Source organism: Petromyzon marinus, unplaced genomic scaffold, assembly GCF_048934315.1.
Source record: "Petromyzon marinus isolate PM22_M1 ecotype Great Lakes invasive population unplaced genomic scaffold, UKy_Petmar_22M1.pri1.0 PM_G_Scaffold_42, whole genome shotgun sequence".
NCBI lineage: Eukaryota > Metazoa > Chordata > Hyperoartia > Petromyzontiformes > Petromyzontidae > Petromyzon > Petromyzon marinus.
This window is the reverse complement of record NW_027422994.1, coordinates 1,264,622-1,336,710: the sequence shown is the minus strand read 5'-3', so window position 1 is coordinate 1,336,710 and position 72,089 is coordinate 1,264,622. Positions and strand designations below refer to the sequence as shown.

Below are 72,089 nucleotides of genomic sequence, written 5' to 3'. Positions count from 1 at the left end.
TTGCGTCATTCAAAACGAGTAGGCCGTTGCATGCTGGCGTCTGGGTCAAAATGTATCAAATTCTAAACATTACGCTACAAATAATAGATGAGGGCGCTTCGATGGCAACACAAGCAATCGTCATCAGGTGGGACAAGCACAGCAGCAGGAAGAAACTGCTGGAGTAGGCGCCTACTACTTCAGCAGTTTCTTTTGCTGTGGGTGTCCCACCTGATAATGATTGCTTGTGTTGTGATCTAAACGCCGTGATCTGTTATGTTTCTACCCACGTGGTGACTTTACCGAAAGAACTCAAGAGTGTGGATTCCTGCAGTCACGAAAGCTTCGAATCAAGATTGCCTACAAACTACACAACCGAGATGACGCATCAATCATCGCCCCCTACTGACAGGCTCTTGTCCACATGCAGGCCGGTGCAGGGCCACTACCTTGTGCCACACAGGGGCAGCTGCTACTTGGGGATGCTCTTCGAGTGTTCAGACGAGGTACGACACGAAACTTTGAGTTGCTGAGGCGATAAAGCAAGCACCGTGTAAATACCATTGTTATAACATAGTGAATGCTTGGGAGCTTATTGTCTCTCGCTCCTGGTTACAGATCTACCCAACCAATGGGCCCACAAAGTGTTCAACTTCACGTTCTTGTCATTAAAGGCCTGTGACAAAGGTGCATCTATTGGAGCGACATCGTCTCTGGCTTACACATCTACCGGGTCTCCACTTGACTTTGTATTGTCTCGGAGGAAGTCCACCCACACCTCCACTTCCACAAACTGCTGGGAGTTGCTTCGCTCTGCCTCACAGTCAGAATTCTCCTCCTGCTTCACGTTGCCTCCATCGATGTGAAGGTCCCATTTTGGATGTGAATCTTCATCTTCACATTTTACCTTCACTTCTTCGCTCTTCACCATCACTTCTTCACATTTTACCTTCACTTCTTCACTCTTCACCATCACTTCTTCACATTTCACCATCACTTCTTCGCTCTTCACCATCACTTCTTCGCTCTTCACCATCACTTCTTCGCTCTTCACCATCACTTCTTCCCTCTTCACCATCACTTCTTCCCTCTTCACCTTCACCTCTTCACATTTCACCTCGATAACTTTAAAAGTGTCCAAGCTGGGATTTTCTTCCGGTTCGTGTTTCATGAGGGATGGGCTCATTGCGGCACTTTGACTTTCACAAGCTGATTTCAGACTGCACTCCTTGCGGATCTTCTGATGCTTCTGTGTTCTCTGGTGTACTTGAAGATTTGATGATTGTGAAAATGCCTTCCCACACACACTGCACTTGAAGGGTTTCTCTCCTGTGTGTGTTCTCTGGTGTTTTTTAAGAGTAGATGAATCTGAAAATGTCTTCCCACACACACTGCACCTGAAGGGTTTCTCTCCCGTGTGTGTTCTCTGGTGTGTTTTAAGAGCAAATGACTGTACAAATGCCTTCCCACATACAGTGCACTTGAAGGGTTTCTCTCCCGTGTGTGTTCTCTGGTGTGTTTTAAGAGCAGATGAATCTGAAAATGTCTTCTCACACACACTGCACTTGAAGGGTTTCTCTCCCGTGTGTGTTCTCTGGTGTTTTTTAAGAGCAGATGACTGTGCAAATGCCTTCCCACACACAGTGCACTTGAAGGGGTTCTCTCCCGTGTGTGTTCTCTGGTGTGTTTTAAGAGCAGATGAATCTGAAAATGTCTTCCCACACACAGTGCACTTGAAGGGTTTCTCTCCCGTGTGTGTTCTCTGGTGTTTTTTAAGAGTAGATGAATCTGAAAATGCCTTTCCACACAGACTGCACTTGAAGGGTTTCTCTCCCGTGTGTGTTCTCTGGTGTGTTTTAAGAGCAAATGAATCTGAAAATGTCTTCCCACACACACTGCACTTGAAGGGTTTCTCTCCCGTGTGTGTTCTCTGGTGTCTTTGAAGATGAGATGAATCTGAAAATGCCTTTCCACACACACTGCACTTGAAGGGTTTCTCTCCTGTGTGTGTTCTCTGGTGTATTTTAAGAGCAGATGAATCTGAAAATGGCTTCACACACACACTGCACCTGAAGGGTTTCTCTCCCGTGTGTGTTCTCTGGTGTGTTTTAAGAGCAGATGACCGTGAAAATGTCTTCACACACACACTGCACTTGAAGGGTTTCTTTCCCGTGTGTGTTCTCTGGTGTATTTTAAGAGCGGATGACCGTGAAAATGCCTTCCCACACACACTGCACCTGAAGGGTTTCACTCCTGTGTGAGTTCTCTGGTGGGTCTGAAGAACTGATGGCCATGCAAATGCCTTGTCACACACACTGCACTTGAAGGGTTTCTCTCCTGTGTGTGTTCTCTGGTGTGTTTTAAGAGCAGATGAATCTGAAAATGGCTTCACACACACACTGCACCCGAAGGGTTTCTCTCCCGTGTGTGTTCTCTGGTGTGTTTTAAGAGCAGATGACCGTAAAAATGTCTTCACACACACACTGCACTTGAAGGGTTTCTCTCCCGTGTGTGTTCTCTGGTGTTTTTTAAGAGTAGATGAATCTGAAAATGCCTTCACACACACACTGCACTTGAAGGGTTTCTCTCCCGTATGTGTTCTCTGGTGTGTTTTAAGAGTAGATGAATCTGGAAATGTCTTCCCACACACAGTGCACTTGAAGGGTTTCTCTCCCGTGTGTGTTCTCTGGTGTATTTTAAGAGCAGATGACCGTGAAAATGCCTTCCCACACACACTGCACCTGAAGGGTTTCACTCCTGTGTGAGTTCTCTGGTGGGTCTGAAGAACTGATGGCCATGCAAATGCCTTGTCACACACACTGCACTTGAAGGGTTTCTCTCCTGTGTGTGTTCTCTGGTGTGTTTTAAGAGCAGATGAATCTGAAAATGGCTTCCCACACACACTGCACCTGAAGGGTTTCTCTCCCGTGTGTGTTCTCTGGTGTGTTTTAAGAGCAGATGACCGTGAAAATGTCTTCACACACACACTGCACTTGAAGGGTTTCTCTCCCGTATGTGTTCTCTGGTGTGTTTTAAGAGTAGATGAATCTGGAAATGTCTTCCCACACACAGTGCACTTGAAGGGTTTCTCTCCCGTGTGTGTTCTCTGGTGTATTTTAAGAGCAGATGACCGTGAAAATGCCTTCCCACACACACTGCACCTGAAGGGTTTCACTCCTGTGTGAGTTCTCTGGTGGGTCTGAAGAACTGATGGCCATGCAAATGCCTTGTCACACACTGTGCACTTGAAGGGTTTCTCTCCTGTGCGAGTTCTCTGGTGCTGTGTCAAATTTCCAGTCCGATCCGTGCTGTATGCACGCTGGTCGCATTGTTGACTTGTCGTACCGAGCTGCTGTGCTGACTGCCTTTGCTCCATCAGACCAGCGTCAGCTTCAGACATAAAATAAGAATATCCACACCATCTACACGTCAGTATCGAGCCATGGAGGAATTAATATAGAGTCACACGTGACTTACACGTCTATATTCATTCATGTATTCACGACTAGCTGTACTACCCGGCTTCTCCCAAGACTTGGATCCACCACGTCCGGCCGCCTTTGTCTCCCCAGTGGCAATGTTCACACCACAGCAGTTACTCGTTTGAGGCTGAGTCTACCTAGGGGAGGCCCAGAAGCGGCTCAAATAATCGTCACCGGTGGTGGCCGTGAGCGGGAATCGAACTCGGGTCACCGGGTTTCGGAGCACGGCGTAGCGCTAACCGATACACTACAATGCGTTACGTTTCCACACACAGACACACACACAGACAACAACAACAACCGCCATTCGCCACTAAGTGGCGGTGACGTCACCACGACGCTTGTGCCAGGCTATGTGCACCCTGAGGCCACGTGAAGTGTTGAACGCCCGCTGGCAGGAGGTCACGGGGCAGACTCAGGTGCCACGGGTCGACTGACTGAGATGACTGGCTGATGCACCACCTGTGCCTCCTACTGTGCCAACCTGCTGTGCTTTAGCCACCCGGCGCTCCGCTCGTTGTTCTGAGCGTCGCTCCTCCGCCCTCCGTTGTTGTTGGAGGGCGACTACCTCCAACTGCCCAGTAGCATCCTTCACGAGCCTCCTCCACAGAGGCCGATCTTGACACCGCTGGTACCAGTCATCGGCAAGTCCACTCAGCTCCACGTCCTCCTGTACCACATCACTCCATCTCTTCTCTAGCCCGTGCCGCGCCCGCTTAGCCCCCTCAATCCGGCCGAACAAAAGCTGTTTCGGCATGCGGTGTCTGGGCATGCGGGCTACATGACCCAGCCATCGCAGCCTTGCCCGCCGGAGCTCACCGATGGGACCTTGCCCAGATCTTTCAAGGATTTGTGAGCTCCTCACACAATCCAATCTGGTTAAACCCAGGATGGATCGTAGGCAGGCCAGCCTAAATGTTTCTAACCGGCGAAGATGTTCCATTAGGGGGGTCCACGTTTCTCAAGTGTAGAGAAGGGAGGGAATGACCATGGCCGAGAAGACCTGAAGCTTAGTGCGGAGCGACAGACCAGGTAGCTTCCACACAGCGTTACGCAACCGATGAAAAGATATTGCCGCTCGACTGATTGGGAGTGAGACCTCTGCTGTTAAACTGGAGCCGGTCATAAGCACACTGCCCAGGTATGGGAAACTCTCCACTCTCTCCACAACTGCCCCATCACCGATTGGGAGTTGTGGGGGTGGAGTGTCCGATGGTACAAAATACCCAGGCAGGTGCTTAGTTTTGGTGGGGCTGATGGTAAGGCCCCACCTCTTAGTGGCACGCTCCAGTCTCAGCAGCAGCGTCTCCAACTCCTCCGAATGTGCAGCTATTACCAAATCATCAGCATACATAACGTGGTTGAGCCATAGAGAGCCATCCCTTGACCGCATACACACACAGACACACACAGACAACGCTAACTGCTACACTACAATGCGTTACTCTTCCACATGCGAGGGTCACGTGACAGATTTGACGTCACAGCTCACTTGCCGTGCAAAAAATAAATGCATTGAGCTCCACTCCCCCCCCCCAACAAAAAACACAAAAGTGTATTTGTATAATGTTTGCACGGTGTACAGTCTGGAAAGTACCCACATGGAAAATTTCCAGTTTGTTGCATGTCGGGAAGTACGCTAAACATTTTGAACAGACGCACACAATCACAACTTTGCCTTTTATATAAATTTGGAGATGCAGTGAAAAACTTTCCCAAATTCATCAAGCGGTTTCAGTTTTGGGATTTTCAGTTTGATTTATTTTGGTTATAGTCCCGTGAGCCATTCGGCTCTTGAATCGGGTGCAACCACAACAAGCAACAAAACAAAAACACTACCAAGAGAAACATCTTACAGTGACTATGTGTGACTCTGCAAACAGCACTGTCATGGCACGCAATGAGAGGGCAAATGTCATAAATATTCCTGTAAGTCCTTGCATCTTCAACATTAATGTTGCCATAGAAACGTTGTGGGGTTTTTTGCTTCATTTAAAAAAAGAAAAATTATTATCTGTTATTTTATTTTCTATCTACGTGACTTTACCGAAAGAACCAAAAATATTAATTCCTGCAGTCACCAAAGTTTTAAGTCAAAACATTCACACACGTTAACAAAGCCTCACCTTGTGTTGTTGCGGGCAGGTCGCTTCTGATAACAAGAGCGGTATAGCAGCTCAAGCGGGCTTGGCCTGCTAGCAAAAGAAAATAAAAACTGCGTGAATATTTACAATAAAACAAAGTTACAAAGTGGCGAGCCGGGTGAAGACAAATTAAACTTAAGCGAGATAATTAAAGTGAATGCAATCAGGCGAGGGCAGGAGGCAAGGCCTCGCGTGGCTAGGCCCCGCGTTGTAAAGTTCCAACCTGGATGTCGATTCCAATGCTCGCTGCTACTCAACTGACATCCCTACGAGAGAGAGGCTCTACCTTGGTAAACAACAACAACCACCACCACAACCACCACCACAACGATGAGAATTTCTCACCTCGGATTTCAGTGCGAGCGCGCCACGGCAGCTTCCTGTTGCCTCGCGACAGCAGGAAGTAGTATGACGTCACTTCCCTCCCACGAGCGGCTCTGTAACTAAATAAATTATATTTTTGATTTAAAGCTTTCGTGACTGCAGTAATTCATATTCTTAGTTTTTTCGGTAAAGTCACGTTGAAGAGAAATAACCGAAAAAACTAAGAATATAAATAAATTATGTTAATGAGGCCGGCCCATATGTCGAGCGATGGGGGCGTGGGCGCTGAACCCGTCGCAATAAACTCGCGACGGCTTTAACGAACACATTATGTTAATGAGCCACCAGTCACTGGGCGTAGCTTTGCCCAAATAAGGATTGCCACTGGAACGATATCGGCAGTGACCCGAGCGGAGGTGACGTCACGCTCAAGAGCGCGGTGGACGGGGGAGGGGTGAATACCTTGGTGACATGACGTCACTAGCGAGGTAGACCTCCCCCTGGCGTTTCACGCCGATGAGGTAATGCAAAGTGGTGACGTCACAGAGTTGAAGTTTATTTAGATTCATTTTCCATTGCTCCCTTGGGTGTGTGAGCTCAGCAACAACATGGACATTATTGTGTATACACTGTGTGTGTGTACACTGTGTGTACACACTGTGTATACACACAGTGTGTACCCTATATGTACACTGTATGTGTGCACTCTATGTACACTGTATGTGTGTACACTGTGTGTACACTGTGTGTACACTGTGTTTGTGTATACTGTTTGTACACTGTGTATACACTGGGTGTGTACACTGTACACCATGTGTATACAGTGTGTACACTGTGTGTGTACACTCTGTGTACATTGTGTGTGTACACTGTCTGTGTACACTGTGTGTACATTGTGTGTACACTGTGTGTGTGTGTACACTGTGTATACACTGTGTGTGTACACTGTGTGTGTACACTGTGTGTATACACTTTGTACACTGTGTGTGTGTACACTGTGTGTGTGTGTACACCGTGTGTGTGTACACTGTGTATGTACACTGTGTGTGTACACCGTGTGTGTGTACACTGTGTATGTGTAGTGATGGTAGCATCACTACTGTGTACACACGCACAAGCGTGACGTCACTATGCGGGGAAGCGTCATGACCACGCGGGTCTACACACATGCATGACGTCATCCCGGCTGGAGGCGGGAATGACGTCAGGGCCGGTTCTGGGCTCGGGAGGCCACGAGGGTGGTGTGAGGCCGTGGCACTCTCTGTGACCCCGGCTGGACACATGACTGGACCCCAGTGGGGGCCGGGGGGGCCTAGGGGGCACCTCGGAGGGCACGTGGACAGCAGGGGGGCTTCGAGAGGGTTCTCGAAGGGAGGCGTGGCCAGGGCGGGGCCCGGGCACGCCGAGGCCCATATAAGCAGCCTCCTCACGAGGTTCGAGGCTGCCCGTATCAAGAGCGAAGATGCATCGTGAAGACCCCAAGAAGAGTCAAGTCTCCAGTCAGCGGACCTGGCAGTAGCCCACCTGGCTGGGTCACGCTAGAGTATTTGAGAAGTATGTGTTAAATTTCGATTTAAAGCTTTCGTGACTGCAATGATTCATCTTCTTTGGTTCTTTCGGTAAAGTCACGTAGAATGAGAATAAAATAATAAATTGATAAAATAAAATAACATAACACAATAATATTCTCACGACGTTTCGGCCACAACACAAGCGGCCTTCATCAGGTGAAGGGACGAGACTGTCTGGTAGGACAGCGCTGGAGTGAAAGAGCCACGTTCAGATCACGACCTTTAAGCTGTGTGAGAGGAAACAAAGCGCCTTGACAAAGGAATTAGCATAGAATTTAGCATTGAAATAGCTGAATGATTAGCTTGTGACTGGTCACAGAAATAGCTATGTTAAAAGTTAAAGCATACACATCCGCAGAGGCACCCCTTGATAAAGGAATTAGCATAGAATTTAGCATTGAAATAGCTAAGTTAAAGCATACACATCCGCAGAGATACCCCTTGACAAAGGAATTAGCATAGAATTTAGCATTGAAATAGCTGAGTGATTAGCTTGTAACTGGTCACAGAAATAGCTACATTAAAGTAAGAGCATACACATTCACCGAGGCACTTAGTACAAATCAAACAGGAGAATTGAGCATTGAAATAACTAGGCGAATTTAGCATTGAAATAACTGCGTGATTAGCTAGTGACTGGTCACAGAAATGACTATGTTGAAGTCAAGGCCTACACATCTGAGCTATTCACAGTACTATATAGTGAACCAATAAAAAACTAAAATATAAATTACCTTAATGTTATTAATAAACTCTATATTCTCCAATCAGCTAAGCTACCAACAATAAGTCGTTATATATCACAATGCTATATGGCGAAAAAATGGGTGGATTCTTACCCTCAACTTTAGCACCACGGATAGCTACGGGCCCCGTTCAGACGGACGAGTTCATCCATGGTCGGAACAGAGGAGGGGGAGAGAGACAGCTGCGAGGCGCTATTATACTCATGTTGTAAACCATACCATTAACCGTGGTGTGAGAAGTATTAAGAGTCAATGCTGGCGAAAGAGCTGCGGTCTGAAGGTCATCGTAAAAATACAATTAATTAAGAACAGAAATGATTTAAAACATCTTTCCTGTGGTTACTAAGCCAGAATCCATCTTCTCGGTTGAAATTGTCTCTGTGCTTGTATATGTGAATGGCCTCATGAACGAATCTCTCATGGTAGCCGGTTGGTTTGCAAAGAACCTCCGTCTTGGAGAAGTCAATGTCATGTGAGCCCACTGAATTGTAACAGTGATCTGCCACGGCAGAGGAGTTCGTCTTACCGTGTTTCAAGTCTGCTTTATGTTCGCGGATGCGGTCCGAGATATGTCTTTTGGTTTCTCCAATGTAGCTACTACCACAGAGGCACTTTAGTTTGTAAACGCCCGGGTACTGTATGTCTGGAAGAGCATCTTTTACAGATGGAACTAAATCACGGATTTTGTGTACTGTGTTGAATCGGACCTGGATCTTGTGTTTATTCAGGATTTTGGAGATCTTTTTAGTGACCCCTGCAATGTAGGGTAAGGTGATGGTTTTGAGTGGCTCCACAAGAGGATCCTTCTTCATGACTGGAGTGATGGCTTTGCGGATTGTGTAGTCGGAGTAACCATTAGCCCTGAGAGCCTGGTGTACGTGCTTGAGTTCACTGGTAATGTGTTCCTGGTCGTAAATGCATTGGGCTCTATGGTATAGAGCAGGGGTCGGGAACCTATGGCTCGCGAGCCAGATGTGGCTCTTTTGATGATTGCATATGGCTCGCAGATAAAACAAAATATTCTCACTTGTTTTAATCCATCCATCGATTTTTCACTGCGCATGTCCTGTTCAGGGCTGCAGGAGCAATTGTCCATTATTTTAATTGGATGATACTGGCCTACGTTTGCCGTTGCTGGGTAAAACAGGTAAACGCCCCCTTTTGAATCAGTCTGAGACTGCGTCTGCTCGGTCATTAGCTCAAAGCTAACCCTTCGACGAAGAAGATGGCGAAAAGAAAAAAAGACGACGAGTATCGTACATTTCAGGACGAATGGACCGAAGAATTCGCCTTTGTGGAGAGAGCGGGTTCTGCGGTGTGTCTAATTTGCAATGACAAAATTACATCGTTGAAACGGTCGTATGTAATGCGACACTTCGACACGCGCCACGCTACCTTTGCATCAAAATACCCTGCGGGAGACAGCAGAAAGAAAGCGTGCCAAGAGCTTCTGAGCAGGGTGCAAGCTAGCCAGCAGCAACTCCGCGTATGGACCCGGCAAGGTGACTATAATTCGGCTAGCTTTGCTGGTTCTTTAGCAATAGTGAGGAACGGAAAACCATTCACAGATGGCGAGTATGCTAAAACGTTCATGCTGGATGTAGCCAATGAACTTTTGATGATCTTCCGAACAAAGACAAGATAATCAAACGGATACAAGACATGCCTCTGTCGGCAAGAACTGTTCATGATCGTACCATCGTGATGGCAAACAAAGTGGAGGAAACGCAAGTGAAGGACATAAATGCAGCGCCGTTCTTTTCTCTGGCTTTGGATGAGTCAACAGACGTGAGCCATTTGTCGCAGTTCAGCGTGATTGCAAGATATGCTGTTGGTGACACACTGCGCGAAGAAAGTCTTGCTGTTCTGCCATTAAAAGGGTCCACAAGAGGTGAGGATTTATTCAAGTCTTTCATGGAGTTTGCTCAAGAAAAAAGTCTACCTATGGATAAACTTCTCTCAGTGTGTACTGATGGTGCTCCGTGTATGGTGGGGAAAAACAAAGGATTTGTGGCGCTTCTCCGTGAACATGAAAATAGACCCATCCTAAGTTTCCATTGCATTATACACCAGGAGGCACTTTGTGCTCAGATGTGTGACAGGCAGTTTGGCGAAGTGATGTCGCTGGTCATTCGTGTGATCAACTTTATTGTTGCCCGAGCCTTAAATGATCGCCAGTTTAAAACACTGCTGGATGAAGTTGTAAATAACTATCCTGGTCTGCTTTTGCACAGCAATGTGCGTTGGTTGTCAAGAGGGAAGGTGCTTAGCCGTTTTGCGGCTTGCCTGAACGAAATCCGGACTTTCCTTGAAATGAAAGGCGTCGAGCATCCTGAGCTAGCCGACACCGAGTGGCTCCTCAAGTTTTACTATCTCGTAGATCTGACTGAACATCTGAACCAGCTCAACGTGAAAATGCAAGGCATTGGAAATACAGTGTTATCCCTTCAACAAGCTGTATTTGCTTTTGAAAACAAGCTAGAGCTTTTCATCACGGATCTTGAAACAGGTCGTTTACTACATTTTGAAAAACTGAGCCAATTTAAAGATGCATGCACAGCAAGTGAGCCCATTCAAAACCTTGATCTCCACCAGCTAGCTGGCTGCACATCCAGTCTCCTACAGTCCTTCAACGCACGCTTTGGAGAATTTCGTGAGCACACTCGTCTTTTTAAGTTCATCACCCATCCAAACGAGTGTTCACTGAACACAGCCGACCTGAATTACATCCCTGGTGTCTCCGTCAGAGATTTTGAAGCAGAAGTGGCTGACCTGAAGGCCTCAGACATGTGGGTGAATAAGTTCAAGTCACTGAATGAAGATTTGGAAAGAATCACACGACAGAAAGCGGAGTTGGCGAGCAAGCACATGTGGACAGAAATGAAAAAACTCCAACCCGAAGACCAGCTGATTCTCAAAACTTGGAACGCGCTTCCTGTCACATACCACACACTGCAGCGTGTGAGTATTGCTGTATTGACCATGTTTGGATCTACGTATGCATGTGAGCAGTCATTCTCACATCTTAAAAACATCAAGTCCAACCTACGATCACGTTTAACGGATGAAAGCCTCAACGCTTGCATGAAGCTTAACCTCACCAAGTACCAACCCGACTACAAAGACATCAGCAAATCCATGCAGCACCAGAAGTCGCATTAATGGTGAGTGTTATAACAACATTATTTAAAAGAATAAATTCAGAGGCTTATTATACTGACATTTAGTTGAATTCACTTTTAAAATATATTATATGGCTCTCACTGAAATAAATTTCCAAATTTTTTGCTTTCATGGCTCTCTTAGTCAAAAAGGTTCCCGACCCCTGGTATAGAGTCTTGATGAGGGAGTTCTTCTGGGATGGATGGTGGTGGGAATCCGGTTTCAAGTAAGCATCTGTATGGGTAGGTTTCCTGTAGACAGAGTGGCTCATTGAACCATCATGTATCCTTTTAATTAAGACATCCAAAAAGGGTAGTTTGCCATCTTTTTCGACCTCCATGGTAAATCTGATGGCTGGGTGTATGGAATTGATGTGGTCGCGGAATTGGTCTAGAGCAGGCTGGCCATGTGGCCAGATGACAAAGGTGTCATCAACGTACCTCTTCCATAAGGTCGGGCGTAGAGTGGCAGTCTGGATGGCGTCAGTTTCAAATTTTTCCATGAATACGTTGGCTACAACCGGAGATAGGGGGGAGCCCATTGGGGTGCCCTCAGTTTGTTTGTAGAAAGTTCCATTCCAGGTGAAGTATGTGTTGGTTAAGCAGTGTCTCACCAGGGGGGGTACATCAGTATGCAGTCCTTGATGAACCAGGTCTTCAATGATAGCGATGGTGTCAGGTACCGGGACTTTGGTGAACAAGGACACCACATCAAAACTGACAAGCAGGTCGTCTGGGGACAGGGAAATGCCTATACTATGCACTACACTATACACTACTATACACTACACTATACACTACACTATACACTATACTATACACCACACACTACTATACACTACTATACACCACTATACACCACACTATACACTACACTATACACTACACTATACAATACACAACTATACACTACACTACACACTACACTATACACTACACTTTACACTACACTATACACTACACTATACACTACACTACTATACACTACACTATACAGTATACACTACTATACACTACACTACACACTACACTACACACTACACTATACACTACACTATACACTACACTACACACTACACTATACACTACACTATATACTACTATACACTACACTATACACTACACTACACACTACACTATACACTACACTATACACTACACTATACACTACACTACACTATACACTACACTATACACTACACTATACACTACACTATACACTACACTATACACTACACTATACACTACACTATACACTACACTATACACTACACTATACACTACTATACACTACACTATACACTACACTATACTGTGTGTGTGTGTGACTGTGGCTGGCTCACCACTCACTCACTCACCCACTCACCACTCACTCACCACCCACTCACCACTCACCACCCACTCACTCACTCACCACTCACTCACCCACTCACTCACTTACCCAACCACTCACTCACCCGCTCACTCACCCACTCACCCACCCGCTCACCCACCCACTCACTCACTCACCCACCCACCCACTCACCCGCTCACTCACCCATCCACTCACCCACTCACCCACCCACCCACTCACCCACTCACTCACCCATCCACTCATCCACTCACCCACCCACCCACCCAACCACTCACCCACTCACTTACCCAACCACTCACTCACTCGCTCACTCACCCGCTCACTCACCCGCTCACTCACCCACTCACCCACTCACTCACTTACCCAACCACTCACCCGCTCACTCACCCGCTCACTCACCCACTCACTCACCCACTCACTCACTTACCCAACCACTCACTCACCCGCTCACTCACCCACTCACCCACCCGCTCACCCACCCACTCACTCACTCACCCACCCACCCACTCACCCGCTCACTCACCCATCCACTCACCCACTCACCCACCCACCCACTCACCCACTCACTCACCCATCCACTCATCCACTCACCCACCCACCCACCCAACCACTCACCCACTCACTTACCCAACCACTCACTCACCCGCTCACTCACCCGCTCACTCACCCGCTCACTCACCCACTCACTCACTCACCCAACCACTCACTCACCCGCTCACTCACCCGCTCACTCACCCGCTCACTCACCCAACCACTCACTCGACCACTTACCCAACCACTCACTCACCCGCTCACTCACCCGCTCACTCACCCGCTCACTCACCCACTCACTCACCCACCCACCCATCCACTCACCCACTCACTCACCCACTCACCCACTCACTCACCCAACCACTCACTCACCCATCCACTCATCCACTCACCCGCTCACTCACCCATCCACTCACTCACTCACCCACTCACCCACCCACTCACTCACCCACTCACCCACCCACCCACTCACCCGCTCACTCACCCATCCACTCACCCACTCACTAACTCACCTGCTCACTCACCCGCTCACTCGCTCACCCGCTCACTCACCCACTCACTCACTCACCCACTCACTAACTCACCCGGTCACTCACTCACCCGCTCACTCACCCACTCACCCAACAACCCACTCACCCGCTCACTCACCCGCTCACTTACCCAACCACTCACTCACCCGCTCACTCACCCGCTCACTCACCCGCTCACTCACCCGCTCACTCACCCACTCACTCACCCAACCACTCACTCACCCGCTCACTCACCCATCCACTCACCCACCCACTCACTCACCCGCTCACTCACCCACCCACTCACTAACTCACCCGCTCACTCACCCGCTCACTCACCCACTCACTCGCTCACTCACCCGCTCACTCACCCACCCACTCACCTGCTCACTCACCCGCTCACTCACTCACCCGCTCACTCACTCACTCACTAACTCACCCGCTCACTCACTCACCCGCTCACTCACCCACTCACTCACTCACCCAACCACTCACTCACCCGCTCACTCACCCGCTCACTCACCCGCTCACTCACCCAACCACTCACTCGACCACTTACCCAACCACTCACTCACCCGCTCACTCACCCGCTCACTCACCCGCTCACTCACCCACTCACTCACCCACCCACCCATCCACTCACCCACTCACTCACCCACTCACTCACCCAACCACTCACTCACCCATCCACTCATCCACTCACCCGCTCACTCACCCATCCACTCACTCACTCACCCACTCACCCACCCACTCACTCACCCACTCACCCACCCACCCACTCACCCGCTCACTCACCCATCCACTCACCCACTCACTAACTCACCTGCTCACTCACCCGCTCACTCGCTCACCCGCTCACTCACCCACTCACTCACTCACCCACTCACTAACTCACCCGGTCACTCACTCACCCGCTCACTCACCCACTCACCCAACAACCCACTCACCCGCTCACTCACCCGCTCACTTACCCAACCACTCACTCACCCGCTCACTCACCCGCTCACTCACCCGCTCACTCACCCGCTCACTCACCCACTCACTCACCCAACCACTCACTCACCCGCTCACTCACCCATCCACTCACCCACCCACTCACTCACCCGCTCACTCACCCACCCACTCACTAACTCACCCGCTCACTCACCCGCTCACTCACCCACTCACTCGCTCACTCACCCGCTCACTCACCCACCCACTCACCTGCTCACTCACCCGCTCACTCACTCACCCGCTCACTCACTCACTCACTAACTCACCCGCTCACTCACTCACCCGCTCACTCACCCGCTCACTCACCCGCTCACTCACCCGCTCACCCACTCACTCACTCACCCACCCACTCACTCACCCGCTCACTCACCCACCCACTCACCCGCTCACTCACCCACCCACTCACTCACCCGCTCACTCACCCACCCACTCACCCGCTCACTAACTCACCCGCTCACTCACCCACTCACTAACTCACCCGCTCACTCACCCACTCACTAACTCACCCGCTCACTCACCCGCTCACTCACCCACTCACTAACTCACCCGCTCACTCACCCACTCACTCACCCACTCACTAACTCACCCGCTCACTCACCCACTCACTCATACACTCACCCACTCACTCACCCGCTCACCCACTCACTAACTCACCCGCTCACTCACCCGCTCACTCACCCATCCACTCATCCACTCACTCACCCGCTCACTCACCCGCTCACTCACCCGCTCACTCACCCATCCACTCACCCACTCACTTACCCAACCACTCACTCACCCGCTCACTCACCCATCCACTCACCCACTCACTCACCCACCCACTCACTCACCCACTCACCCACCCACCCACTCACCCGCTCACTCACCCATCCACTCATCCACTCACCCACCCACCCACCCAACCACTCACCCACTCACTCACTCACCCACTCACTCACCCACCCACTCATCCACTCACCCACTCACTCACTTACCCACTCACTAACTCACCTGCTCACTCACCCGCTCACTCACTCACCCGCTCACTCACCCACTCACTAACTCACCCGCTCACTCACTCACCCGCTCACCCGCTCACTCACCCATCCGCTCACCCACTCACTTACCCAACCACTCACTCACCCGCTCACTCACCCATCCACTCACCCACTCACTCACCCACTCACTCACCCATCCACTCACCCGCTCACTAACTCACCCGCTCACTCACCCGCTCACTCACCCACCCACTCACCCGCTCACTCACCCGCTCACTCACCCATCCACTCACCCACTCACTAACTCACCTGCTCACTCACCCGCTCACTCGCTCACCCGGTCACTCACCCACTCACTAACTCACCCGGTCACTCACTCACCCGCTCACCCGCTCACTCACCCATCCGCTTACCCACTCACTTACCCAACCACTCACTCACCCGCTCACTCACCCGCTCACTCACCCGCTCACTCACCCACTCACTCACCCAACCACTCACTCACCCGCTCACTCACCCATCCACTCACCCACTCACTCACCCGCTCACTCACCCACTCACTAACTCACCCGCTCACTCACCCACTCACTCACTAACTCACTAACTCACCCGCTCACTCACCCGCTCACTCACCCACTCACCCACCCACCCACTCACCCGCTCACTCACCCACTCACTCACTCACCCACTCACCCACCCAACCACTCACCCACTCACTCACTCACCCACTCACCCACCCACCCACTCACCCGCTCACTCACCCATCCACTCATCCACCCACCCACTCACCCGCTCACTCACCCATCCACTCATCCACTCACCCACCCACCCACCCAACCACTCACCCACCCACCCACCCAACCACCCACCCACCCAACCACTCACTCACTCACCCGCTCACTCACCCACTCACTCACTCACCCACTCACTCACCCACTCACCCACCCACCCACTCACCCGCTCACCCACCCACCCACTCACCCGCTCACTCACCCATCCACTCATCCACTCACCCACCCATCCACTCACCCACTCACTCACCCACCCACTCACCCGCTCACCCACCCATCCACTCACCCGCTCACTCACCCATCCACTCACCCACTCACCCACCCACCCGCTCACCCACCCACCCACCCAACCACTCACCCACCCAACCACTCACCCACCCACCCAACCACCCACCCACCCAACCACTCACTCACTCACCCGCTCACTCACCCACTCACTCACTCACCCACTCACTCACCCACTCACCCACCCACCCACTCACCCGCTCACCCACCCACCCACCCACTCACCCACTCACCCACCCACCCACTCACCCGCTCACTCACCCATCCACTCATCCACTCACCCACCCATCCACTCACTCACCCACTCACCCACGCACCCACTCACCCGCTCACTCACCCATCCACTCATCCACTCACCCACCCACTCACTCACTCACCCACTCACCCACCCACTCACTCACCCACTCACCCACCCACCCACTCACCCGCTCACTCACCCATCCACTCATCCACTCACCCACCCACCCAACCACTCACCCACTCACCCACGCACCCACTCACCCGCTCACTCACCCATCCACTCATCCACTCACTCACCCACTCACCCACTCACTCACTTACCCAACCACTCACTCACCCGCTTACTCACCCATCCACTCACCCACTCACTCACCCACCCACTCACTCACCCACTCACCCACCCACCCACTCACCCGCTCACTCACCCATCCACTCATCCACTCACCCACCCACCCACCCAACCACTCACCCACTCACTCACTCACCCACTCACTCACCCACCCACTCACCCGCTTACTCACCCACTCACTCACCCACTCACCCACTCACCCACCCATCCACCCACTCACTCACCCACTCACCCACCCATCCACTCATCCACTCACCCACCCACCCACCCAACCACTCACTAACTCACCCGCTCACTCACCCGCTCACTTACCCATCCACTCATCCACTCACTCACCCACTCACCCACGCACCCACTCACCCGCTCACTCACCCATCCACTCACCCACTCACTCACCCACCCATCCACTCACCCATCCACTCATCCACTCACCCACCCACCCACCCAACCACTCACCCACCCACCCAACCACCCACCCACCCAACCACTCACTCACTCACCCACTCACTAACTCACCCGCTCACTCACCCACTCACTCACTCACCCACTCACTCACCCACTCACCCACCCACCCACTCACCCGCTCACCCACCCACCCACCCACTCACTCACTCACCCACTCACTCACCCACTCACCCACCCACCCACCCACTCACTCACTCACCCACTCACTCACCCACTCACCCACCCACCCACTCACCCACTCACCCACCCACCCACTCACCCGCTCACTCACCCATCCACTCATCCACTCACCCACCCATCCACTCACTCACCCACTCACCCACGCACCCACTCACCCGCTCACTCACCCATCCACTCATCCACTCACCCACCCACTCACTCACTCACCCACTCACCCACCCACTCACTCACCCACTCACCCACCCACCCACTCACCCGCTCACTCACCCATCCACTCATCCACTCACTCACCCACTCACCCACTCACTCACTTACCCAACCACTCACTCACCCGCTCACTCACCCATCCACTCACCCACTCACTCACCCACCCACTCACTCACCCACCCACCCACTCACCCGCTCACTCACCCATCCACTCATCCACTCACCCACCCACCCAACCACTCACCCACTCACTTACCCAACCACTCACTCACCCGCTCACTCACCCGCTCACTCACCCGCTCACTCACCCACTCACTCACCCACTCACTCACCCATCCACTCACCCACTCACTCACCCACTCACTCACTCACCCAACCACTCACTCAACCACTCACTCACCCATCCACTCATCCACTCACCCACCCACCCACCCAACCACTCACCCACTCACTTACCCAACCACTCACTCACCCGCTCACTCACCCGCTCACTCACCCGCTCACTCACCCACTCACTCACCCACTCACTCACCCATCCACTCACCCACTCACTCACCCACTCTCTCACTTACCCAACCACTCACTCACCCGCTCACTCACCCATCCACTCACCCACTCATCCACTCACCCATCCACTCACCCACCCACCCACCCAACCACTCACCCACTCACTTACCCAACCACTCACTCACCCACTCACTCACCCGCTCACTCACCCGCTCACTCACCCACTCACTCACCCACTCACTCACCCATCCACTCACCCACTCACTCACCCACTCACTCACTCACCCAACCACTCACTCACCCGCTCACTCACCCGCTCACTCACCCGCTCACTCACCCAACCACTCACTCGACCACTTACCCAACCACTCACTCACCCGCTCACTCACCCGCTCACTCACCCGCTCACTCACCCACTCACTCACCCACCCACCCATCCACTCACCCACTCACTCACCCACTCACCCACTCACTCACCCAACCACTCACTCACCCATCCACTCATCCACTCACCCGCTCACTCACCCATCCACTCACTCACTCACCCACTCACCCACCCACTCACTCACCCACTCACCCACCCACCCACTCACCCGCTCACTCACCCATCCACTCACCCACTCACTAACTCACCTGCTCACTCACCCGCTCACTCGCTCACCCGCTCACTCACCCACTCACTCACTCACCCACTCACTAACTCACCCGGTCACTCACTCACCCGCTCACTCACCCACTCACCCAACAACCCACTCACCCGCTCACTCACCCACTCACTTACCCAACCACTCACCCGCTCACTCACCCGCTCACTCACCCGCTCACTCACCCGCTCACTCACCCAACCACTCACTCACCCGCTCACTCACCCATCCACTCACCCACTCACTCACCCACCCACTCACTCACCCGCTCACTCACCCACCCACTCACTAACTCACCTGCTCACTCACCCGCTCACTCACCCACTCACTAACTCACCCGCTCACTCACCCGCTCACCCACTCACTAACTCACCCACTCACTCACCCAACCACTCACTCACCCGCTCACTCACCCATCCACTCACCCACCCACTCACTCACCCGCTCACTCACCCACCCACTCACTAACTCACCCGCTCACTCACCCGCTCACTCACCCACTCACTCGCTCACTCACCCGCTCACTCACCCACCCACTCACCTGCTCACTCACCCGCTCACTCACTCACCCGCTCACTCACTCACTCACTAACTCACCCGCTCACTCACTCACCCGCTCACTCACCCGCTCACTCACCCGCTCACTCACCCGCTCACCCACTCACTCACTCACCCACCCACTCACTCACCCGCTCACTCACCCACCCACTCACCCGCTCACTCACCCACCCACTCACTCACCCGCTCACTCACCCACCCACTCACCCGCTCACTAACTCACCCGCTCACTCACCCACTCACTAACTCACCCGCTCACTCACCCACTCACTAACTCACCCGCTCACTCACCCGCTCACTCACCCACTCACTAACTCACCCGCTCACTCACCCACTCACTCACCCACTCACTAACTCACCCGCTCACTCACCCACTCACTCATACACTCACCCACTCACTCACCCGCTCACCCACTCACTAACTCACCCGCTCACTCACCCATCCACTCATCCACTCACTCACCCGCTCACTCACCCGCTCACTCACCCGCTCACTCACCCATCCACTCACCCACTCACTTACCCAACCACTCACTCACCCGCTCACTCACCCATCCACTCACCCACTCACTCACCCACCCACTCACTCACCCACTCACCCACCCACCCACTCACCCGCTCACTCACCCATCCACTCATCCACTCACCCACCCACCCACCCAACCACTCACCCACTCACTCACTCACCCACTCACTCACCCACCCACTCATCCACTCACCCACTCACTCACTTACCCACTCACTAACTCACCTGCTCACTCACCCGCTCACTCACTCACCCGCTCACTCACCCACTCACTAACTCACCCGCTCACTCACTCACCCGCTCACCCGCTCACTCACCCATCCGCTCACCCACTCACTTACCCAACCACTCACTCACCCGCTCACTCACCCATCCACTCACCCACTCACTCACCCACTCACTCACCCATCCACTCACCCGCTCACTAACTCACCCGCTCACTCACCCGCTCACTCACCCACCCACTCACCCGCTCACTCACCCGCTCACTCACCCATCCACTCACCCACTCACTAACTCACCTGCTCACTCACCCGCTCACTCGCTCACCCGCTCACTCACCCACTCACTAACTCACCCGGTCACTCACTCACCCGCTCACCCGCTCACTCACCCATCCGCTTACCCACTCACTTACCCAACCACTCACTCACCCGCTCACTCACCCGCTCACTCACCCGCTCACTCACCCACTCACTCACCCAACCACTCACTCACCCGCTCACTCACCCATCCACTCACCCACTCACTCACCCGCTCACTCACCCACTCACTAACTCACCCGCTCACTCACCCACTCACTCACTAACTCACTAACTCACCCGCTCACTCACCCGCTCACTCACCCACTCACCCACCCACCCACTCACCCGCTCACTCACCCACTCACTCACTCACCCACTCACCCACCCAACCACTCACCCACTCACTCACTCACCCACTCACCCACCCACCCACTCACCCGCTCACTCACCCATCCACTCATCCACCCACCCACTCACCCGCTCACTCACCCATCCACTCATCCACTCACCCACCCACCCACCCAACCACTCACCCACCCACCCACCCAACCACCCACCCACCCAACCACTCACTCACTCACCCGCTCACTCACCCACTCACTCACTCACCCACTCACTCACCCACTCACCCACCCACCCACTCACCCGCTCACCCACCCACCCACTCACCCGCTCACTCACCCATCCACTCATCCACTCACCCACCCATCCACTCACCCACTCACTCACCCACCCACTCACCCGCTCACCCACCCATCCACTCACCCGCTCACTCACCCATCCACTCACCCACTCACCCACCCACCCGCTCACCCACCCACCCACCCAACCACTCACCCACCCAACCACTCACCCACCCACCCAACCACCCACCCACCCAACCACTCACTCACTCACCCGCTCACTCACCCACTCACTCACTCACCCACTCACTCACCCACTCACCCACCCACCCACTCACCCGCTCACCCACCCACCCACCCACTCACCCACTCACCCACCCACCCACTCACCCGCTCACTCACCCATCCACTCATCCACTCACCCACCCATCCACTCACTCACCCACTCACCCACGCACCCACTCACCTGCTCACTCACCCATCCACTCATCCACTCACCCACCCACTCACTCACTCACCCACTCACCCACCCACTCACTCACCCACTCACCCACCCACCCACTCACCCGCTCACTCACCCATCCACTCATCCACTCACCCACCCACCCACCCAACCACTCACCCACTCACCCACGCACCCACTCACCCGCTCACTCACCCATCCACTCATCCACTCACTCACCCACTCACCCACTCACTCACTTACCCAACCACTCACTCACCCGCTTACTCACCCATCCACTCACCCACTCACTCACCCACCCACTCACTCACCCACTCACCCACCCACCCACTCACCCGCTCACTCACCCATCCACTCATCCACTCACCCACCCACCCACCCAACCACTCACTCACTCACCCACTCACTCACCCACCCACTCACCCGCTCACTCACCCACTCACCCACTCACCCACTCACCCACCCATCCACCCACTCACTCACCCACTCACCCACCCATCCACTCATCCACTCACCCACCCACCCACCCAACCACTCACTAACTCACCCGCTCACTCACCCGCTCACTCACCCATCCACTCATCCACTCACTCACCCACTCACCCACGCACCCACTCACCCGCTCACTCACCCATCCACTCACCCACTCACTCACCCACCCATCCACTCATCCACTCACCCACCCACCCACCCAACCACTCACCCACCCACCCAACCACCCACCCACCCACCCAACCACTCACTCACTCACCCGCTCACTCACCCACTCACTAACTCACCCGCTCACTCACCCACTCACTCACTCACCCACTCACTCACCCACTCACCCACCCACCCACTCACCCGCTCACCCATCCACCCACCCACTCACTCACTCACCCACTCACTCACCCACTCACCCACCCACCCACTCACCCACTCACCCACCCACCCACTCACCCGCTCACTCACCCATCCACTCATCCACTCACCCACCCATCCACTCACTCACCCACTCACCCACGCACCCACTCACCCGCTCACTCACCCATCCACTCATCCACTCACCCACCCACTCACTCACTCACCCACTCACCCACCCACTCACTCACCCACTCACCCACCCACCCACTCACCCGCTCACTCACCCATCCACTCATCCACTCACTCACCCACTCACCCACTCACTCACTTACCCAACCACTCACTCACCCGCTCACTCACCCATCCACTCACCCACTCACTCACCCACCCACTCACTCACCCACTCACCCACCCACCCACTCACCCGCTCACTCACCCATCCACTCATCCACTCACCCACCCACCCACCCAACCACTCACCCACTCACTCACTCACCCACTCACTCACTCACTCACCCACCCACTCACCCGCTCACTCACCCACTCACCCACTCACCCACTCACCCACCCACTCACTCACCCACTCACCCACCCACCCAACCACCCACCCACCCACCCAACCACTCACTCACTCACCCGCTCACTCACCCACTCACTCACTCACCCACTCACTCACCCACTCACCCACCCACCCACTCACCCGCTCACCCACCCACCCACCCACTCACTCACTCACCCACTCACTCACCCACTCACCCACCCACCCACTCACCCACTCACCCACCCACCCACTCACCCGCTCACTCACCCATCCACTCATCCACTCACCCACCCATCCACTCACTCACCCACTCACCCACGCACCCACTCACCCGCTCACTCACCCATCCACTCATCCACTCACCCACCCACTCACTCACTCACCCACTCACCCACCCACTCACTCACCCACTCACCCACCCACCCACTCACCCGCTCACTCACCCATCCACTCATCCACTCACTGATTGGTGCACAGGTATTGTGGTTAATGCAGTAGACATGAATCCTTGTAAAAAGGTTTCAGTTTTGTTGCCATCAAAAAGGGGAAAAACCCTATTATTATTACATTTTGGAACTGGCAAAGGAGGTCTAATGATAATTTAACTTTGTGTTGCATCTGCAAAAACTACGGACCGTTCACTGTGAAGCGAATTCGCTGCGTGTCATCCCTGTTGCTATATGCACATTAACGCTCAGGTAATGGAAACCTTCACCTGTGGATGTTCTAGATTTGAAGCTTTCGCGACTGCAATGATCCATACTCTTTGGTTCTATTCGGTAAAGTCACGTCACAAACAACAACAAAATAAAAATTGAAAAATTCTCACGACGTTTCGGCCACAACACAAGTGGCCTTCATCAGGTGAAGGGACCGTGCTGTCATGAGGACAGCATTGGAGTGAAAACAGCCTCCCACACAGCTTAAAGTACGCGACCTGGGCTTGGCTGTTTTCACTCCAACGCTGTCCTCGTGACAGCACGGTCCCTTCACCTGATGAAGGCCGCTTGCGTTGTGGCCGAAACGTTGTGAGAATTTTTAATTTTTTTGCTTGTTACGTGACTTTAGCGAATAGAACCAAAGAGTACCCTGTGGATATATTGAGTGGCTCTCTTTGCGTTACAGAGCTGGGCCATGACCTGAACGACAACGCAGACCTCCCGGAGAAAAAACACAAAGGGCTTTGGAGCTTTTTGCGGCCAAAGATAAAGAAGGTCAGTACGTGACACACTTGCACCCCTGCGTATTTGAAATTGAGCAGTGGTTTTTCTTGCCGTGGTGTTCTCTTGTGACTTCATTAAACGGTGTGTTATTCTCTTGTCGAGAGGAGTGTCATGTGTAGATACACGGAGACATGTTTGTAACAAGATATAGTAATAGGTTTTACCCTTTTGACTGGCACAAAAACTGACACCTTTATTCAAGGCATCATGTTTGCAATAACCACAACACAAGCAGTCAAAATGCAAACAAAAAAGACAACTCTGAAAATAATAATATTGGCACTGTCCTTGAATTTGATTGGTCCACACCCGAGACGGCTTTTCTTAGAGCCTAGTCTCCACTGGTGTTGGACCAGAAGACGCCAAAAGGCGTACTAAAAGGGTAAAACCTATTCCTATATCTTGTTTCTGGCAAAGGAGGTCTCATAATGTAAAAGGTTTCAGTTTTGTTGCCAGAAAAAAGGTTGAAAAACCCCCTATTATTATTACATTTTGGCTACTGGCAAAGGAGGTCTAACGATGTAAACCTTGTGTTTCCTGCTCAGAGCCCTCCAGGCCAGCCGCGCCTCGCACAGGAGACCGGAAGAAGCCGGTCACCCCCTCCCGCACCGTTGGCCTCGCCTTCGACCCGGGCCGCTGGAGCCACGTCGCCGTTTCAAGCACAATGCACCATATATTATCATAGTATGTTTTTTGTTTGCATTTTGACTGCAGGTATTGTGGTTAATGCAGTAGGCATGAATCCTTGTTAAAAAGGTTTCAGTTTTGTTGCCAGAAAAAAGGGGAAAACCCAACTATTATTAAAGTTAAATTAATTAAGCCTTTCAATATGTGGTCTATTTATTTATTAATTGTACGACGCTTGAAACCCAAGAAACTTCAAATTGCAAAAGGTGTACTATTTTCACGCACGTACCAAAATTATCAAGGTGTTTATTAAATGTTGATATAAACATGCATATTACACCATACTTGTGTATATATATTTTTTTAGGTACACCTCTACGGAGCGTTCACATTGTTCATTGTAACAATACTTCTCCACTAGATGGCAGGATTGTAAAAAAATTAAAATATTTTACACTTAAATTTCGATTTAAAGCTTTCGTGACTGCAGTGATTCATATTCTTGGCTCTTTCGGTAAAGTCACGTTGAAGGGAAACAATAAAGTAATAAAAAAGATATATCAAACAATAAAAATTCTCACGTTTTCACAACTGATGATGACCGTTTGTGTTATGGTCGAAACGTTGTGAGAATTTTTATTGTTTTATATATTTTATTATTTTATTGTTTCCCTTCAACGTGACTTTACCGAAAGAGCTAAGCTTATATATTTTACACTTCTTCAATTTCCCACCGGGTGGCGCTGGTGGCACACAAAATGCAGCAAAGCGCGCAGCAGAGAACGGCGCTGGTTGTGCCAAGGGGTTGAAACTTGCAGCCCGTCACGGTAACCATGGAGCTGTCCAAGCACGGACATTCTAAGCCTCCCAAGCCATTATTAATGCGGCCAAGAAGTCAGTTCACCCACATGGTGGCCGCACACGGGACGTGTGAACATTCCGTGCTCGATTCCAGCAGCCAGCAAGCCCAAACATGCAGCTCATAAACTCGCACGCACGCACGCACAAACAAATAACACGAACAATCCTCTGCATTAGTAATAGGTTTTACCCTTTTGACTGGCACAAAAACTGACACCTTTATTCAAGGCATCGTGTTTGCAATAACCACAACACAAGCAGTCAAAATGCAAACAAAAAAGACAACTCTGATAATAATATTGGCACTGTCCTTGAATTTGATTGGTCCACACCCGAGACGGCTTTTCTTAGAGCCTAATCTCCACTGGCGTTGGACCAGAAGACGCCAAAAGGCGTACAACTCAAAAACAGCGCACCATCAGAGTATTGAGGGCTCGGGGTGAGCATTTACATTATGAGACCTCCTTTGCCAGTAACAAGATATAGTAATAGGTTTTACCTTTTTAACTGGCACAAAAACTGACACCTTTATTCAAGGCATCGTGTTTGCAATAACCACAACACAAGCAGTCAAAATGCAAACAAAAAGACAACTCTGATAATAATATTGGCACTGTCCTTGAATTTGATTGGTCCACACGCGAGACGGCTTTTCTTAGAGCCTAGTCTCCATTGGTGTTGGACCAGAAGACGCCAAAAGGCGTGCAACTCAAAAACAGCGCACCATCAGAGTATCGAGGGCTCGGGGTGAGCATTTACATTATGAGACCTCCTTTGCTATGCATGGGTAGCCAAAGGAACGACAGAGAAATCCAATCACGGCGGCTTTAGGTTCGAAGCCAATTCATGCGCTTTGCCTACTGACACAAATTAGCACGAGGCAGAGGCGACTAAATTTCGATTTGAAGCCTTCGTGACTGCAAGGATTCATCTTCTTTGGTTCTTTCGGTAAAGTCACCATCAATAAAATTCTCACGACGTTTCGGCCATTCTACGTGGTGGTGGTGACTTTACCGAAGGAACCAAAGAAGATGAATCCTTGCAGTCACGAAAGCTTTAAATCGAAATTTAACCTCTACGGGGAGGGATTTCACACAACCTTAAGCACCTGAAGACGGCCTCTTGCGTTGTGGCCGAAACGTCGTGAGAATTTTATCGTGTTATTTTATTATCTTATTATTCTCATTCTACATGGTGGTGACTTTACCGAAAGAACCAGAGGCGACTAGACCGAGAGTGAGCAGACTGAGAGAGTTTGCCGGGCGGACTGATTTCAAGCAATGCTCACATCAGCATCTAACTAGAGATATTTGAGCAGGTGCCACGTGCACTATTTACTTTAAAAATGCTAGCAGTTATGAACACTGTCACAAAAGTAGGCACAGCAACTAGAATATACTTGTAAGAGACCTCTACGTGGATAGCAAGGCTATTTATTATAGTGGAGGGGGGGGGGGTATCAAAACTGAAAGTCAGATGACCAGGGCATATTTCCAGGACGCTGACAAGTAAAATACCTTGAAACCCAAAAGATATACCGATGTCTGAAAACTTTAGAGGTGAAAAAATGAGTAGAATATCAAAAAATTAAAACTTCAGAAGGTGCACACGGTTTGAACCATCACCACATGGGGGTCCGCGATTCCAAATGAACTGTAATAATGATAAAAGTACGTGAAAGGAAGACAAGTGTCATTGCATTTGGAATCTCAGAAAAAAACCATAAACAGACCATAGACTATTCTTAGCTCTTTCGGTAAAGTCACGTTGAAGGGAAACAATAAGATAATAAAATATATTTTGTTTAAAATATATTTTATTGTTTCCCTTCAACGTGACTTTACCGAAAGAGCTAAGAATATGAATTACTGCAGTCACGAAAGCTTTAAATCAAAATTTAGACAATAGACTGTACATCAGAACGATTGAAATGAGAACAGAATTATTTCCAGGTATATCAGGGTAGTGTGGAAGGCATCAAAATGAAATGTAAAAAAAAATGTATTGCATGATGATATAAGAAACATTTTTACGCGTTATATATAGGCCTGTAATGTACAAAATATAGTCGCACATGAACACATACACACATATATACAGACGTCTAAAACAAATTGTTATCTTAAAAGTCATACCGATAAAATAAACAATTCTAGGTCAAATTTCGATTTAAAGCTTTCGTGACTGCAAGGATGCATCTTCTTTGGTTCTTTCGGTAAAGTCACCACGTAGAATGAGAATAAAATAATCAATTAATAAAACACAATTAAATTCTTACGACGTTTCGGCCACAACACAAGTGGCCCTCTTCAGGTGAAAGGAACAGACCTGTCGTCTGACCTTTATTGTGTTATTTTATTTTATTAATTTATTATTTTATTCTCATTCTACGTGGTGACTTTACCGAAAGAACCAAAGAAGATGAATTCTAGGTCAATAACCAGGAGGTTCTATTGACAAGTCTAAAAGAAACTGCAGGGAAGGTAGGCTTTAAGCCAGCCTTATAAAGGACCGCCATGATAAAACGAATTTTTTATTCTTTGGTTCTTTCGGTAAAGTCACCACCACGTAGAATGAGAATAAAATAATAAATTGATCAAATAAAATAACAAAATAAAATTCTCACGACGTTTCGGCCACAACACAAGCGGCTCCAGCGCTGTCCTCCAGACAGTCTCGTCCCTTCACCTGATGAAGGCCGCTTGTGCTGTGGCCGAAACGTCGTGAGAATTTTATTGTGTTATTTAATTTTATTAATTTATTATTTTATTCTCATTCTACGTGGCGGTGACTTTACCAAAAGAACCAAAGAAGGATGAATCCTTGCAGTCACGAAAGCTTCAAATCGAAACGAATTTTTTGTTCTTTTCCATCAGCTCAAAAGTAATGTTAAAACAAAACCTCTGCTCCTGTCGACGGCGTACACCTCCTTGACGCCGAGCTCGGACAGCGAGCACGACGTATCGAGCAGCTCCGTCTCGCTGGCGTCCCCGAACAGCGCCGTGTGGTGGACGTCAAGCTCGCACTCGTTGCAGATGTCGGGCAGCAGCGCTTGCAGGGCCACGCGCGGGCTCGCCAGAACTACGGTCTTCTTACGCGCTCGCGAGTAGTTCACCATCAGTCGCACCGTTTGCTGAAAAACAAATTAAGTGATGTAATACTCTTTGCTTCTATTCGGTAAAGTCACGTAGGTAAAAAAAATCACGACGTTTCGGCCACAACAACACAAGTGGCCTTCATCAGGTGAAGGGACCGTGCTGTCACGAGGACAGCGTTGGAGTGAAAACAGCCAAGCCCAGGTCGCGTCCTTTAAGCTGTGTGGGAGGAAGCAAAACGCTTTGACAAAGGAATTAGTATAAACATGAGCACGATGTACGTAGGAGGTGCATGGGCCATGACCTGAGCTTGGCTGTTTTCACTCCAACGCTGTCCTCATGACAGCACGGTCCCTTCACCTGATGAAGGCCGCTTGTGTTGTGGCCGAAACGTCGTGATTTTTGTTATTTTATTTTTTACCTACGTGACTTTACCCAATAGAACCAAAGAGTATGGATCCTTGCAGTCACGAAAGCTTCAAATCTAGAATTAAGAGATTTAAGTAGAGGATCGACGAATTGAACGCTGTCGTTAACAAATCCCCTCTTCGTTTACCCTCTTAGGATCCAGCTGTCAACGTTCATCAAATTTCTCCATTTAAAAATGAAATACTGGGCTAGGCTGTGGATTAAGGGGGACTAAAACTGGGTTACACTTGGTCTGAATTACAGTATAAAACCTCACGATGTGCTGTAGTGGAGGTTCAATGGGACAGGAAGCCCACCTCTTCACACAAATAACAATGTTATTGTATTTGTCTCTCAGCCAATGGGGCCTCTGCCTTTGCAGGAAAACTCTGCACCAGTTTCGACCTTGTGGATTGCCCTTTTAAACAAATGCTGTTTCCAGCTGTTGAGAACAGCAGCACCATTAAAGCTATGGTGGATTTAGCAGCAGAAAACAGAAAAACTATACACAAACTCAAGTTTGTGGTGGAGGATCATGGGTAATGAATACATAATACACAGACTGTAAAATTATGTTTTGTCTTTCTGTTCCCCCCCTTGTACTGTGACTCTGTACTGGGCTCATGCTCAGTCCCAACAAAAACCTTTTTGTAATGATGTTTCATCCATTCTGCCTATGGACCTTCCAGACCAATATTTTCCAGCAGTGCAGACAAAGCATGATTTCAGAAAGTAAGCTGGTTTCGAATTTCTGGATCACATCACCAGTATATAACCTGCTTAACAAATGATGCTGTGTAATATTCCATATATCCTGGATGACAGGATGCATGCATTTGTACCCCTGGGGAGAGCCTCTAACTAAGCAAATTCATCGTGTAACTTGTATGATTCACGATAAAGGTTTTTGGGTGAGATCGCGTTATTTATAAATGTGTCGTAAAACCCTCCACCACCCAACATGGCCAAAGCAGTAAACATGTGTCACGTTCACAAAAGACAAAATATTCTAGATTTGAAGCTTTCGTGACTGCAAGGATCCATACTCTTTGGTTCTATTCGGTAAAGTCACGTAGTAGGTAAAAAAATAAAACAACAAAAATCACGACGTTTCGGCCACAACACAAGCAGCCTTCATCAGGTGAAGGGACCAGCCTGTCTAGAGGACAGCGCTGGAGTGAAACACAGCCAAACTTAAAGGTCGTAGTCTGAGCGTGGCTGTGTTTCACTCCAGCGCTGTCCTCGAGACAGGCTGGTCCCTTCACCTGATGAAGGCCGCTTGTGTTGTGGCCGAAACGTCGTGAGAATTTTATTGTTTTATTTTTTTACCTACGTGGTGACTTTACCGAATAGAACCAAAGAGTAAAAGACAATTAGTTCACTACTTTAGCCCATTTGCGCGTAGAAGAGTGAATCCACAACATAATTTACAACATTGTGAATACGACGTTTCGCTGGTGATTAGATCCAGCATCATCGGGCAATTCGCCAGAATGGTGAAGCCCTCTCCGCTTGCTCCCGGTCTTAAATAGAGCAGCAGTAGGGTGACGACATCATTTAACTCATATCAGGCGCAGCGATTAGAGGTGGATAGGGGGAGGGTATTGTAATTATATAATAGATTGGTAATTATTCAATTGTTATTAATTACTAGTAGTTTCCCCTATAAGGAATTGTAGTTGCAATATATTTAATTTAACAATAAGGGTTACGACACGTTTATAAATAACGCGATCCAACCCAAAAGCCTTTATTATGAATATTGGTCGCGAAAGCCTACGTGTTAAACTTGTAAGATGAAAATAAATGCACCAAAGGTTATCGGTCTGTATCCAGCTATATGCCTCTGTGTCTAGTATACAATAAACAACCATCACAAGATAAAATCTAAGACGTTTTGTCATTTGGTAGAATATCAACTAATGTACCATGGCCTCTGGTACAATTGGGCTTTCACAACATTTACATACTCGCTAAACATTCTAAACTAGCCCCTGATCCTGGTGTACAATGCAAAGCCACCACAGGAGAGAAGATCAAGGCCTTGTTCACTGATCCCCAGGATTAAAGCACCTGCAGTTGCTAAGCATGCTTAAATTACATTTCAGACTAAACAATGCAGAGTAGAATTGGAAATACGTAATAGATTTGGATATCATGGAAAACACATGTCTCTAATTACCAATATCTATCCATATCTCTGTTTAAGAGCATTTCATTATTGTAATTTAATTGTACTTGTGTTGGTGTCAATAAAGTAGGAAATATGGAAACAGTTGCATAAAACTATGACAGTATAGGCTGACCTGGCTATAAATCAAAAGTAAACGCATCTATGCCTCTATGTAAGGAACGAGACAGGAAGACTTCTCCACAAATCTGGATGTCGCCTGATGAAGCTGGTTGTAATTACTGGCAAAACGTCGTACTCAGATTGTAAATGTTGTGGCTTGGCTCCCCAACACACCGGTGTGCTGTACTAGTACACTACACTATACACTACACTATACACTACACTACTATACACTACACTATACACTACTAGACACTACACTATACACTACTATACACTACACTATACACTACACACTACACTATACACTACACTATACACTGCTATACACTACACTATACACTACTATACACTACACTATACACTACTATACACTACACTATACACTACACACGAGTGCTGTACTAGTGACGAATCGTCCACGTTCTGTTTACGCGACAGCCCTTACTAGTTGGCTGTGTCGGGTGGTGGCGGGTTTTCACGACACAACATTTATATATTTATACGCGGTCTAACCCAAAAACCTCTATGATGGATATTGGTCGCGAAAGCCTGCTACGTGTTAAACTGACCAACTCCAACTCTGCCTGACCACCACAGTCCTACTCAAATAGTCACACAAAGTGGCTGCATCTTAGCCCTTCGTATTATTCATAAGACTGCCGGTCTCCTTTTACCAATTGAAATCTTACTCCAACCATTCACATATTTCCAAGAGGAAATTTGACTTCCTCATTACTACCAAGTAACGAGGCAGTCAAATTTAAAAGATTTAACAAAAAGCATCGTACGCTTTTCGAAGCAGACTTCAACTTTGCACAGAAGAACGGAACGGTCCAACTCTATCTTCTCAATAAAGCCAAGTATGGCGCGTAAATACTTTGATCTAAAAGCAATCCATCCTTTTCACTGAATGCAAGTGATAAATATAATCACAGCCGGTGAAGTGACGAGAGGGAAATATTTTCCTTTAAAATTAATTAGGTTGCAATGTTTATACAAGTTGCTTAAAAGTAAAACATTTTTAAAATAAGAATGTTTGCATAGCATATTCCACCCATGGATAAGTATTATCATCATCATCCGCATCATCATTCAGTATAAATTTTCTACTGGATGAATGCTAAGTATAGCCTGGTAAAAACATGATCTGCAGGCGAACTGAGCCAAAGCAAAATGTAGTTACTCTTTGTTTTTTTATCAGTAAAGTCACGTATAAATAATAAATAATAAAATAACATAATAGCGTACGACGTTTCGGTTGCAACACAAGCAGCCATCATCAGGTACAGAAGAGCTAAGTTTACGAGAGAGAGGGGAGACACAACCTCAGATGTATACACAGACACCCAAGTAGGGGGGAACTAACACAGATACAACAGGGGACACAGAGAGAGAAGCATACCAGACAAACAGGGTTTAGCAACATTTGGAAACCATATAAAGCAACACAGTCGGTCGGTCAAAACACAATCAACGCGTAGTCCGGTTGATCACGCTATTTCAAAGATTGATAAATTGCAAGTTGTAAACTGGCGGGTAACACCAACCGGTGCATCCAGTGAGGCATGATGTGATAATGGCATTTCATCATGTTTCATTAGTCAAGATACCAAAATCCAACCAAATCCAGTCTCACAAATATTTCCATTCATAAGTAGATTTGACCCGAAGGGGTCAAGGTTTCCCGATGATAACTCATCGCGTGACGGTGTAGTCGGCAGCATGCGTGCAAGGTTCAGAAATGAATCCGGCACATTATCACAAAGGTCAAATCGGAGAGCCATGTATATAACATGGTAATCCACAGATGGACCCTAATACAAAACTGTACAAAATCCTTTTACCTGTAACAACACGTGAGACTTTCTACAAAGTGTCAACAAGCACGACACGGCCGAGGAAATGTGTGAAAGACGCCTAATGCAGAAGCTAACCAATTGAGGCAATGACGTCTAAAATGTACTTAAGGAGAATTTAACTAAAATTGTGTACTGACAATGTACACACATGCTGTGTTAACACACACCCATAGCCACACCTAGCTCAAAGTGTAGTTTCAAACTCTTATAATTCATCTAATAATAGTTATTTGCATGTACGCATGAACCGGGCCACTTTGCTTACACGTCCATTTTTCTAATCAGCTTTGTCACTCCGAGATCTCTACGCAGGTTTCAGCGTGTTTCGACTGTACAAAGTCTTGTCTACGACGAGGCCGCGTCAGCGAATCAACGCTTTACCTCCGGGACAACGGGCTGCATCGGCTTCCTGAGTCGGTCATCAGTGGCGGGCCGAGGCTTTTTAGGAGGAAGGCCGTCACTCCAAGATCTCTACGCAGGTTCCAGCGTGTTTCGACTGTCAAAGTCTTACCTACGACGAGGCCGCGTCAGCGAATCAACGCTTTACCTCCGGGACAACGGGCTGCATCGGCTTCTCCAGTCGGTCATCGCCGGCGGGCCGAGGTTTGAGGAGGGCTGTCCCAGCACCGAGGGCCCCCAGCGGTGTGCTGGGCCCGTACTGTAGAGGCGATGCATCGTCCCTCGATAGCAGCTCCAGGGTGTGGCCGTCAGGGCTCAACCGGTAGGGACCGCAGAGTTCAACCAGGAGGTCCGTCACCGTCCTGCTGCTCACACAGCAACACGTGGGCAGCAGCAGCAGCTCCAAGTCAACGTCAAAGTGTGAGTCGTGCGTAAGGACATTTGTTGTTCCCGACTGAAACCCGACTCGTAATTTAGAAACCAGAAAATTGTTCAAAAGATGCAGCGTGATATTCTTACTGCATGGCTATGAACGCTCGCGGATGCGTTTGTGTCATGTTTACATTCGATGTGTGGAGTGTAATTTAAATTACTGTTTACGGGGCCGTAGCAATGAGTATGGAATGTAAGTAAAAAATTGTACACAATGCATCTTCAAAACACTCACCATCCTAACGTATTACAAGGAGGGGGATCAATCATACGTCTTGTTCACACTCATGGATTTCAAACACGGCTTAACAAGTTAAAACGTGTTGCATGGATACAAAATATACTTTTAATGTTGTATTCAAAATGACCGTAAATGTTTTCCAAGAAATAAAATGGCGTGTTTATTATATCCATAGCGATTATTTGCGCATTTAACAAATCCCAAAAAAAATAACACACCGGCAGATGCAATCACCCAAAAGATGACCACATTACAGACAACTGGAAATAGCTCATTATAAAATTGCTTGCAAAGAGGGCAATTTGACCTCGCGGCCATGAAGATTTATGCTTCGTGAAAATAACACATTTATTTTAATGCATTTAAAACCCGCTGTGTGAGCACAGAAACATTCCACGTGGAGCCAGTTTTACCTGGGATCATTCGCCCACTCACGCAGCACGTCCACCACTCTCATTAAACTCCACTCACCACTCTTATTAAACTCCACTCACCACTCTTATTAAACTCCACTCACCACTCTTATTAAGCTCCACTCACCACTCTTATTAAACTCCACTCACCACTCTCATTAAACTCCACTCACCACTCTCATTAAACTCCACTCATCACTCTTATTAAACTCCACTCACCACTCTTATTAAACTACACTCACCACTCTTATTAAACTCCACTCACCACTCTTATTAAACTCCACTCACCACTCTTATTAAACTCCACTCACCACTCTTATTAAACTCCACTCACCACTCTCATTAAACTCCACTCACCACTCTTATTAAACTCCACTCACCACTCTTATTAAACTCCACTCACCACTCTTATTAAACTCCACTCACCACTCTTATTAAACTCCACTCACCACTCTCATTAAACTCCACTCACCACTCTCATTAAACTCCACTCACCACTCTTATTAAACTCCACTCACCACTCTTATTAAACTACACTCACCACTCTTATTAAACTCCACTCACCACTCTTATTAAACTCCACTCACCACTCTTATTAAACTCCACTCACCACTCTTATTAAACTCCACTCACCACTCTCATTAAACTCCACACACCACTCTCATTAAACTCCACTCACCACTCTTATTAAACTCCACTCACCACTCTTATTAAACTCCACTCACCACTCTTATTAAACTCCACTCACCACTCTTATTAAACTCCACTCACCACTCTTATTAAACTCCACTCACCACTCTTATTAAACTCCACTCACCACTCTTATTAAACTCCACTCACCACTCTCATTAAACTCCACTCACCACTCTTATTAAACTCCACTCACCACTCTTATTAAACTCCACTCACCACTCTTATTAAACTCCACTCACCACTCTTATTAAACTCCACTCACTACTCTTATTAAACTCCACTCACCACTCTTATTAAACTCCACTCACCACTCTTATTAAACTCCACTCACCACTCTCATTAAACTCCACTCACCACTCTTATTAAACTCCACTCACCACTCTTATTAAACTCCACTCACCACTCTTATTAAACTCCACTCACCACTCTTATTAAACTCCACTCACCACTCTCATTAAACTCCACTCACCACTCTCATTAAACTCCACTCACCACTCTTATTAAACTCCACTCACCACTCTTATTAAACTACACTCACCACTCTTATTAAACTCCACTCACCACTCTTATTAAACTCCACTCACCACTCTTATTAAACTCCACTCACCACTCTTATTAAACTCCACTCACCACTCTCATTAAACTCCACACACCACTCTCATTAAACTCCACTCACCACTCTTATTAAACTCCACTCACCACTCTTATTAAACTCCACTCACCACTCTTATTAAACTCCACTCACCACTCTTATTAAACTCCACTCACCACTCTTATTAAACTCCACTCACCACTCTTATTAAACTCCACTCACCACTCTTATTAAACTCCACTCACCACTCTCATTAAACTCCACTCACCACTCTTATTAAACTCCACTCACCACTCTTATTAAACTCCACTCACCACTCTTATTAAACTCCACTCACCACTCTCATTAAACTCCACTCACCACTCTTATTAAACTCCACTCACCACTCTTATTAAACTCCACTCACCACTCTTATTAAACTCCACTCACCACTCTTATTAAACTCCACTCACTACTCTTATTAAACTCCACTCACCACTCTTATTAAACTCCACTCACCACTCTTATTAAACTCCACTCACCACTCTTATTAAACTCCACTCACCACTCTTATTAAACTCCACTCACCACTCTTATTAAACTCCACTCACTACTCTTATTAAACTCCACTCACCACTCTTATTAAACTCCACTCACCACTCTCATTAAACTCCACTCACCACTCTCATTAAACTCCACTCACCACTCTCATTAAACTCCACTCACCACTCTCATTAAACTCCACTCACCACTCTTATTAAACTCCACTCACCACTCTTATTAAACTCCACTCACCACTCTTATTAAACTCCACTCACCACTCTTATTAAACTCCACTCACTACTCTTATTAAACTCCACTCACCACTCTTATTAAACTCCACTCACCACTCTTATTAAACTCCACTCACCACTCTCATTAAACTCCACTCACCACTCTTATTAAACTCCACTCACCACTCTTATTAAACTCCACTCACCACTCTTCTTAAACTCCACTCACCACTCTTATTAAACTCCACTCACCACTCTCATTAAACTCCACTCACCACTCTCATTAAACTCCACTCACCACTCTTATTAAACTCCACTCACCACTCTTATTAAACTACACTCACCACTCTTATTAAACTCCACTCACCACTCTTATTAAACTCCACTCACCACTCTTATTAAACTCCACTCACCACTCTTATTAAACTCCACTCACCACTCTCATTAAACTCCACACACCACTCTCATTAAACTCCACTCACCACTCTTATTAAACTCCACTCACCACTCTTATTAAACTCCACTCACCACTCTTATTAAACTCCACTCACCACTCTTATTAAACTCCACTCACCACTCTTATTAAACTCCACTCACCACTCTTATTAAACTCCACTCACCACTCTTATTAAACTCCACTCACCACTCTCATTAAACTCCACTCACCACTCTTATTAAACTCCACTCACCACTCTTATTAAACTCCACTCACCACTCTCATTAAACTCCACTCACCACTCTTATTAAACTCTACTCACCACTCTTATTAAACTCCACTCACCACTCTTATTAAACTCCACTCACCACTCTTATTAAACTCCACTCACTACTCTTATTAAACTCCACTCACCACTCTTATTAAACTCCACTCACCACTCTTATTAAACTCCACTCACCACTCTTATTAAACTCCACTCACCACTCTTATTAAACTCCACTCACCACTCTTATTAAACTCCACTCACTACTCTTATTAAACTCCACTCACCACTCTTATTAAACTCCACTCACCACTCTCATTAAACTCCACTCACCACTCTCATTAAACTCCACTCACCACTCTCATTAAACTCCACTCACCACTCTCATTAAACTCCACTCTCACGCCTTTCCAAATTGACATTTCAATGCTTGTGTAGCACCACAGATGGTACTACGGTACCACGTAGTGTAACACCACAGATGGTACTACGTAGTGTAACACCACATATGGTACTACGTAGTGTAACACCACAGATGGTACTACGTAGTGTAACACCACAGATGGTACTACTAGTGTAACACCACAGATAGTACTACTAGTGTAACACCACAGATGGTACTACGTAGTGTAACACCACAGATGGTACTACGTAGTGTAACACCACAGGTGGTACTACTAGTGTAACACCACAGATGGTACTACGTAGTGTAACACCACAGATAGTACTACTAGTGTAACACCACAGATAGTACTACTAGTGTAACACCACAGATAGTACTACTAGTGTAACACCACAGATAGTACTACTAGTGTAACACCACAGATGGTACTACGTAGTGTAACACCACAGATGGTACTACGTAGTGTAACACCACAGATGGTACTACGTAGTGTAACACCACAGATGGTACTAAGTGGTGTAACACCACAGATGGTAATACGGTACCACGTAGTGTAACACCACAGATGGTACCTCGTAGTGTAACACCACAGATGGTACTACGGTACCTCGTAGTGTAACACCACAGATGGTACTACGGTACCACATAGTGTAACACCACAGATGGTACTAGGGTACCTCGTAGTGTAACATCACAGATGGTACTACGTAGTGTAACACCACAGATGGTACCTCGTAGTGTAACACCACAGATAGTACTACGGTACCACGTAGTGTAACACCACAGATGGTACTACGGTACCAAGTAGTGTAACACCACAGATGGTACTACGGTCCCACGCAGTGTAACACCACAGATGGTACTACGGTACCACGTAGTGTAACACCACAGATGGTACTACGGTACCACGTAGTGTAACACCACAGATGGTACTACGGTACCACGTAGTGTAACACCACAGATGGTACTACGGTACCTCGTACCGTCGGGGTGAAGGGCTACGGGGCTTCTAGGATCCCAGACAGCTGAGCCCCTCACTGGGCAAGGGGCATCAAAGGGGACCTCCCCCAGCCGATCTGGGACCAGTTGAAGACCGAAGCCGAAGACCGGTAGCAGCCAGACAGGACCCTGGGGCCCCTTGCAAGGGCCCCGGGGACGCCGTGCGGGCCGGTGGTGAGACTCTGGGCCGGTGGTGGGACTCTGGGCCGGTGGTGGACTCTGGGCCGGTGGTGGGACTCTGGGCCGGTGGTGGGACTCTGGGCCGCTGGTGGGACTCTGGGGCCAGTGGTGGGACTCTGGGCCGGTGGTGGGACTCTGGGGCCAGTGGTGGGACTCTGGGCCAGTGGTGGGACTCTGGGCCAGTGGTGGGACTCTGGGCCAGTGGTGGGACTCTGGGCCGGTGGTGGGACTCTGGGGCCGGTGGTGGGACTTTGGGCCGGTGGTGGGACTCTGGGCCAGTGGTGGGACTTTGGGCCGGTGGTGGGACTCTGGGGCCGGTGGTGGGACTCTGGGCCAGTGGTGGTGGGACTCTGGGCCAGTGGTGGGACTCTGGGCCGGTGGTGGTGGGACTCTGGGGCACTGGTAGTGGGACTCTGGGCCAGTGGTGGGACTCTGGGGCCAGTGGTGGGACTCTGGGCCAGTGGTGGGACTCTGGGCCGGTGGTGGGACTCTGGGGCTAGTGGTGGGACTCTGGGCCAGTGGTGGACTCTGAGGCCAGTGGTGGGACTCTGGGCCAGTGGTGGGACTCTGGGGCCGCTGGTGGGACTCTGGGGCCAGTGGTTGGACTCTGGGGCCAGTGGTGGGACTCTGGGCCAGTGGTGGGACTCTGAGGTCAGTGGTGGGACTCTGGGGCCGCTGGTGGGACTCTGGGCCTGTGGTAGGACTCTGGGGCCAGTGGTGGGACTCTGGGACTCCCCGGCCCTACGCCCTTATAAGGGCGAGGTCAGAGGAAGCCAGAGTGTAGACCCTGGGTCGGGGTCAGGGGTCAGCCCCCCCTTAGGGTGATCACAGCGGAGGAGCCGAGAGCGTTGCCAGCGTCACGGCACGCCGGGAGTAGGCCGTGTCCCTAGGGCTGTAGCAGCCCATCAGGACTGTCGGGGAGCGCTGTGTTGTAATAAAGGAGTTGTCTATACGAAGGTGTGTCTACGGAACCCATTACGCCTGTGCCAAACTTGGGCGGCCATAAAATGCTTACCCATCCATCGCTTGATCCCCGCAGGAATGGAATGAGTGTGCGTGTGTGTGTAGCGGTTAGCGCAACGCTGCGCTATGAACCTGGCGACCCGGGTTTGATTCCCGCTCACGGCCAACACCGGTGACAATTATCTGAACGGGTCCCGGGCCTCCCCTAGGTCGACTCAGCCTCAAATGAGTACCTGGTGCGGTGGATAAAAACATTGCCACTGGGGAGACAAAGGCGGTCGGGCGTGGTGCTGGCCACCCACCCCCTCGTGTACCGTTCCGGCCTTCATAAGTGCTCACTAACAGCACTTGCCCAACAGTCTGTTAAGGCTACACGGGGGATCTTTGTCTTTGTGTGCTGCTCGCTAACAGCACTTGCCCCTACAGTCTGTTACAGGCTACACGGGGGATCTTTGTCTTTGTGTGCTGCTCGCTAACAGCACTTGCCCCTAAAGCCTGTCACAGGCTACACGGGGGATCTTTGTCTTTGTGTGTGCTCGCTAACAGCACTTGCCCCTACAGTCTGTTACAGGCTACACGGTGGGGGATCTTTGTCTTTGTGTGTGCTCGCTAACAGCACTTGCCCCTACAACTCTGTTACAGGCTACACGGGGGATCTTTGTCTGTTTATCTTTGTGTAAATAATCCAAGTGCACGACAGGCACCTCCCGTCGACTCGGGCCACGTGGTGCACCCCGCCCGGCAGGATGACGTTGAGCTCCACATTGTCCACTGGGGGGCCGTCGCCACCGTCCGGTGGGTCTAAGCTGGGGGTCCCAGTCTGGGACTGGGACCGCATCAGCGGTGGTACCGGCGCACGGGGCTTCATCTTCCTGGCTGCTGCGGAACGACAACAAAATAAAGAGCAGTGGGACGTTGCGCTGCTAGGCCGTTTTAAGGATTTATATTGTTACATCAACAAGGGGGGTTGGGTGTGCAGTCAGGGTTGATGCAGGTACATTCGTTAGGTCAAGGCGAAGCCACTCATTCTCCAACGTCGGTGGACTGGCGTTTTGTTAGGAACAACGAATGATCGGCCACTTAAGAGATCACAAGGCAATGGGGATCAATGCGTCAACATTCAACCCTGACTTAAAACTGCAATTAATCAAGTGATAGGCGTGTGACCGCCCTTACACACATCACTTTCAGATCTCGCATGGCCACGTGCACCTATATTCACAAATTGAAAGGAAATTAATGTATTCATTTAGTGGTTAGCAGCAGTAATGGATGATCATGATGCTTTAAATAAATAAAACATTTCATAAAAACGAAGCAGATGGAACCATTATATTACAAACACAGTAGCTCCATGTGATGCTTATGTAAAACGCAATATCTACGTAAATGCAATTGCCAGTTCAACGTAACACGTTTGCTACTTTGTTGCATGCAATTTCACGTTCACTTAAAATTGGGCAGTGCTCTTTGAATACATCTTGCACTGACTGTGCAAGCCCTGTACCGCCATGAAATTACTACACAGAGAAGTGATATTAAATCACTCTTGACAACAGGATGTTGATGAGTGATTAGCACGTGATGAGTCATTCATTGATCCGTTCATTTTTTTTTAAATCATCTATCAGTATGGTGGGGGGGGGGGGGTGTGGTCACTCCGTCAAGTAACCAGTTAACATTATCAAGACACACCTTAGTACATGACTTAAGTGAGTTTAGGGGTGTGATCAGTACGTACGATATAATTTTTGTTTGGGTGAATAATTATCCCGAATGTTTACGATCTGACCACTTACTGCATTCTTGGCGTAATGCAGTAAGAGTGTGAGTGTGTGTATGTGTGTGTATGTATGTGTGTGTCCGGCAAAACAACCCCCTACCTCCTCGCGGTGCCGGACGGGCAACTCTGTCGTGGACAGCGCTGTGGGGGGAGATCCCATTTTGATTGGCTCCTCCCCTCATGGCATATGTGTCCACCACAGGGGCTAAACGGGGGCTCTGGATGGGTGCGAGGGGCTGGTAACCCCTCCACCTTCAATTAATTACCACGAAACCACGAATTAAACTGAAATATGTAACAACTAAGCTTGTAAATTTTGATTTAAAGCTTTCGTGACTGCAGTAATTCATATTCTTAGTTTTTTCGGTAAAGTCACGTTGAAGAGAAACAACAAAATAACAAAATATATATAAAACAATAAAAAATTCTCACGACGTTTCGACCATAACTCACACCTGATGATGACCGTTTGAGTTATGGTCGAAACGTCGTGAGAATTTTTTATTGTTTTATATATATTTTGTTATTTTGTTGTTTCTCTTCAACTAAGCTTGTGCCGGAGGCCCCGGGGGGCCAGGCGTCTATGACGTCTCCTGGCCAAACCCCAATTGGCGGAGCCAGGAGATTGAATACCTACCCTCGGGGCTACTCCAGAAACAACGAAAAGCCACTACGGGTGGCCACGTGGAATGTTCGAACGCTCACTGCAGAGGAGAGGCTGCCACTCCTCTGTCGGGAGCTGGACCGGTACCGCCTGGATCTATGCGGCATTCAGGAGGTCCGGTGGACCGGCTCTGGCTCCTGCCACCATGAGGGGTGGACAGTCCTCTACTCGGGGCAGCAGACTGCCAAACAACAGGGTGTGGGTCTTCTTTTGAACAAAAGAATGAAGGGGGCGTGGGAGCGTGGCGGTGAGGTGTGGGAAGCTGTAAGCCCCATGCTACTTTGCGCTCGCCTTCCCATCAACCGGAGGCGAGGAATGGTGGTCGTGGTTACTTATGCCCCCACCGAAGATGAACATCCGTGGAGGGATGCAGGCAAAGCCGATGAGTCAGATGCCTTCTATGACCTCCTGTCACAGGTGCTGGCTAAAGTGGCCCCTCGGGATAGAGTCATCATGTTGGGTGACTTCAATGCCCGAGTTGGTCATGATACTGGCACCTGGTCTGGAGTGATTGGAGGGCATGGGCCAGATCAGCTCAATAACAACGGTAGGAGGCTGCTAGATTTTTGTGCAGCCCATGGGCTTGTAATTACCAACACGCTGTTCCGGCATCGGCGCATCCACACAACATCATGGATGCATGCCGGGTCCAAGCAAGAACATCTGCTGGACTACATAGTGACGGACCAGCGAATGCGAGCCCATGTCCTTGACACCAGGACCTACCGTGGAGCTGATCTGCCCTCTGACCATCGACTAGTCATCTGTAAGATGCGCCTGCCATTCTTCCACTCCGGTGGTGGGTGTACACCCAGGACCCCATTCCAACCTAAAGTGGCCTGGTCTCAGTTATCTGATGAAAGTTGCAAGCGAGAATTTCATCATCGCTTGCGGCTGGGATTGGCATCGTCCCCGACTCCTCCTGATGTCGAGGGTAAATGGGCGAGGTTTAGGACTGTGACTCATGCAGCTGCAATGGCTGCTCTGGGTACGTGGTCCAGACCTCCCCAGACACCCTGGATGACAAAGGAGTTGTTCAGGATGGTTGAGAAAAAGCGACAGGCCCACTGTCATCGGCTACAGAATCCCACGTCAGAGAATGAGGAGGCTTACCGCAGCCTTCGCTCAGAGGTTCGGAGAGCCGTGAGGCGCTGCAAGGATGGGTGGTGGTCGCGGGTTGCTGAGGAGATGGAGTCTGCCTCAGTGGCCCGTGATCACAAATCTCTATTTAACTCCATCAAAAAAGTAACCTGCAGCGCCACACCTATTACCATCATCAGGGGAAAAAACGGTGATCCAATTTCCGACCCCCAGGAACAGGTTCGCAGATTTGCTGAGCATTTCTGTGAGGTTCTGGGGGAGGGAAAATCCCTCAGCCAGGAAAACATCGTGGCACAAAGTGAGGATGACCCTGCTGAGGCTGCGGTGCCTCAAATATTGGATGAAGTCACCCCCTGTGAGTGGCTGGCTGAGGTGCCATCTGCTGAGGAAGTATTGAAGGCGATCCGGAGTCTGAGACCAGGAAAGGCAGCGGGCAGAGATGATCTCCCAAGCAAAATGCTGAGGGAGGGTGGCGTTTGTGCACAGACTGCCCTATATGACATCATAACAACAGTCTGGACCACTGGACGGGTTCCGCAGGATTGGAAGGATGCCCTGGTGGTCCCCCTTCTTAAAAAGGGGGACCGCACAGACTGTAACAACTACAGGGGCATCTCACTCCTCAGTGTGCCGGGAAAGGTCCTGGCAAGGATTATTCAGCATCGCCTTGCCAGGCACGCTGAGGAGAGGCTTGCGGAGCCCCAATGCGGTTTCAGGAAAGGGCGGTCCTGCACAGATGCCATATTTTCTGTCCGTCTGCTACAGCAGAGGTGTAGGGAATTCCAACAAGACCTACATCTCTGCTTTATTGACCTGGTCAAGGCCTATGATACCATCAGTAGGCCTGGGCTCTGGGTCGTTCTTCGTGCTTTTGGAGTACCTGACCCTCTGCTCACGATCATTAAGGACCTTCATGATGGTGAGCGGGCCCGGGTAAAACTACGTGGCCGGGAGTCAGAGCCATTCCCTGTACATCTTGGGGTGCGACAGGGATGTCCTCTGGCTCCCACATTATTTAACATCTATTTTGACCACGTAGTTCGTGAAGCCTTCAATAGCTGTACCGGGGGAATCTCCATATGGTACAGATATAATGGGAGGCTAATCGATGCCCGGGTGCGGTCAAGGGATGGCTCCCTATTGCTCAACCACGTTATGTATGCTGATGATTTGGTAATAGCTGCTCAGTCAGAGGAGGAGTTGGAGACGCTGCTGCTGAGACTGGAGCGTGCCACTAAGAGGTGGGGCCTTACCATCAGCCCCACCAAAACTAAGCACCTGCCTGGGTATTTTGTACCATCGGACACTCCACCCCCACAACTCCCAATCGGTGATGGGGCAGTTGTGGAGAGAGTGGAGAGTTTCCCATACCTGGGCAGTGTGCTTATGACTGGCTCCAGTTTAACAGCAGAGGTCTCACTCCGAATCAGTCGAGCGGCAATATCTTTTCATCGGTTGCGTAACGCTGTGTGGAAGCTACCTGGTCTGTCGCTCCGCACTAAGCTTCAGGTCTTCTCGGCCACGGTCATTCCCTCCCTTCTCTACGCTTGCGAGACGTGGACCCCCCTGGTGGAACATCTTCGCCGGTTAGAAACATTTAGGCTGGCCTGCCTACGATCCATCCTGGGTTTAACCAGACTGGATTGTGTGAGGAGCTCACAAATCCTTGAAAGATCTGGGCAGGGTCCCATCGGTGAGCTCCTCCGGCAGGCAAGGCTGCGATGGCTGGGTCATGTAGCCCGCATGCCCAGCCACCGCATGCCGAAACAGCTTTTGTTTGGCCGGATTGAGGGGGCTGGGCGGGCGCGGCACGGGCTAGAGAAGAGATGGAGTGATGTGGTACAGGAGGACGTGGAGCTGAGTGGACTTGCCGATGACTGGTACCAGCGGTGTCAAGATCGGCCTCTGTGGAGGAGGCTCGTGAAGGATGCTACTGGGCAGTTGGAGGCAGTCGCCCTCCAACAACAATGGAGGGCGGAGGAGCGACGCTCACAACAGCGAGCGGAGCGCCGGGTGGCTAAAGCACAGCAGGTTGGCACAGTAGGGGGCACAGGTGGTGCATCAGCCAATCATCTCAGTCAGTCGACCCGTGGCACCTGGGTCTGCCCCGTGACCTCCTGCCAGCGGGCGTTCGACACTTCACGTGGCCTCAGGGTGCACATAGCCTGGCACAAGCGTCGTGGTGACGTCACCGCCACTTAGTGGCGAATGGCGGTTGTTGTTGTATGTGTGTATGTGAGTGTGTATGTGTGTATGTGAGTGTGTATATGAGTGTGTATGTGAGTGTGTATGTGAGCGTGTATGTGTATATGAGTGTGTATATGAGTGTGTATGTGAGTGTGTATGTGAGTGTGTATGTGAGTGTGTATGTGAGTGTGTGTATGTGTGTGAGTATGTATATGAGTGTGTATGTGAGTGTGTGTGTATGTGAGTGTGTATGTGAGTGTGTATGTGTGTATACAGTCTGTTAAGGTAATATGGGGGATCTTTGTCGTTGTTGTGTATATGAGTGTGTATGTGTATGTATGTGAGTGTGTATGTGTATGTGAGTGTGTGTGTATGTATATGAGTGTGTATATGAGTGTGTATGTGAGTGTGTATGTGTGTATGTATGTGAGTGTGTATGTGAGCGTGTATGTGTATATGAGTGTGTATATGAGTGTGTATGTGAGTGTGTATGTGAGTGTGTATGTGAGTGTGTATATGAGTGTGTATATTAGTGTGTATATGAGTGTGTATGTGTGTATGTATGTGAGTGTGTATGTGTGTATGTATATGTGTGTATGTGAGTGTGTATGTGAGTGTGTATGTGAGTGTGTATATGAGTGTGTATATGAGTGTGAATGTGAGTGTGTATGTGAGTGTGTATGTGAGTGTGTGTGTATATGAGTGTGAATGTGAGTGTGTATGTAAGTGTGTATGTGAGTGTGTATGTGTGTGTGTATATGAGTGTGAATGTGTATATGAGTGTGTATATGAGTGTGAATGTGAGTGTGTATGTGAGTGTGTATGTGAGTGTGTATGTGTGTGTATGAGTGTGAATGTGAGTGTGTATGTGAGTGTGTATGTGTGTGTGTATGTGAGTATGTATGTGAGTGTGTATGTGTATGTGAGTGTGTACATGAGTGTGTATGTGTGTGTGTATGTCAGTGTGTATGTGAGTGTGTATATGAGTGTATATGAGTGTGTATATGAGTGTGTATGAGTGTATGTGAGTGTGTATATAAGTGTGTGAGTGTGTGTGTGTTTGTACAAGGATGTTGCAACCTGCTGTGTACGGTGTACACTGAAGTTATTCTATGTGTAAGCACCTTGGCAGGAGTTTCAAAGGGGGAGGAACAACAACAACAACCTGCTTGCACACACACGGACACACACGGACACACACACGGATACACACACAGACATACACACACAGACACACACACACGGACACACACACACGGACACACACACGGACACACACACACAGACACAATACAACAATGAGTACACACGTGTCAGCCAGAGTGAGCGGACACTGCTCAGATGGATCAACGTTTTCCATCATTAGACCTCCTTTGCCAGTACCAAAATATAATAATAGTGTTTTTTCCCCTTTTTTCTGGCAACAAAACTGAAACCTTTTAACAAGGATTCATGTTACTGCATTAACCACAATACCTGCAGTCAAAATGCAAACAAAACACATACTATGATCATATATGATGCATTGTCCTTGAAACTGATTGGTCCACACCAAGAAAGCCATCCCTTGGTGTGGACCAATCAGTTTCAAGGACAATGCATCATATATTATCATAGTATGTTTTTTTATTATCATAGTATGTGGTTAATGCAGTAACATGAATCCTTGTTAAAAGGTTTCAGTTTTGTTTTGCCGAATCGATTGTTAAAAAGCCACTCGCCATAACAATTACGTCATCCATTGTGATTCACAGCATCTCAATACTACATTGTTCAAGCGTTATGTAACATGCCCGTATTTGTATTCAGCAAGTTATTTAAACATGCGCTTGAGTGTCATAGATTTTACACGTATGTAGAAAATGCAAAGAAATGTGTCAGGCATATTATCACACGTCCTATTAAACCGCTCCCACCGTCTGTGCACACACACGGTGGTGGTGGTACTTTATACTGTAAAACACAGCACTTATAATACACCTTTATAAATGACCGCAGTCGTAAATCGGCCACGTGTATTAACCACGTGGAGCTCATTAACACAGCCACGTTAGCCACGAAAAATCAGACACAGTCGTTCACTCGTAACTTAGAACTTGTAAAATCTATACACGTTACTTTTAAACTACGAATAAGAGTACTGTAATTACGGCAAAAATACATTAGAGGTGCTGTATATCAGAACAATAAATCAAACAATAACACAGCCACGTAAACCACAAACGCCAAAGGCCCCGTTCACCACCACCACAACTTGTGCTAAAATATTCTTGGTTCGTTCGGTAAAGTCACCACGTAGAAGGGAAACAATAAAACAATAAAAATATAAAACAATAAAATAATAAAAATATAAAACAATAAAATTATTATTCTTGGTTCTTTCGGTAAAGTCACATAGAAGGGAAACAATAAAATAATACAAATATAAAATAATACAATTCTCACGACATATCGACTGCAACACAAGCAATCATCATCAGGTGTGAAAACCACAACAAAATATTCTTGCTGTGGTTTTCACACCTGATGATGATTGCTTGTGTTGCAGTCGAAACGTCGTGAGAATTTTGTGTTATATTTTTATTATTTTATAGTTTCCCTTCTACGTGGTGACTTTACCAAAAAGAACCAAGAATAAGAATCCCTGCAGTCACGAAAGCATAAAAATCAAAATGTAACTTGTGCCAAGTTATCAGAGTTACTCATCAATCCGACTTGTTCAACGTATAGCTGCTACGGCTTCAAAGATTATCACAAACAACAATCATTAAACATAAATAAGGGAGCCCAGAACACCCCACCACCAACAACCACAACAACCACGCCATCATCAACGTATAGCTGCTACGGCTTCAAAGATTATCACAAACAACAATCATTAAACATAAATAAGGGAGCCCAGAACACCCCACCACCACCAACAACCACACCACCATCAACGTATAGCTGCTACGGCTTCAAAGATCGTCACAAACAACAATCATTAAACATAAATAAGGGAGCCCAGAACACCCCACCACCAACAACAACCACACCATCATCAACGTATAGCTGCTACGGCTTCAAAGATTGTCACAAACAACAATCATTAAACATAAATAAGGGAGCCCAGAACACCCCACCACCACCACCAACAACCACAACAACCACACCATCATCACGGACGACATAAACTTGTTTACTTCACACCACGCAACAACTTTACAAACTGTTGTTGTTGTTTACGAATGCGACCTCGCAGAACCGCAAGAGTTTGTGACGCTGTGCAAGCAAGCAGCAGCATCACCATCTATTTATAATTAATATCGTGAACAAAACAAGTACAAACTTCTCCGTCTCTCTCCACTTCCACACTTGCAACCAACCCCACTTCCTCCACGTGCTGCTGCTGCTGCTCACACAGACAGCGACAACAGCAGCAGCGTGCGACAAAAGGTAGCCATTACCACGTGCTGGTGATCACGTGCTGGTGGTGGTGGTGCTGGTCACGTGGTTGTTTGTAGTCGTGGATTTTGTCTTAACGGGGTCTCCAGACAAAACCTTGTAACTCCACAGGCTGCTGGCTGCTGCTGCTGGCTGCTCCCTGGAAGCCGGGAGGCGGGCGGGCGGGGCGGGCGGGAGCGTGAACAGAACTCGACGGCAGTGTGGCCGGGACCTCGGTTACGGTCGGTCTCAGACGGGCCCCGTCACCGCTGCGTAGTCCCGTCGTCGTGTGCGCGAAGGGGCCCACGGAGCGGATGAGCGAGAGAAGGGGAGAGAGAGAGAAGGGGAGAGAGATTATGGGAGCTGTGAGAGAGAGAGCGAAGTGGAGTTGATGAGAGCGGCAGGAGGAGGGGGAGGGGAGGGACGAGGAGGGGGCGGTGCCGTAGTGGGCGGGGTCACACTACGGCACCGCCCCCTCCTCGTCCCTAGTGTGACCCCACCCACTACGGCACCGCCCCCTCCTCGTCCCTAGTGTGACCCCGCCCACTACGGCACCGCCCCCTCCTCGTCCCTAGTGTAACCCCGCCCACTACGGCTCCGCCCCCTCCTCGTCCCTAGTGTGACCCCGCCCACTACGGCTGAGACTTGAAGCCAACTCGGTGTGTAGGGGTGGGTGGTTACTAAAACAAACATTCAGATTTATTAGTGCAGCAAAGCGCTTCATAAACTCAAGCCGTGTTTAATTTTACCAGGGTAAGGCTCACTGGGCTCTGTTAGATCTGCTTTAATTTATTTCTCTTTCCAGAAGAGATCTGCATATCGTCGCAAATGATGGGTCAACCAAATTGGCTTATCGTGGGTAAATTTGTAAGACGCTAATGCAGGGTGGTTTAAAAAAATGTGGACCCAATTTCAAAGCGGTATATTTCACGATGGCAACAACACGTTACAATTACACAACAAGTTACAAACGTAACAGTAGGGGTCTTCCCCCTTTTTTCTGACAACAAAACTGAAACCTTTTTAACAAGGATTCATGTCTACTGCATTAACCACAATACCTGCGGTCAAAATGCAAACAAAAAACATACTATGATCATATATGATGCATTGTCATTGGTGTGGACCAATCAGTTTCAAGGACAATGCCACATATATTATCATAGTATGTTTTTGTTTGCATTTTGACTGCAGGTATTGTGGTTATGCAGTAGACATGAATCCTTGTTAAAAAGGTTTCAGTTTTGTTGCCAGAAAAAAGGGGAAAAACCCCTATTGTTACATTTTGGTACTGGCAAAGGAGGTCTAATGAAGTTACAAACGCTTTAATGAGTTATCAAGATTTACTAACCATTTTATAAATTCTCTATGTGCCCTCCACCAACATCGAGACGATAGTTGAATTCGTCCCAAACGCCTCTCAAAGCGAAGTCTTCTCTTCCACTGAAGTCACCGCTTGCCGTGATTCTGTTTTTGAGGTCATCCAGATGAGTCGCTGATGGTAGCACCAAAATCACTCTACGGGTCTTTGACGTATCACCACAAGGACAAGTCGCAGGGTGTGGCCGGTGAATGACTGAGGCTAGGGGATGTTTGTGCGCTGGCAGAAGCATCTAGCGGTTATCATTTTAAACTCTATGCCCCGCCGTTTCAAGTGGTATTGCCCGATGACGTTGGATGTAATTACCAGCGTAACGTCACAGTACTAATCAAACTGTAAATGTTGTGGATTCACTCTTCAACCACCACCGGTGTGGGGCTAAAGTAGTGAACTAATTGTCTTTTTTCAACGTGACGCTTTTTTTTGCTGATTGGCCGTGTCGGGTGGTGGAGGGTTACGACACAGTTATAAATAACACCATCTAACCAAGAAAACCTTTATTGTGGATTATTATGAAGAGTTCGTGGTTTGCAGAGATGTAGCGATTTCAAATCGGGTCAATGTATTTGAAACACCCTGCTCTAAAATCCTGACCCGAACCTTAATAACAATACGATTATATTAAAACATTATAGCAATGCATTGATAAAAATTACATATTTACAGTGGTGGTAAATATTCAACATGCAAAAATAATGTGCGGTGCTTCGAAAAGTATTGCATTTGCATCTTCCGGCATAATTATGAAGACAACCTAGACTGGATCAGCCCATCATCTGTCGGGGGTAGATACAATAGGTAACACACTGTGGAGGAGAAGTCAACAGTGGTTGCCTTTATGTGTTTACTTGCCCCCGCCATAGTAACGTCGAATTTCCACCACGTGGCTCAGAGCTCTTAAACGGGAGATGAGCACCGCCTAAATGCTCACTTTGTAAAAAAAATATTTTTGAGATCAGAACGCATCAGTACAAATACAATATTACAGTAGAGTTCACATTGCAGCAGTACACAGACAAGTCACAATCATTCATTGTTATTATTTTATCCAGGCGAGATTGCAGGATTCAATCCATGCAACCTATCTTGGCCACGGATCAGTAACGAAGGGATGGGGAACCTTACGACTTCGGCTGATTGTTGATCCTTCAACAACAGCCTTGTGCCATTGTAATGTTTTTTATTTAACGTAAAGGCATTTATAATGTTTTTTAACTTTATATTTTGAAAAGTAATGTCCGTTTGTGTTGACCCTGCAACCACAGCCTTCCGATTAATTATTAGACGGTTGGCTATTTTATCATTCGTTATTTTACAATAATTAACTTTACTTCTGAACAATCACTTCGCTGTCTCCTGTAAATCGTTCATTGAATGTTTTTGATCTTTTTATTCTGAATCTGCTCGTGTAAAATCGATGTTTTCATTTTATTAAAAAATTTGAGCGATGCATCAATGCGTTTGTTTTTGTCAATTTCCCCGTGTCTAATCGGCACCAGTGATTCTGTCAAATTCGCTTCAGAACGATGGACCCACAAATCAACTTTGGTTACAGCCTGCTTTGTCGAGTCTTAGAAGATGTGCAGTTTGTGGATTAACGCTCCACGATTAATTGGTGATGTACAGTGGGATGATGTATGAAGAAATATTTCATACTGTGGGAATTGCAGGTTAAACTTCACAGACTGTACCCAGTCTTTGGGGGGTAGGGGAGGGAAAATGTCCTTCCTTGTTATAGTAATAGGTTTTACCCTTTTAATTGGCACAAAAACTGACACCTTTATTCAAGGCATCATGTTTGCAATAACCACAACACAAGCAGTCAAAATGCAAACAAAAGCGACAACTCTGATAATAATATGCACTGTCCTTGAATTTGATTGGGTAAAGCTATTACTATATCTTGTTACTGGCAAAGGAGGTCTCATAATGTAAATCTTTCCTTGTTGTTAAACTCCAACCCTCGCTGTGACCCTGTTGAAGCAACGCTGGATGGCGCCCTATTCCCATTGTAGATCCTGAACTCGCGCTGTGCAGAGTGGTCCTGATGTCTTGTGACTCCCAAAATTAATTGACCCCTAACATATTTGTCATTTGCATGTTAAATGTTGGGTTTTAAATAAAGCCTCCCATTACAATATTAAGCTTTAGAGAATTCAATTAAGAACGCGAGACATTTGGACCACCCTGTATCTGTAGCCTGGAATTCCACGTTGCTGATGGTGGCCAGTTTACATTGGTTGGCTTCTCACAAAGTGATGCTCAATATACACAATAAATATGAAAATAATGGAAGATAAAAACATCTCGCATTCTGAAGGATTTCAGCTCAAAGTTCAGCTTTAAATGTGACCTGTTTTGTTGCCAGAAAAAAATGGGAAAACCTATTCTCATATAAATCAGCTAATGAACTGTCATTCCACTGAATTTGTATCTGAGATATAGACAGGGTTTTCATAATAAATTGATGGTGGATAAAACCAGCAAGTGGCAAATTCCGCAACAGGTTACTTTATAAATTTCTATAAATCTCGGAATGAAATGTGCGTGTGTGTTGCGGTTTTTCTGTTTAATTTTTGTTAAAAAAAAGTTACTTATTAACTTTGTACCCAGTGGTGTTGACAAGAATCAATGATCAAAGTTAATGACACACCCACAAATGAAAAGACGGCTGATAAGTTAAAGAGCCAAGCTCCATACTCTTTGGTTCTATTGGGTAAAGTCACGTAGGTAAAAAAATAAAATAACAAGCCAAGCTCCATTGGAAGTCGACAGTGACCAGTCATTTTATTGTCGAGATACGTTACACAAGTGCGCTACTTGGCGGGCTGCAGGCCAACAGTGGCCGTTGAAGATGAGATCAGATTGCTTCATTGATGTTTTGTTTCATCATTAGACCTCCTTTGCCAGTACCAAAATATAATAACAGGGGTTTTCCTCCTTTTTTTCTGGCAACAAAACTGAAACCTTTTTAACAAGGATTCATGTTACTGCATTAACCACACACAATACCTGCAGTCAAAATGCAAACAAAAAAACATACTCTGATAATATATATGTGGCATTGAAGCCTCGACCCAATTGGTGCTCGACCAGATGACGCCAAAAGGCTCAAAAGAAAGCCGTCCCTTGGTGTGGACCAATCAGTTTCAAGGACAATGCATCATCATATATTATCATAGTATGTTTTATTTTTGCATTGAGACTGCAGGTATTGTGGTTAATGCAGTAACATGAATCCTTGCAAAAAGGTTTCAGTTTTGTTGCCAGAAAAAAGGGGGAAAACCCCAATTATTATTATAGTTGTTTTGTTATTACTGGATTGGAGTCTCTCTCGGAGCCATGCCAGCATCACCACAGTTTAAACACTCGCACACAGATCATACATTCGAGATTTTGCCTCTACGGTGCAGTGTTCTTTAGATGGAAGCTTTCAATTTACGTGTGTACAGAATGTGAAAATTCCAGTAGCTAAATATATATTTGTGTGTGTGTGTAAAGAAGGATGACCATTGTGTGGGTGGAAGGCACCTAGCCCTGAAAGACACTGGTAACTGTCAGTCGATAAGGTATGTTACAATATACAGGAGTACTATCTGTATACTTGATGTATACTGCACGTACAAAACCCCTTTTGGCAATGTGCTGTTTGGATGAGGGCCCTCTCCACGCTGTCTGGGTCATGGACACGATTTTGCAGGATGGTAAAGGCAGAGAGTCATAGACGTGGCAGTTTTAGAAGTGCAGCACAATTTATTTTACTTCGCTGTCATCTGCTGCCCACAAAACTCGTCTTTAATAAGTGTCGTTTGTTTTTTATTAACATAAAATAGTCACGTTCCACAAGGTGCTCCAGATGTCTTGTGACCCCCCCCCCCCACACACTTAATTATCTTCATACGGTATATATTTTATGTAAGGTTTATTTAGAAACAGAAATTAATACGCAAATGAAACACATTTTCCGGGGTCAGTTAATTGGGGGTTATAAGACATCTGGACCGTCCTGTATAGTACACAACAGAGAGTCTGCTGTATTGTCACGTGGCTAAACTCTTAGTACTGGTCCTGATTTAAGATGGTATATACAGCATGGGGCAGTAAAGACACATTTGAGAAAAGCATACTGTATACAGTAGTGTATTGTTAAAGTTAATTAAAATAACATACAGTATATCTCCATATATATAAAAGGCAAAGTTGTGATTGTGTCAGTTTAACACGTAGCAAGCTTTCGCGACCAATATTATTCATAATAAAGGTTTTTTTTTACCCTCCACCACCCGACACGGCCAATCAGCAAATAAATGAGTGAACTAATTGTCTTTTGTCAACGTGACACTTATTTTTTGCTGATTGGCCGTGTCGGGTGGTGGAGGGTTACGACACAGTTATAAATAACGCGATCTAACCCAGAAAACCTTTATTGTGGATTATTATGAAGAGTTCGTGGTTTGCAGAGATGTAGCGATTTCAAATCTGGTCGACCTATTTGAAACACACTGCTCTAAAATCCTGACCCAAACCTTAATAACAATACGATTGATTAAAACATTATAGCAATGCATTGATTAAAATTACATATTTACAGTGGCGGTAAATATTCAACATGCAAAAATAATGTGCGGTGCTTCGAAAAGTATTGTATTTGCATCTTCTGGCATAATTATGAAGACAACCTAGACTGGATCAGCCCATCATCTGTCGGGGGTAGATACAATGAGTAACACACTGTGGAGAAGTCAACAGTGGGGTTACTTGCCCCCGCCATAGTAACGTCGAATTTCCACCACGTGGCTCAGAGCTCTTAAACTGGAGATGAGCACCGTCTAAATGCTCACTTTGGAAAATTTTTATTTTCGAGATCAGAACGCATCAGTACAAATACAATATTACAGTAGAGCTCACATTACAGCAGTACACAGACAAGTCACAATCATTCATTATTATTATTTTATCCAGGCGAGATTACAGGATTTAATCCATGCAACCTATCTTGGCCACGGATCAGTAACTAAGGGATGGGGAACCTTACGATTTCGGCTGATTGTTGATCCTTCTACAACAGCCTTGTGCCATTGTAATGTTTTTTTTTAATGTAAAGGCATTTATAATGTTTTTTAACTATATATTTTTAAAAGTAATGTCCGTTTGTATTGACCCTGCAACCACATCCTTCCGATTAATTATTAGACGGTTGGCTATTTTATCATTCGTTATTTACGATAATTAACTTTACTTCTGAACAATCACTTTGCTGTCTCCTGTAAATCGTTCATTGAATGTTTTTGATCTTTTTATTCTGAATCTGTTCGTGTAAAATCGATGTTTTCATTTCATTAAAAAATTTGAGCGATGCATCAATGCGTTTGTTCTTGTCAATGTCCCCGTGTCTAATCGGCACCAGTGATTCTGTCAAATTCGCTTCAGTACGATGGACCCACAAATCAATTTTGGTTACAGCCTGCTTTGTCGAGTCTTAGAAGATGTGCAGTTTGTGGATTAACGCTCCACGATTAATTGACGATGTACAGTGGAATGATGTATGAAGAAATATTTCATACTGTAGGAATTGCAGGTTTAACTTCACAGACTGTATCCAGTCTTTGGGGGGTAGGGGAGGGCAAATGTCTTTCCTTGTTATAGTAATAGGTTTTACCCTTTTAACTGGCACAAAAACTGACACCTTTATTCAAGGCATCATGTTTGCAATAACCACAACATAAGCAGTCAAAATGCAAACAAAAGCGACAACTCTCATAAAAATATGCACTGTCCTTGAATTTGATTGGGTAAAACCTATTACTATATCTTGTTACTGACAAAGGAGGTCTCATAATGTAAATCTTTCCTTCTTGTTAAACTCCAACCCTCGCTGCGACCCTATTGAAGCAACGCTGGGTGGCACCCTATTCCCATTGTAGATCCTGAACTCGTGCTGTGCAGAGTGGTCCTGATGTCTTGTGACTCCCAAAATTAATTGACCCCGAACATATTTGCATATTAAATGTTGCGTTTTAAATAAAGCCTCCTATTACAATATTAAGCTTTAGAGGAGACATGAGACATTTGGACCACCCTGTATCTGTAGCCTGGAATTCCACGTTGCTGATGGTGGCCAGTTTACATTTTTTGGCTTCTCACAAAGTGATGCTCAATATACACAATAAGTATGAAAATAATGGAAGATAAAAACATCTCACATTCTGAAGGATTTCAGCTCAAAGTTCAGCTTTAAATGTGACCTGTTTTGTTGCCAGAAAAAATGGGAAAACCTATTTTCATATTAATCAGCCAATGAACTGTCATTACACTGAATTTGTATCTGAGATATAGACAGGGTTCTCATAATAAATTGATGGTGGATAAAACCAGCAAGTGGCAAATTCTGCAACAGGTTACTTTATACATTTCTATAGATCTCGGAATGAAATGTGCGTGTGTGTTGCGGTTTTTTCTGTTTAATTTTTGTTTAAAAAAATTGTTACTTATTAACTTTGTACCCAGTGGTGTTGACAAGAATCAATTATCAAAGTTAATGACACACCCACAAATGAAAAGACGGCTGATAAGTTAAAGAGCCAAGCTCCATTGGAAGTGGACAGTGACCAGTCATTTTATTGTTGAGATACGTTACACAAGTGCGTTACTTGGCGGGCTGCAGGCCAACAGTAGCCGTTCAAGATGAGATCAGATTGCTTCATTGATGTTTTGTTCATCATTAGACCTCCTTTGCCAGTACCAAAATATAATAATAGGGTTTTTCCTCTTTTTTTCTGGCAACAAAACTGAAGCCTTTTTAGCAAGGATTCATGTCTGCATTAACCACAATACCTGCAGTCAAAATGCAAACGAAAAAACATACTATGATAATAAATATGTGGCATTGAAGCCTCGACCCAATTGGTGCTCGACCAGATGACGCCAAAAGGCTCAAAAGAAAGCCGTCCCTTGGTGTGGACCAATCAGTTTCAAGGACAATGCATCATCATATATTATCATAGTATGTTTTATTTTTGCATTTTGACTGCAGGTATTGTGGTTAATGCAGTAGACATAAATCCTTGTTCTATGGGAGCCTTTAACATTGAAGTCTATGGGAGCCTTTAGCATTGAAGTCTATGGGAGCATTTAACATTGAAGTCTATGGGAGCCTTTAATATTGAGGTCTATGGGAGCCTTCAACATTGAAGTCTATGGGAGCCTTTAACAGTGAAGTCTATGGGAGCCTTTAACATTGAAGTCTATGGGTGCCTTTAACATTGAAGTCTGTGGGAGCCTTTAACATTGAAGTCTGTGGGAGCCTTTAACATTGAAGTCTATGGGAGCCTTTAACATTGAAGTCTATGGAAGCCTGTAACATTGACGTCTATGGGAACCTTTAACATTGAAGTCTATGGGAGCCTTTAATATTGAAGTCTATTTGAGCCTGTAACATTGAAGTCTGTGGGAGCCTTTAACATTGAAGTCTATGGGAGCCTTTAACATTGAAGTCTGTGGGAGCCTTTAACATTGAAGTCTATGGGAGCCTTTAACATTGAAGTCTATGGGAGCCTTTAACATTGAAGTCTATGGGAGCCTTTAACACTGAAGTCTATGGGAGCCTTTAACATTGAAGTCTATGGGAGCCTTTAACATTGAAGTCTATGGGAGCCTTTAACATTGAAGTCTATGGGAGCCTTTAACATTGAAGTCTATGGGAGCCTTTAACATTGAAGTCTATTGGAGTCTTTAACATTGAAGTCTATGGGAGTCTTCAACATTGAAGTCTATGGGAGCCTTTAATATTGAAGACTATGGGAGCCTTTAACATTGAAGTCTATGGGAGCCTTTAACATTGAAGTCTATGGGAGCCTTTAACATTGAAGTCTATGGGAGCCTTTAACATTGAAGTCTATGGGAGTGTTCTATGTTGAACTTCTTTCGCTCCGTACGTGGCCAGCCATGCAAACCCACTGGCGGCATTCACAAAACAGACCCAGCTCCCGTACCTCTGATTAGCACGGTTGGCCACGTAGGGTGCGAAAGAAGTTCAGGGCACGTACAGCCCTCGCGACAGGGAGCTTCGAGGCGCGTCGTCAGGGCCGTCATTTGCGACATGGCCGGATAGCTTCTGAAAAACAGCTGCACGGCTCGGTGGGCATCAGGCGGTGAAATAAACAAAAAGAGTCTCCAGTGAGCGGAGAGCGAGAGGAGAGGCGGAGAGGCACGGACGCTCAGGCGCGGCGTTCGGTCTCACCACAGGATGGTGGCGGGCGGCCACACCAACACCGAGCACTCCATGTACACCGCCTCTCCCTCTCTCGCTCTGTACATCCTGTCTGGCTCCGACAGCATCTGCAGGGCGCTGGCTATGTGAGGCTGTCGTCGGGGGGCTGCCGCGTCCCCCCCTACGAGTCGTGGAGGGGGGGGGGGTCATAGAAGGCGATTCGCACAAAGTGGGTTTTTTAAAAATATAAAAAAATCGATTTTCAGAACCCTCTCTCTCTCCCTCTCGCCTGCAAGGTTCTGCGGCTCGCAGTGGTTGTTTCTCGCGTTGGCCTCTCGTCACCGTGGCGGTCGCGTGGATTTCTCCCTCCGGGTCCTTCCGGGCGTCTCTCCCCCCGCGCCGCACTCAGAATCGACGTCGCGCGTTTCAAAGCGTTTGGGCCGCAAAACCAAAAAATGTCCGCGCCCGCTGACGACGGCGACGGCCCGGTCGCCGGTGAAAAAGCGCCACGTAGCTCGGTGGGGCCCTTACCTGCCGGTCAAACACAAAAACAAAGTTTTTCGCAGTTTTAGTTTTCCTAACGAGGGGACGCCGGCCCGGCCCCCGGGGGTCGACGTGGGGGGGGTCACGCTGGGGTCGCGGGTCGTGAGCGACAACTCCGTTGTTGTCCGCCCGGCGGTGGGAGTGAGCTCACCGCGGTGCTTCCCGTCTAGGCGGGTGGCACGTGGTGGGGTGAAGTGTGGGACACTTCAAGAGGTTTGGCTGGCGTGGCGGAGGAGTGGGGTCCAACGTGCCCTGCCTAGAGGGGAGCTCCCTACAGCGCTCTGTGCAGTGAAGGACCTCCTCCTTATCCTCCTCCCCCTCCTCCTCCTCGTCCTCCTCATCCTCCTCCTCATCCTCCCCCTCATCCTCCTCCCCCTCCTCCTCCTCCTCCCCCTCCTCCCCCTCCTCCTCATCCTCCTCCCCCTCCTCCCCCTCCTCCTCATCCTCCTCATCCTCCTCCCCCTCCTCCTCCTCATCCTCCTCCCCCTCCTCCTCCTCCTCCTCCCCTTCCTCCTCCCCCTCCTCATCCTCCTCCTCCCTCCTCCTCCTATTCCTCCTTCCGCCAACAGGGGCACGAGCAAGTACTTGCAGTGCTGCACCTTAACAAACTGCGTACTCAACTGGGCCCTGTACATGTGTATGTGTGTGTGTGATGTCGCAACCGTGCACCTTTCCGTCGTGTGTCCGGAGGTTGCTGCTTTGCTGCATACACCTGATGTGAGCTTCTTTGGTACCGTACGTGGCCAGAGATGATAACCGCAGCTGTGGGCGAAAATACAGCAGAGTGTTAGTAGGGTCTCTGTGTGAGTAGTGTGTGGGTCTCTGTGTGAGTAGTGTGTGGGTCTCTGTGTGAGTAGTGTGTGTGTCTCTCTGTGAGTAGTGTGTGGGTCTCTGTGTGAGTAGTGTGTGGGTCTCTGTGTGAGTAGTGTGTGTGTCTCTCTGTGAGTAGTGTGTGGGTCTCTGTGTGAGTAGTCTGTGGGTCTCTGTGTGAGTAGTGTGTGGGTCTCTGTGTGAGTAGTCTGTGGGTCTCTGTGTGTGAGTAGTGTGTGGGTCTCTGAGTGAGTAGTGTGTGGGTCTCTGTGTGAGAAGTCTGTGGGTCTCTGTGTGTGAGTAGTGTGTGTAGTGTGTGTGTCACACAGATACCTACAAGTGTTTCGAGTACTCGGCCCCGCTTGAACGTCGAAGTGCTTCGTTGAAGCCATCATTTGCAAGAGCCGGAGCGCTTCTGAAAAAAAAAAGCGCCACGAAGCTCAGTGGGCATTGCCTGGTGAAGTCAAAAGAGTCGAGTTTAGTCGATGGCCTTTAGTGGGAGTAGCGTTGAGAGGGGGCATCGTCTCAAGTGTGGTAGCGGCGCTGTTTGCTACTCACGGTCAAGGGGCAGGGCGAAGGGGTTGTGACGACGGTCGCCCAGCACAACGACCAGCAAGGCCACTAAACGGGTGGTGGTGGAGAAAGTCTCCATTGGGGGGAGGTGGCAGATGGTCGGCCTGGCGGCTTCCTTCACTTGGCTAGGAGGGGTGAAGGGGAGGGAGTAGGAGGAGCAGTGGGAATGATATTTATTTAGACTGCAAGAGGAGGAATCCAAAGCGCTACGAAGCTCTTTTTGTCACAGATGTCCAGCTGTGGCACTGGGTCAGAACATGACAACAAACACAAAACAAAAACACGGCGTGAGTGCAGAGTTACAGGAAGAGTAAAACAAATCACTTTAAAAATATATATACTAATAAAACTAACCAATGTTTAATGTTGCCACGGGAAGCACACCACCGTGCTACATAGCTCTTTTTTAAGAAGAGACCTTGGCCCATAAATGGTGGGCTGATATCAAGTGGACATTCAGGGCAAAATACTCTAAACGCGTGGCGTTTCGGAATGCGGAGGGGGAAAAACCGGAGGACTCTGGGAGAAAAATCCACGCGGCCGCGGGGAGCGAGAAACGTCAACCCCAAAGAAAGAGCAGGGAGTGTCAGGGTCGGTATCAAACCCCACGACCTCCTGTACACCAGGTGACAACCATGCCGGGTTAAAGACCTCCTCCTTCACAAGGGACAATTGGATGCATGCCTAAGGCTCCCTCGCTGATGGACACGTTCCTCCTGTGTTGAGCAAAATGTTTAGGTTCTCATCGTTTCGCAGAGGCTGCATTTTTTGCCACCGCAGAAAACGAACGTTGGGGGAAACGCCTCCTCGCATCGGACTCTTTCTTTTTTTGCTAAAGTCACGTAGGTAAAAAAAATCTATAAAATAAATAAATGAAAAAAACAACTCAATTAAAATCACGTTTCGGAGGCAGCAGCACAAGCTTCCGTCTTGAGGTGGAAACCGTCACGGCAAAATTGCTGCATCAGGTGAAGAGAACTCTAAGACACCCGAGATTGTATACAGGTTAAGGGGGGGGGGGGAGAGACAAGAAGGGCCGTGGGGGGGGGCTAAGTTAAGCCACCTTCTGTTATGCTGCAGGGGGTTGGGGACGGAGAGATGGCCGTGTGCAGGTTGAAGAGCGTTACACACGTGAACCAGAGGCAGAAGGCAGTAGTTAAGCTGACAAACTGGTTGCCTTGCGGAGCATACTGCTGTAAACTATAAGGCTGCTAAAGTTTAACTTGGGTTTAACTTTATTTTTTTTACCAGCGCGACTTTACCGAAAAAAAGCTAAAGACTATGAATCCTTGCACATCACGAAAGCTTCAAATCTAGCGCCTCACATCGTGTTAGTTTGGCACCGATGTTCGTGCTGATGTTTTAAACTAGATCAATAAAACAACATTGATTACAGCCCCAGCTCAGGTTATTTTCCCATCAATGAAACAGCCCCTGGAGTGAGAGCACCTTCCAGGATATAAACCAACACTGCCGCACGTCTGTCCAAGAGCTGTGTAAAAAAACAATTGAGTTGAAAAAAATGTCAAGCCGACAGGGAAAGGGGCTCCTGGCAAGTGTGACCACCAGCCAGGTCGATGTATTGGTAATGAGAATGTGCAATTGTTTTTGTCCTTGGAAACACGAACTATGAATAAAACGAGATATTCTTAGCTATTTCGGTAAAGTCACGTTGAAGGGAAACAATAAAATAATAAAATATATATAAAACAATAAAATTTCTCACGACGTTTCGACCATAACACAAACGGTCGTCATCAGGTCGAAACGTCGTGAGAATTTTAATTATTTTATATATATTTTATTATTTTATTGTTTCCCTTCAACGTGACTTTACCGAAAGAGCTAAGAATATGAATTACTGCAGTCACGAAAGCTTCAAATCAAAATTTAAAACGAGATACTCACAGAGTTTACGCTTCTGAATGTGCCCTTGTTCAAGCGGTTCACTCGGCCTAAGAGGCAGACGCATGGTAAATTATTGGGCGGCACTTTGTAAGCTCCTAAGGTAGACAAAGTGAGCTTGAACACGACGCGCTCGAGTGAAGTCTTTGAGCGACGCATCACCACGTTGACACGCGTGCATCGCAAACAATTAAAGTTTAAAACACGCAGCAAAGATTCGTTACAAAAAGCCGAGCGGCAGCCTTCACGCATCCTTTGGAAGCTTGCTAACCCACAACATAACCTAGAGACCATCTTCCAGGTCTCCATGGAGACCATCGCATGACAGCAGCATCTGTAGCCGGCCAAAGTGCCGCCTCGGCCGGCTGGGCAATCTAGCCGAGACCGGTGACACTCCCGGAATAGGCCTCAACGCGGCACTCACCAGCGCAACGCTGCGTAGGTGCTGGGGAGGGGGTCTTGAGCTATATCCTCCTTCGTGGTGAGGTTACAAACAAAACAATGTCCTCGTGTTGTCGTGGTGGAGGAGGAGATTCGACGTTCCGTGCCTCGAATCACGGGCAGGCGACTCGGCGGGGCTGTTATCACGTGAGGCCTTAGCAGGGCGCTTTTATAAATCGTAGTGTGGATAGGCGAACACGCAGTGCGAGCGAGGCTCAGATTCTGTAGAATTGATAAACACTGCCCATAGACTCAGCACTGCCCATAGACTCAACACTGCCCATAGACTCAGCACTGCCCATAGACTCAGCACTGCCCATAGACTCAACACTGCCCATAGACTCAACACTGCCCATATACTCAACACTGCACCATAGACTCAACACTGCCCATAGACTCAACACTGCCCATAGACTCAGCACTGCCCATAGACTCAACACTCCCCATAGACTCAACACTGCACCATAGACTCAACACTGCACCATAGACTCACCACTGTGATCTCTACATTGGGTCAAACTTAACATATCTTAATGTTCGACGGCTTGTGCACCAGATCTTATTTATTCACGATGTACTTACAAAAAATTCCGCAGACTACCTACTGGATCTCCTCTCTGTTTCAAAGAACAAATTTGACCTCAGGTCTTCGCTCATTTACCAGCTTCACATTCCCTATTGCCGTACAAAAACAGGAGGAAGGGCCTTTGCTATTGATGCCCCCAGGGTCTGGAATGCTATTGCCAATAAACTGCAACTTGAATCACTACCTATGAGATCTTCACTCAAAACTGCTCTAGAGGAGTTGTACACCCCTAGCTGCCACTGCTATTCAGTGGCCTAAAATACGGCTCTAGATTTTGGTGTTATAATTTATTTATGTAGTTTATTGTTAAAAATTCGGTCACAGTCCCTATGATCACTGTTACATTGCATGTATCGCTTTTATTTTGGTGATTTCGAAAACGTTTTTTTTTTTGGCCATGTTTTTGTTTATTGTAGTACGGAATTAGACTGATGTCCTTAATCTTAGTTGTCTTGTGGTTGTTGTTGTTGTTGTTATTTTGACTTGCATCCCACTGGGATTTTTTGCACACAGCGTTGGTGTACGGTGCTATTTCAGGAATATTTTTTATGTTTTTTTCCCTGGATTTTCTGTTTGCACAGTCACATAATCACTTTAAGATGTTTTCTTGTTCATGTTTTTTTGTTTGTTGTGGTTGCACCCGATTCAAGAGCCGAATGGCTCACAGGGCTATACCAAGTAAATGAAACTATGAACTACGACCTCCTGTAGACCAGGCGAGGTTTTTCAAATTTCCCGCGCTTTTTGTGACTCCGGGTCACGTGGCCCCGGCTGCCTCCCCCCACCCTCGCGCCCTCGGCAGCGCCTCTCAGTCCCTGAAGGCCACCGCGAGGTTGTTTTGTTAACAAAGTAAATAATCTCCTCATCGTGTACATGTACACACATGTGTGTGTGTAGAGAGAGAGAGTCACGAGTGATAGATAATTAATAATTAAGCTGAAGTTAGCCGTCCAAGTGGGAACGTGAAGAGTTTGCAGCGTTGGTTTTGGTGACGGTTTGTTTTTGGCGGGAAAAGTGGAAACGGCTGCGCTGGGGGCTCGCGTGAGGTAAACTTTTAATTAAACACAACTCTTAAATTACTCGCCTAATGTTTATTTTATCATCGTAATATACACGGCGTTTAATATTTGCGCAGGTTGAGCACGTTTAGGGCGACGGGGGGGAGCGGTGGCACAATGGTTAGCACGCATTGACCAGCGTGGTGAAGTATGGTCAGGTCGCATTGACCAGGGTGGTGAAGTATGGTCAGGTCACATTGACCAGGGTGGTGAAGTATGGTCAGTACACATTGACCAGCGTGGTGAAGTATGGTCAGTACACATTGACCAGCGTGGTGAAGTATGGTCAGTACACATTGACCAGAGTGGTGAAGTATGGTCAGTACACATTGACCAGAGTGGTGAAGTATGGTCAGTACACATTGACCAGGGTGGTGAAGTATGGTCAGTACACATTTACCAGAGTGGTGAAGTATGGTCATTCCACATTGACCAGAGTGGTGAAGTATGGTCAGTACACATTGACCAGGGTGGTGAAGTATGGTCAGGTCACATTGACCAGGGTGGTGAAGTATGGTCAGGTCACATTGACCAGGGTGGTGAAGTATGATCAGGTCACATTGACCAGGGTGGTGAAGTATGGTCAGTACACATTTACCAGAGTGGTGAAGTATGGTCATTCCACATTGACCAGAGTGGTGAAGTATGGTCAGTACACATTGACCAGCGTGGTGAAGTATGGTCAGTCCACATTGACCAGGGTGGTGAAGTATGGTCAGTACACATTGACCAGAGTGGTGAAGTATGGTCAGTACACATTGACCAGAGTGGTGAAGTATGGTCAGTACACATTGACCAGGGTGGTGAAGTATGGTCAGTACACATTTACCAGAGTGGTGAAGTATGGTCATTCCACATTGACCAGAGTGGTGAAGTATGGTCAGTACACATTGACCAGGGTGGTGAAGTATGGTCAGGTCACATTGACCAGGGTGGTGAAGTATGGTCAGGTCACATTGACCAGGGTGGTGAAGTATGATCAGGTCACATTGACCAGGGTGGTGAAGTATGGTCAGTACACATTTACCAGAGTGGTGAAGTATGGTCATTCCACATTGACCAGAGTGGTGAAGTATGGTCAGTACACATTGACCAGGGTGGTGAAGTATGGTCAGGTCACATTGACCAGGGTGGTGAAGTATGGTCAGGTCACATTGACCAGCGTGGTGAAGTATGGTCAGGTCACATTGACCAGGGTGGTGAAGTATGGTCAGGTCACATTGACCAGCGTTGTGAAGTATGGTCAGTACACATTGACCAGGGTGGTGAAGTATGGTCAGTACACATTGACCAGAGTGGTGAAGTATGGTCAGTACACATTGACCAGAGAGGTGAAGTATGGTCAGTACACATTGACCAGCGTGGTGAAGTATGGTCAGTACACATTGACCAGCGTGGTGAAGTATGGTCAGTACACATTGACCAGCGTGGTGAAGTATGGTCAGTACACATTGACCAGGGTGGTGAAGTATGGTCAGTACACATTGACCAGCGTGGTGAAGTATGGTCAGTACACATTGACCAGCGTGGTGAAGTATGGTCAGTACACATTGACCAGCGTGGTGAAGTATGGTCAGTACACATTGACCAGCGTGGTGAAGTATGGTCAGGTCACATTGACCAGGGTGGTGAAGTATGGTCAGGTCACATTGACCAGCGTTGTGAAGTATGGTCAGTACACATTGACCAGGGTGGTGAAGTATGGTCACTACACATTGACCAGAGTGGTGAAGTATGGTCAGTACACATTGACCAGAGAGGTGAAGTATGGTCAGTACACATTGACCAGCGTGGTGAAGTATGGTCAGTACACATTGACCAGCGTGGTGAAGTATGGTCAGTACACATTGACCAGCGTGGTGAAATATGGTCAGTACACATTGACCAGGGTGGTGAAGTATGGTCAGTACACATTGACCAGCGTGGTGAAGTATGGTCAGTACACATTGACCAGCGTGGTGAAGTATGGTCAGTACACATTGACCAGCGTGGTGAAGTGTGGTCAGTAAACATTGACCAGCGTGGTGAAGTATGGTCAGTACACATTGACCAGGGTGGTCAAGTATGGTCAGTACACATTGACCAGGGTGGTGAAGTATGGTCAGTACACATTGACCAGCGTGGTGAAGTATGGTCAGTCTACATTGACCAGCATGGTGAAGTATGGTCAGTACACATTGACCAGAGTGGTGAAGTATGGTCAGTACACATTGACCAGCGTGGTGAAGTATGGTCAGTCCGCATTGACCAGCGTGGTGAAGTATGGTCAGGTCGCATTGACCAGCGTGGTGAAGTATGGTCAGTACACATTGACCAGGGTGGTGAAGTATGGTCAGTCCACATTGACCAGCGGTGTGAAGTATGGTCAGTACACATTGACCAGGGTGGTGAAGTATGGTCAGTACACATTGACCAGCGTGGTGAAGTATGGTCAGTACACATTGACCAGGGTGGTGAAGTATGGTCAGTACACATTGACCAGCGTGGTGAAGTATGGTCAGTACACATTGAACAGCGTGGTGAAGTATGGTCAGGTCACATTGACCAGCGTGGTGAAGTATGGTCAGTACACATTGACCAGGGTGGTAAAGTATGGTCAGGTCACATTGACCAGCGTGGTGAAGTATGGTCAGTACACATTGACCAGCGTGGTGCAGTATGGTCAGTACACATTGACCAGGGTGGTGAAGTATGGTCAGTCCACATCGACCAGCGTGCTGAAGTATGGTCAGTACACATTGACCAGGGTGGTGAAGTATTGTCAGTACACATTGACCAGCGTGGTGAAGTATGGTCAGTACACATTGACCAGCGTGGTGAAGTATGGTCAGTACACATTGACCAGGGTGGTGAAGTATGGTCAGTACACATTGACCAGAGTGGTGAAGTATGGTCAGTACACATTGACCAGGGTGGTGAAGTATGGTCAGTACACATTGACCAGGGTGGTGAAGTATGGTCAGTACACATTGACCAGCGTGGTGAAGTATGGTCAGGTCGCATTGACCAGGGTGGTGAAGTATGGTCAGTACACATTTACCAGAGTGGTGAAGTATGGTCAGTACACATTGACCAGCGTGGTGAAGTATGGTCAGGTCACATTGACCAGCGTGGTGAAGTATGGTCAGTACACATTGACCAGAGTGGTGAAGTATGGTCAGGTCACATTGACCAGGGTGGTGAAGTATGGTCAGTACACATTGACCAGGGTGGTGAAGTATGGTCAGTACACATTGACCAGCGTGGTGAAGTATGGTCAGGTCACATTGACCAGCGTGGTGAAGTATGGTCAGTACACATTGACCAGCGTGCTGAAGTATGGTCAGGTCACATTGACCAGCGTGGTGAAGTATGGTCAGTACACATTGACCAGCATGGTGAAGTATGGTCAGGTCACATTGACCAGAGTGGTGAAGTATGGTCAGGTCACATTGACCAGGGTGGTGAAGTATGGTCAGTACACATTGACCAGAGTGGTGAAGTATGGTCAGTACACATTGACCAGCGTGGTGAATTATGGTCAGGTCACATTGACCAGAGTGGTGAAGTATGGTCAGGACACATTGACCAGGGTGGTGAAGTATGGTCAGTACACATTGACCAGGGTGGTGAAGTATGGTCAGTACACATTGACCAGGGTGGTGAAGTATGGTCAGGTCACAATGACCAGGGTGGTGAAGTATGGTCAGTCCACATTGACCAGCGTGGTGAAGTATGGTCAGTACACATTGACCAGAGTGGTGAAGTATGGTCAGTACACATTGACCAGCGTGGTGAAGTATGGTCAGGTCACATTGACCAGCGTGGTGAAGTATGGTCAGTACACATTGACCAGAGTGGTGAAGTATGGTCAGTACACATTGACCAGGGTGGTGAAGTATGGTCAGTCCACATTGACCAGCGTGGTGAAGCATGGTCAGTACACATTGACCAGAGTGGTGAAGTATGGTCAGTACACATTGACCAGCGTGGTGAAGTATGGTCAGGTCACATTGACCAGCGTGGTGAAGTATGGTCAGTACACATTCACCAGAGTGGTGAAGTATGGTCAGTACACATTGACCAGGGTGGTGAAGTATGGTCAGTACACATTGACCAGCGTGGTGAAGTATGGTCAGTACACATTGACCAGCGTGGTGAAGTATGGTCAGTACACATTGACCAGGGTGGTGAAGTATGGTCAGTACACATTGACCAGCGTGGTGAAGTATGGTCAGTACACATTGACCAGCGTGGTGAAGTATGGTCAGGTCACATTGACCAGCGTGGTGAAGTATGGTCAGTACACATTGACCAGGGTGGTGAAGTATGGTCAGGTCACATTGACCAGCGTGGTGAAGTATGGTCAGTACACATTGACCAGAGTGGTGAAGTATGGTCAGTACACATTGACCAGAGTGGTGAAGTATGGTCAGTCCACATTGACCAGCGTGGTGAAGTATGGTCAGTACACATTGACCAGGGTGGTGAAGTATGGTCAACCCACATTGACCAGGGTGGTGAAGTATGGTCAGTTCACATTGACCAGAGTGGTGAAGTATGGTCAGTACACATTGACCAGCGTGGTGAAGTATGGTCAGTACACATTGACCAGCGTGGTGAAATATGGTCAGTACACATTGACCAGGGTGGTGAAGTATGGTCAGTACACATTGACCAGCGTGGTGAAGTATGGTCAGTACACATTGACCAGCGTGGTGAAGTATGGTCAGTACACATTGACCAGCGTGGTGAAGTGTGGTCAGTAAACATTGACCAGCGTGGTGAAGTATGGTCAGTACACATTGACCAGGGTGGTCAAGTATGGTCAGTACACATTGACCAGGGTGGTGAAGTATGGTCAGTACACATTGACCAGCGTGGTGAAGTATGGTCAGTCTACATTGACCAGCATGGTGAAGTATGGTCAGTACACATTGACCAGAGTGGTGAAGTATGGTCAGTACACATTGACCAGCGTGGTGAAGTATGGTCAGTCCGCATTGACCAGCGTGGTGAAGTATGGTCAGGTCGCATTGACCAGCGTGGTGAAGTATGGTCAGTACACATTGACCAGGGTGGTGAAGTATGGTCAGTCCACATTGACCAGCGGTGTGAAGTATGGTCAGTACACATTGACCAGGGTGGTGAAGTATGGTCAGTACACATTGACCAGCGTGGTGAAGTATGGTCAGTACACATTGACCAGGGTGGTGAAGTATGGTCAGTACACATTGACCAGCGTGGTGAAGTATGGTCAGTACACATTGAACAGCGTGGTGAAGTATGGTCAGGTCACATTGACCAGCGTGGTGAAGTATGGTCAGTACACATTGACCAGGGTGGTAAAGTATGGTCAGGTCACATTGACCAGCGTGGTGAAGTATGGTCAGTACACATTGACCAGCGTGGTGCAGTATGGTCAGTACACATTGACCAGGGTGGTGAAGTATGGTCAGTCCACATCGACCAGCGTGCTGAAGTATGGTCAGTACACATTGACCAGGGTGGTGAAGTATTGTCAGTACACATTGACCAGCGTGGTGAAGTATGGTCAGTACACATTGACCAGCGTGGTGAAGTATGGTCAGTACACATTGACCAGGGTGGTGAAGTATGGTCAGTACACATTGACCAGAGTGGTGAAGTATGGTCAGTACACATTGACCAGGGTGGTGAAGTATGGTCAGTACACATTGACCAGGGTGGTGAAGTATGGTCAGTACACATTGACCAGCGTGGTGAAGTATGGTCAGGTCGCATTGACCAGGGTGGTGAAGTATGGTCAGTACACATTTACCAGAGTGGTGAAGTATGGTCAGTACACATTGACCAGCGTGGTGAAGTATGGTCAGGTCACATTGACCAGCGTGGTGAAGTATGGTCAGTACACATTGACCAGAGTGGTGAAGTATGGTCAGGTCACATTGACCAGGGTGGTGAAGTATGGTCAGTACACATTGACCAGGGTGGTGAAGTATCGTCAGTACACATTGACCAGCGTGGTGAAGTATGGTCAGGTCACATTGACCAGCGTGGTGAAGTATGGTCAGTACACATTGACCAGCGTGCTGAAGTATGGTCAGGTCACATTGACCAGCGTGGTGAAGTATGGTCAGTACACATTGACCAGCATGGTGAAGTATGGTCAGGTCACATTGACCAGAGTGGTGAAGTATGGTCAGGTCACATTGACCAGGGTGGTGAAGTATGGTCAGTACACATTGACCAGAGTGGTGAAGTATGGTCAGTACACATTGACCAGCGTGGTGAATTATGGTCAGGTCACATTGACCAGAGTGGTGAAGTATGGTCAGGACACATTGACCAGGGTGGTGAAGTATGGTCAGTACACATTGACCAGGGTGGTGAAGTATGGTCAGTACACATTGACCAGGGTGGTGAAGTATGGTCAGGTCACAATGACCAGGGTGGTGAAGTATGGTCAGTCCACATTGACCAGCGTGGTGAAGTATGGTCAGTACACATTGACCAGAGTGGTGAAGTATGGTCAGTACACATTGACCAGCGTGGTGAAGTATGGTCAGGTCACATTGACCAGCGTGGTGAAGTATGGTCAGTACACATTGACCAGAGTGGTGAAGTATGGTCAGTACACATTGACCAGGGTGGTGAAGTATGGTCAGTCCACATTGACCAGCGTGGTGAAGCATGGTCAGTACACATTGACCAGAGTGGTGAAGTATGGTCAGTACACATTGACCAGCGTGGTGAAGTATGGTCAGGTCACATTGACCAGCGTGGTGAAGTATGGTCAGTACACATTCACCA

General features: G+C 48.1%; 1 protein-coding gene and 1 long non-coding RNA gene across 4 annotated transcripts; both read right to left on the bottom strand.

Annotated features, from left to right (window-relative positions):
- Nucleotides 1-25,653: 25,653 nt before the first annotated feature.
- Nucleotides 25,654-50,195, bottom strand: LOC142917129 (protein cordon-bleu-like). The gene is made up of 4 exons (XM_076061828.1): nucleotides 49,836-50,195; nucleotides 41,359-41,533; nucleotides 34,434-34,650; nucleotides 25,654-29,361 (listed from the first exon to the last, which is right to left on the bottom strand). Exons 2-4 carry the CDS (start codon nucleotides 41,520-41,522, stop codon nucleotides 29,101-29,103), a joined length of 642 nt encoding a protein of 213 aa, XP_075917943.1. The 5' UTR covers nucleotides 41,523-41,533; nucleotides 49,836-50,195; the 3' UTR covers nucleotides 25,654-29,100.
- An 8,503-nt stretch (nucleotides 50,196-58,698) lies between these two features.
- Nucleotides 58,699-63,879, bottom strand: LOC142917128 (uncharacterized). 3 transcript variants are annotated; one of them, XR_012936873.1, is made up of 6 exons: nucleotides 63,658-63,879; nucleotides 63,237-63,283; nucleotides 61,314-61,453; nucleotides 61,093-61,170; nucleotides 60,615-60,707; nucleotides 58,699-59,583 (listed from the first exon to the last, which is right to left on the bottom strand). It is a non-coding gene; the product is annotated as an uncharacterized LOC142917128 (long non-coding RNA). The 3 variants fall into 3 exon arrangements; XR_012936874.1 differs by lacking the exon at nucleotides 58,699-59,583 and adding an exon at nucleotides 59,593-59,933; XR_012936875.1 differs by lacking the exon at nucleotides 63,237-63,283 and having other exon boundaries at nucleotides 63,658-63,877.
- Nucleotides 63,880-72,089: the final 8,210 nt, after the last annotated feature.

Coding starts and splice junctions, on each gene's coding strand:
- LOC142917129 (XM_076061828.1), bottom strand. CDS start 41,522: ATGAAGCCCCGTGCGCCGGTACCACCGCTGATGCGGTCCCAGTCCCAG. Junction 34,651..41,358: donor GTGGCCCGAGTCGACGGGAG/GTGCCTGTCGTG, acceptor CTGTGTGAGCAG/CAGGACGGTGACGGACCTCC. Junction 29,362..34,433: donor TGCAGCCCGTTGTCCCGGAG/GTAAAGCGTTGA, acceptor TTTGTTTTTCAG/CAAACGGTGCGACTGATGGT.